The sequence below is a fragment of the Schistocerca americana genome, chromosome 3, assembly GCF_021461395.2.
Source record: "Schistocerca americana isolate TAMUIC-IGC-003095 chromosome 3, iqSchAmer2.1, whole genome shotgun sequence".
NCBI classification, from domain to species: Eukaryota; Metazoa; Arthropoda; class Insecta; order Orthoptera; family Acrididae; genus Schistocerca; species Schistocerca americana.
In genome coordinates, this window is record NC_060121.1 from 760,934,357 (window position 1) to 761,006,445 (window position 72,089).

General features: G+C 39.8%; 1 protein-coding gene across 1 annotated transcript; it reads left to right on the forward strand.

Annotated features, from left to right (window-relative positions):
• The first annotated feature begins 15,418 nt into the window (after window positions 1-15,418).
• On the forward strand, window positions 15,419-38,785 carry LOC124606378. Its single transcript, XM_047138360.1, has 4 exons — window positions 15,419-15,709; window positions 25,301-25,618; window positions 27,647-27,819; window positions 38,767-38,785. Exons 1-4 carry the CDS (start codon window positions 15,419-15,421, stop codon window positions 38,783-38,785), a joined length of 801 nt encoding a protein of 266 aa, XP_046994316.1.
• The last annotated feature ends 33,304 nt before the right edge of the window (window positions 38,786-72,089 follow it).

Sequence of the window (72,089 nt, forward strand, 5' to 3'; positions counted from 1 at the left end):
ATTTTAGATTGAAGTTTGTATTCAAAAGGACAGAGTAAAGGTTTGCGTGATCTTCACACATTATGTTGATCAGAACAACGCTGTGCTTAACAAAGTGGACAATAATTTGGAAAGGGTACAATGTTAACATAGATTTTCTGCAAAAAACCAAACAGCTTAATCAGTTGATATCTTAATGCATGACACAGGGAAGTTCGGTGGTCTTAGTATCAGCTCTGAGCAAGTTATCTAGCTGACAAGAGTTGTTCTAATAAATTAGCTGCGCTCTGCTGCAGTCGTACCTCAAACTTCTTCAGGAAGATGATTGGCTTTTCGGCCAATCAAAGCAGAGGTCTTCAACGCAATTTCGTCGCAAGATATGATTTTGCGATTTGGTCTGAGGGAGCACTTGCCTGGCTCTAGTGACACGAGGTCGTCTATCCAGGAGCACTGATAATTTATTTGTTAACATCATATTATATTGGTAGTATGGGTTATGGTATTAATTCCTAAAAGAATGTGACTAAGTATCGATGCCGTTTACGGAAATTTCGAGTCTCTTTAGTGCGAATTGAAGCAGTCTTTTGATTGCTATAAAATCAGCATGGTATGTTCCGACAGTGGCAAATAGTATTCAATAGCATGTCCCAAAACCTTTTGCAGAACTCCATAGCGAAATTATTCGTTGTGGCTGCTTTGGGTTTGGAACTTGCAATCCAACGTCCGTTGGCGGCACACTCTGTAGCATACACTAGAACGTCTCATTCACCTTGCGGTGACTTTTTCTGCATTACATGAACTTTCCCTGAAGCTACGAGTAATTGTTTTTCTACTGCAAAACTGTAATCGAAACCAATCGGACTACGGGTGTCGGTACAAAGTCTTTTGGTGTCGGGTTTTGCTAACTACTAAACAAGCGAAGTAAGTTAAACCAGCTTCGTTTCAAAGCTGACCTCAATTTACACATGGAGTGTCTGTGGCTCGAATACACGCTCTTTGCTCTACGAACGTTCACTTTAAACTATCAGTTCTCGTTTACAGTTGCACAGTGCGCCACGCAGAACTAGTTATTCGAAATTAAGTCCATTTTATAGAGAAGAAGCAGAATGTGCACAGTCCTCATTTACGGAAGTCCGTTAATATTTTCCGACACTCCACAGTTACCTGAAATTCAATATTTCTTTAAATGCTGAATGCAAACACGCCAGATCATGACAAGATCCGAGCACTGACTCCTCATGAACTGCTTATAGCACTCGTGGAAGCCCTACTATAGAGCGTGAAAATACTGTCTTCTTATTGGGTGAACCCAAATGCAGCCAGTCTGCTTTCGAGATTCGTCTGCACCCTGCGTTTTCCATTTTAAACCTGTTACTTTATCAAGTGGCTTTAGACCAATTGTATCACAAAATTATTTGCAAATAAACAAATAAACTCAATCAATCACCTCGTTAAATGACTGAACTAATGGAATACGCTTCTTGTTTCTCCAGGACCGTAAACTGTCATCTCATTACACGAAGTTTCTCTACATACGTAACTGATCCACACTATTCAGATCCATTTGCCCACGCTGTCACACTCAGGTACTTACAATGTCAAGTATGCATATGTCACATACATACCACACTTCTTCGTTCATTCACTAAAGTAGTAAAACAGATGAAACTGACATTATTTAATATATAACATAATGTAAATGAAAATAGGAAAATCATTACAAAAAGTATTTTACAGAAAAGCGTTTTCCTCTGTGACTGTACGGTTAGATATCTCATTACACAGCTCCACTCATCTTTAGCCAGTACATGTGAACTTGTCAGGAAATTTCTAATTCGTGGACGTTCTAGAATGTGTTTTTTAAGAAATTTGCAAATGTCCAAAAGTGTTGTGCAGGCCAAGGTTAAATTAAAGTTGTTTTATTCCACTGCGTGTATCGTAAAAGTCCACTTAACTTATAATAATGTATTTACTATTTCATCGCCTGTAAGGTGGTGACTCAACCTATAGGCTGGAGATGCGCGTTGGCTCAAACGATACAACATCCGACATTGTTAACGGACGTCTCTCAGAACACATGCAGCTAAGTTCTGGTTCTATGTGAACGATGATGGTGCTACGTCATGGGACCCTTGTTGAAAGATTGCATGAAATCGGCATTTTTGTGTTGCATAACTTGTTGATGAGTTTCATCGTATCGCGACCACTCACTCTCTTTCGTGTGAATATTACCGCGGCATACATGTAATGACTGAAAATTGTGCGATGTCATCCGAAGAGCGAGGTGCCAACGCGAGGTAGGTATTTCGCGACGGAACCACAATAAACATGGTCACTGGCAGAAGCAACGGCGGAAAAGAGGCTATGGCGTACACACGCCCAGAGGCTGCACACGCCACACACTCAGCTCGCTTACTTACGTCTGACGAGGAGACAGTACGTACTTGTCCACACCGATTTGATTCCTATTCATAGGGTGTGCAGATCATGGCTAGGATTTGTAAAAAGGAAGGCGCAACTCTCAACTGTTTTCGAGAAAATTGAGTTTGAATATTTTAAGCATGCATATGTACTAGTGTCTGTTCGCTACAAGCGACGCAATCCGTAGCAGAGCGAATAAACAATGAGCGAAGAAACACTTTCATATCTTGGAGGACTCTGGATCGAATCTCGCTCCTGCCACTGTTTCTTCATCTTTTTTTTTCGTTTTTTATAACTGTGCAAATTATAAGTACCTAAGGAATCATCTATTGTTGGATTCATATATCATCATCATAATCTTCATCTTGAAAATTCGAGTTTTGTTCTAACGTTTTGGTAGAGCTTTATCAGTATAACCGTCTTCCTGCAGGCACATTTCGGCCCACCATGAGTCCATTGTCTCAGTAATCCTGCAGTTAGTTTTGTTCCACCAGTAACATTTTCATGTTCACAAACAGCATTCTGTTGATTAAGGTAGTAACGGAGCGCCGCTTACAGACACGAAGAATACTTAAATTCGTACGGTAGCTTCCGAAGTAATTACGTATCAACGCTCCAACGTGTCCGATTTTACGAGTCAATGTATTGATGTGCCTGGTATTTCGACAGCACGAGAACTTGAACCTCATTGTGATGCCGAATCGCCTCACGGTGAAGCTCTAAAACTACTATTAAAAATGACACTTATGTACAGTTCCGCAATTTTACAAGATTAGGTTCGTCAGCCAAGCTGGAGAGCATGCAGGACGGAGTTCGGTCACTCGTCGTAGAAGGGTAGTTTCACCTCTCAAAAGGGTAAAAGGTTTGAAAATATGAGAAGATCATATAAAACAAGGTGGAAGAAACCATGAGAAACTTAAAACAGTTGATTCGTGGACCTATGATTGTTTCATAGAAGCTCTTGCAGCTGCTATACAGTTTCCTGATTTAAATTTTCAAGCTTCTGGCTAGTGGGACGTCTTCTTCAAACGAAGATATCAGGCTCGTCAGAGAGATGTCACCAGATTTGAGATCCAAAACGCTTATCTTCAGCAGGTTCTTGATGCAGCAGCAAGTTTCCAAATGCAGATTCGAGCGCTCATAGCAAAATACGACAAGTATTTTGTTATTAACATTGATCAAACGGGTATTACACACAAAATTACCTCATTCACTTACATCAATAGCGGTAGTATTTTTATAGACCAAATGGTGCTAATTTGTGGATGTTTGTTCTACGATGCCAACGTCAATCAATTTATAACCGAACTCGCGTCGAACGCGGAAAAAAAGTGGTACTTGTGCAGTAAAACGATATGCGCAAGGTGACACATTCGTATACCGCATAATATGTTGTCACCTTCTCTGAGAAACGGCTACCAACGATATTCGTTTGCGTGCAAGAGACCACTGGGTCATTTGGACCAAAGATGAGAAAAGAAACTGACGAATACGCACACAAACACAGAAAAGTTGTAGTAACATCTTCAATGTCTGGCAAACGCACAATAGTATCATACAGGAAATTTGTAATTGACATCTTGAAGCCATACCTGAGAGAAGAGCAATTTCTTTTGCTCCTCTATTCATGGGGAGGGCAAACGAAACTGGCTTTGTACGAGGAAATTTTTCAAGATAGAGAGGGTTTGCCAACGGACGGTGTTAAAGTAATTCCTCCACAATGTACTCTGTAAATGCAGACCTGCGACTTTTTTTTATAGGTAGGTGAAAAACTTTATAAAACGACTACAGAATTGTTCTTACATTATCGAACACAATAGAGAGTTTCACGAGAATCCTGCACAAGAATTCAATAAATCATACACCATCTGTACTTGCACCAATATTCGGTGACATGATCAGATATGTGCAGTATGCCACGAAATCGTGTGATGTCCGAGAACCGTTTACGAACAGAAACCAAGTTTGTTTTGCAGTAGAGACATTGAAAAAACCGTGCTCATGCAAGAAATCTTCGTTCATTATATGTGCTGTACATCACAAGAATTAATGTTTTACTTGTTTTTACTATCAGTAACATCCTGATTCGTGCCGTGCTCAATTTGTGTCACTAACGTAGGTACGGTAATGTCAAGAAAAAGACTCCACTGATTTGATTCAAAATAGTCGTGTATCCTTCATTATTTCCAATGCCTTCATAAAGACATTTTGGTTTCGTACTTCTCAGGATAAATGTTATGCAAATAATAAGTGATTCATTAAATATTGATAATCTGGAAATCAATAACATATCTGTTGTTAGTGTTACGTTTGAATAAGAAAGAAGTACCTGCAGCGAGGTTCGATCCACAGACATTGCGTTTCTTAAACTAAGCACTTAATGAATTGTCTGCCGATTTCTTGCCCGACAGAAACACACAACAGTATAATCACGCATGCCTAGAACCTTCCAACTCTGTTTTCTTGAAAACGGTTGAGAGCTGCGCCTTCTTCTGTACGTAAGCTGAAGTATTAGACATGCTCTGAACACCCTGTCGACATGAATCAAGTCGGTGAGGGCAAGTACGTACGCTCCCCTTGTGAGCCCAGTGCCTCCGAGCCCAGTCAGCAACCACAGCCGAAGACGACAGCGTCGTCTCTGGCCCGACTCAACAGTGCGACACTTGTATTAGATAAAATTCTGCATAGACGTTTATCGCCATTTGTACTCAGTGAGAGGACACTAGTATCTTGTACTGTATCAAATGATGCATTAATGTACAGTGACAGTAACTAATACTCATGGTATCCTTGTGAACATGTTTTTTTGGTCATATGTTTAAATTTTAATAAAATGATCTTATATTTTGTATGTTGTAGTATCGTCTCGACCCACTCCAGGTGTGAAGCTAAAAACCCACCACTGGACCAGTGTCGTTTCATTCGATACGACAAACTGTACAAAAGTTTCTGGATTTCGGATTGCATTTATAAGGTTAAACCTTGCGTATCCACAATGGGGGGTATCAATCCGTCGTTAGGCCCTTTACATTTACGAAGATGGCAAGTCAAACAGATATTGCGTTTCCCTAGCTATTAATTCAAGGCCAGACGCCAACGTTCACAATTCATGGTCGGAAGATTCCATTTGGAAAATGAATCTGATGCTCATTTCCATGTCGGCGAATGAGAACACCTAACAACAGCAGCAACCTCTCCGCCACGCTCTGCGACACAAACTGGCCGCGGAGACGGCTCACGTGATATGCAGATGACGCAAGCCACATGTTACAGAAGCACAGACTCATCAGACTCATCACACCATGAGCAGGTACAGAACCCGAATAGCTCGAGCGGATAACGCTTTTACCACATAACTTCGCACATACAGTGACGACAGTTGCTCCGGGTGGCAAGACTTAGAGGCTAAAAATTTTATTGCCACCAGGAAGCCGATCGAACTTGATATCTGTGGCGGCCGGCCACTGGCATTGTTTTATATAAAAACGGTACTCGAGCTTAAGATCCTTCACGGCCTAGCAAACAGTATGTCTACCCTCTGGGGTGAAATCGCTTGAGACCGTTGAGTTACTGCATAGCGTCGAGCATGGCCCTGCTAATCCATCCACTACGTATTCACATGACGCCATGGGACTGAAAACAACGTGAGAAGCAGTTTCTTAAGGTTGTGATCCGATCACCGTCGAGTTCCGACTCACGAAGGCAGACATTTATCCGTACACAAACCATAACACGGACTCTTCACCAACAATTAACATTCAAATGTGCTACGGAATAAGAAACCCCGCTGCATAATATTTTCTTATATACAAATTTAAGATTGCGTTACTCCAGGCTACTTGTGTGGTTGCGCTGAAACGCTAATCATTTGCATATCCAAGCGTCTAATAACCATCTGCCGCATGACACTTTTGTGATGTTACAATTCAAATAGGCTAAAGGCGGCAACTTTCTGCTAGATAGGTTGACTGCAGTATTCTGATAAATCGAAGCTGGTCAGGGCGACAGCAATATTTTCCATTCTGCTGTCACAAGACGAGTCATTACTTCCTTATCTGTTACTTACGTTTGATTACGAACTAGTGTAACTTTTAGCTCTTTCACAACGAAGTGAGGAGTTTCCTTTTGTTGATATGATACCAGGTACTAGTAGCAGCTAACCAATGACATGCTGCCCTTTTCCGCCCCCCCCCCCCCCTCCTCATTATTTTCAACACCTCAGCTCTCAAGTTCTGGGTTTTGTAGTGTGACAAGTGTCGTATCTTTTTTTTATTTTTTTTTACTTCCACCGCCGCTGCAACCATTACAGCTCATTTTGTTTGAATCTTAAATTAAATAAAACGGAAAAACTACGGCATAGCATATATGTGATATTTAATAAGGAGTGCTGCAATAGTTGCGAGATGTAAAAATGTGACGAGGGTTTCCTAGAGGTGGTCCCGAACAGGAACTGGAAAATGTGCTAGCATTTCTTTCCAAAAGCTTCATGTCACATCTTTTACGGACTACGGCAGTACCTCTTGGAGAAATTTCAGGTACCTGTGACAAATTGGGCGGTGAAGAAGATAGGTTTACGTCCCCACAAAACCATCAGCGATTCGTACACATTCAAACAGTGACTTCATACCGCAGGTGTGCTAAAAATCAGAGGAGCGTGTGTCAAGATGGTTCTTTCGACTCTTGAAAGGAGCCTCCCAGAAGAAAGGCTGTGGATCAGAGGAAGTCGTCTTGGATACCGAAGGACGTCAACAGACAGGAAGCAGGAACAGTTCTGATGTTAGAATTGTAATGTATTACAAATAATACAGTAAAATATTGAAGCAAGTGATCCAGAAATCGAAGCAGCTTTATTATGAGAAAAAGATAATTACATCATTCAATAAAATAAAAACTGTATAGGATATAGTAAAGACAGAGACAGGTGGGGCCAAAAAGGAAGAGGTATAGATAGCTCTACAAATAAATGAGACTTTGGTAACAAGTGCATATAGTGTTCCAGACCTCTTAAACAAGTACTTTATTTCTATTACTGACTGACAGCTTGAGGTTATCAGGTTCAGTAAATGGTGCAATGGAGTATCTAAGACCAGTCTTTAAAAGTAACTTCAGTGAAATCTAAATGACTCTCATTTCTCCCCAAGAAATAGCGTCCATCTTGAAATCCTTAAAATCTGAGTACTCCAGTGGGTATGATAATATATCAACAAAGTTAACCAAAGAGTGCTCAAGCGAGTTGAGTCCTATCATAAGTTATTTGTATGATCAATTTATTATCAGGAGAACATTTGCAGACTGGCTAAAATATGCTGAAGTTAAGCCTCTTTAAAAGAAGGGGGATAAAGTGATACCATCAAACTATGGACCAATTTCACTTTTGTCGGCTTCCCCAAAAATATTTGAAAAGGTTGTGTTCAAGTGTCTCCCTAAGCATCTGACTGCAAATAATATATTGTCCAAGTCACAGCTTGGATTTCTTAAGGGTTCTGAAATAGAGAAAGCTTTTTACACTTACATTGAGAGTATACTTAATTCATTAGATAATAAATTATTGGCTACTGGAATTTTCTGTGACCTGTCAAAAGCCTTTGATTGTGTGAGCCACAGCATTCTCTGAAGTAAATTAGAATATTACGGTGTCACCAGCAATGCTGCAAAATGCTTAGAGCTTTAGCTATCTAACAGAAGACAAAGGGTGTCGTTGCGAAATACCTGTACAGTAAGCAGTCAGTCTTCTTCTGACTAAGTATTAATAATACGTGGTGTTCCTTACGGTTCCATCTTGGGTTCATTGCTTTTTCTTGCATACATTAATGATCTCTCATCTGTTACATTGCCATATGCTAAGTTTGTTTTGTTTGCAGATGACACAAACATTGCAATAAGTAGCAAGTCAAGTACAGAGTTAGAAATAACTGCTAATCAAATTTTCTCTGATATTAATAAATGGTTTAAAGCTAAGTCACTGTCATTTCACTTTGAGAAGACCCACTGTATGCAGTTCAGATTCTGTAAGAGATTGTCTTCCCGTACGTGTATAACGTATGAAGACATGCAAATCGAAGAGGTTCACAGTGTTAAATTTCTGGGAATACAACTCAATAATAAATTCAGTTGGGAAGGACATATCACAGAATTGCTTAAGCTCCTAGACAAGTCTCTATTTTCAGTGAGAATGATGTCAGGTGTAGGAGATGTAAATATAAAAAAAACTTGCATACTTTGCTTAATTTCATTCTATGTCATTTGGGACCATATTGTGGGGCAACTCATCAAACCGAGCAAAATTTTTTAAGCTCCAAAAGCGTGTGATAATAATCAATGGTGGCGTAAATTCAAGAACATCATGTGGAAACCTGTTCAAGGAACTTTGTATTCTAATCACTGCTTCTCAGTATATTTATTCCTTAATGAAATTTGTTGCAAGTGATACATCTCTATTTCCAACCCTAGCTCAGTACATAGCATCAACACTATAAATAAGAAAAATTTACATAAATACCTAAAATTACTTACCTTGGACCAAAAAGGGGTACAATATTCAATCAATTGCCAGCAACCATTACAAACTTGATTTCATGTGAAGCACAGTTTAAACAGGGTTTGATAAACTTCTTGATAGGCAACTCCTTCTACTCTACAGATGAACATCTTAACAGGGACTGTTAAGCCCGCTCAAGTAAAAACGTCTGTTAGATTTCAGTTTTGACAGCACTTGATCACAACAACTAAGATTAGGTATTTTGTGTATGATAAATTTGTTACTAGTGCATAACAATGTTTCATTCTAACAGCGTGTTAATTCTGTAAATATTAGCTATTCCAGTTTATCGGATTGTATTCACCTATTTCGACAGTCTCGTGACAAATGATCCGGGTAGTAAGTATGATGGTAATCCCAAAGGTAAGGTCTTCTACTTTTTTATAAGTACATAGACCTGTTTATTTCTACAATGGTTTATATCAGTTTACGGCTTGAACATTTAGCTATTTTTCTACTTAACCACCATATCTGTCGATGCATTTTTGTAGTCGCTGTAGCAGTTTTTGTATGCCCATGTCATACCAGTTCGCCGCCATGCTGTTCAGAAAGTTATGAACCTCTTCTTTCACCTCGTCGTCGGAGCTGAATCGTTTTCCGGCCAAATATTCTTTTAACCTAGGGAACAGGTGATAGTCACTGGGCGCCAAGTTAGGACTGTAGGGTCGGTGGGTGATTATGTTCCAATGAAACAGTTGCAGGAGAGCAACTGTTTGCCGAGAGATGTGTGGGCGAGCGTTGTCATGGAGAATGTGTACGCCCTTGCTCAACATTCCTCTTCTCCGGTTCTGAACTGTCCATTTGAGATTTTTCACAGTGTCACAGTAGCTGTCAGCGTTAATTGTGGTCCCAGCGATTCAGCTCCGACGACGAGGTGAAAGAAGAGGTTCATAACTTTCTGAACAGCATGGCGGCGAACTGGTATGACATAGGCATATAAAAACTGCCACAGCGTCTACAAAAATGCATCGACAGGAATGGTGATATGTCGAAAAATAGCTAAATGTTTAAGCTGTAAACTAACGTAAACCATTTTAGAAATAAACAAGTCTATGTAGTTATAAAAAGATAGGAGACCTTACTTTTGGGATTACCCTCGTATTGTATTCAAATGTTTCGTGTTTGTGTGTTATACTTTCTGACATGTTACACACCAGCGAGAATCATCTCATTTTTTGGGTGTATGGAACGAAAACGGAATCAAATCTAATCTAATCTAAGGGATACGTATCTATTTGAGACGAGTCGGTGGTAAAAACTAGGAATTAGTGATGACAATGAACGCTTTTGCGTAAAATTGTGGCACTTCATGTTGCGCTCGATGTGGTTAATGGTATATCATTTGACACAGCATCAATACTAGTCGTCGACGTTGATACTAATGTGACTGACTTGTTCCGGTATGAAAGGTCGTAGTGAAACAATTAATTGTTCGTATAAGGCTTCAGACTGACACATTTTCTTCTTTTCTGCACACAGGTGCTTATAGTACCCGATATTGACTACCTGCTTCCCTCAGAGTAAGATGAACTGACTTTTTTTTATTCCCAAGGCATGAATTGACAGTTTCCTAAGCACGTAGCGTATTTAAGTAATACATTAGAATGAGAGAGATGGCGATCAAGAGACATATGAAGGCAGAAAGGAATATATACACGTTTTTTCAAAGTCTTTGCAACAAACGTTTGCAGGTTATTTATCAAGTCATTGAGAGCACTTCCTGTTAGAGACAATATTTGTTTGGTATATGCGAGTCCTCTGTACCTCCTGAAAGCGGGTAGACTGACCTTATGGACAATCCTTCTTAAAGTTTTATTATATAGAATCACGCTATCTATCCATTCACCGTAGTAGACAGCATGCGGAGGAGACACACCTGCTTAGTAGGCACTGATAGATCGATGAAATCGCGTCGTTCCAGGACCGACGAATTCTAAAATAGGACGTCTAGAGGTGCTGGGTAGCGTGACGAAACAGTTTGTCCTAAACAAAAGTTGTTCCTCATGCAACATTTATTCCAGTCTTCTATTATGCCATTTGCTTCTCCCTCCTGTCTTCGTCTATTTACCCCTGCCCCCTGTCTCTGCATCTCTCTATCTACCCCCTCCCCCTTCTCTATCCATCACCCCCACCTAAATATACCCACAGAATCCCTTTGCAGGTAGTGAGTACTACATGTACGAAGTTTGGCTGAATTCGATTCGATATTCATAATTTCTACATCTCCTCCTGACATATATATATATATATATATATATATATATATATATATATATATATATATATATAATGTCCGAGTCTCTTCGTTTTACACCACACGACTCTCGAGAGGATGTTAAACTTACTTGTGGTGTTTAGTCGTGTGGCTTGATCTTACATCACGAGACACGATGAAAAAATTATTGTCTCGTTCAGTATTCATTCCTGCGATCTGGTTGACACACAAAACGACGAAAGGAAGACACAAATTGCAATGCATACGTTTAAAAGTCCTCTAAGGCAACCGCATAATGGTGAGTAAATGCTAAGATGTCTCTTCGGACATTTTTACGTCGCACCTATGGCAGGGGGAGTCTTACTCCCACAGTATTCCTGTACAAATAAAAACTCATGTACCTAACAAGTTTGACTGAAATCGCTCCATGTGATCCTGGATTATGCTTCAGTGTGCTCTTCATTGCAAGCTTTGTGGTATGTAGGTGAATGTTTACTGCTCAGTGCCTTTTTCCATATAGTGAGTACTAGTAAACCATTGATTCCTTAAGGAATCGATTTCCCCTCTATAAAAGAGCATCGAACTTCTCAGCATTTTGAAAATGAGTTAATGTGTTAAATACTTGACGTTAAGCATAAAGTTTCGAAATAGGTCTGAAATTATGTTTGAAGTTTCTTATCAGGCTCTATGTGTTCTCATTCTCAAACACTGAATGGGGATAGTCCTGGTAGCACGCACTCCGTTTTAAGGAAACGTAGTTGTGCGAGCATCTGGTTGTTTATGACGTCATATCCGTGAACTATGTTTGGTATAATTATAATGCATAAACAGAGAAAATTTAGTAAGTGACAATTTCTTTCCCTTTCATCATTTTGTGGGGGTTGGTTCTGATGAGCACAGTGCTTCGTTCTTGATAGCAAGTGACACGGGCAAAAAATTAGGACTAAACCGATCCAGCGATTTAGGAGATGGCGAACATACAAACATACACTTGTTTTTATTCGACACTAAAAAGACGGCCTTGTATATATATATATATATATATATATATATATATATATATATATATATATATATATCGTCTTTGTTATATGTGGAACCAGTTGCAGTTGCTGAATTATGGCCGACTTTTATAATGCAACAACATATTTGATTCGTGAATACGCAAAGAGACGTCAAACCGAATTTCGGCGACAAACATCTGTAGAATTTGATGAAATAGAGATGGCACATGCGCAAAACACTGTCAAATAGGTAAAGATGTCGTGAAAGCTTTTACTGAGTGAAATGTAAGTAGAAACGTAAGTCATACGTGGTTTCTATATTTTTTTGTGAGCATAAGTCCTATCAGTCAGTGCTATGCTCTTATTGTGATCAGACAATTTGCACGTCGAGCTATTCAGACTTCCACAACGTTACAATAGTTGAAAAAGTGGATATACACTCCTGGAAATGGAAAAAAGAACACATTGACACCGGTGTGTCAGACCCACCATACTTGCTCCGGACACTGCGGAGGGCTGTACAAGCAATGATCACACGCACGGCACAGCGGACACACCAGGAACCGCGGTGTTGGCCGTCGAATGGCGCTAGCTGCGCAGCATTTGTGCACCGCCGCCGTCAGTGTCAGCCAGTTTGCCGTGGCATACGGAGCTCCATCGCAGTCTTTAACACTGGTAGCATGCCGCGACAGCGTGGACGTGAACCGTATGTGCAGTTGACGGACTTTGAGCGAGGACGTATAGTGGGCATGCGGGAGGCCGGGTGGACGTACCGCCGAATTGCTCAACACGTGGGGCGTGAGGTCTCCACAGTACATCGATGTTGTCGCCAGTGGTCGGCGGAAGGTGCACGTGCCCGTCGACCTGGGACCGGACCGCAGCGACGCACGGATGCACGCCAAGACCGTAGGATCCTACGCAGTGCCGTAGGGGACCGCACCGCCACTTCCCAGCAAATTAGGGACACTGTTGCTCCTGGGGTATCGGCGAGGACCATTCGCAACCGTCTCCATGAAGCTGGGCTACGGTCCCGCACACCGTTAGGCCGTCTTCCGCTCACGCCCCAACATCGTGGAGCCCGCCTCCAGTGGTGTCGCGACAGGCGTGAATGGAGGGACGAATGGAGACGTGTCGTCTTCAGCGATGAGAGTCGCTTCTGCCTTGGTGCCAATGATGATCGTATGCGTGTTTGGCGCCGTGCAGGTGAGCGCCACAATGAGGACTGCATACGACCGAGGCACACAGGGCCAACACCCAGCATCATGGTGAGGGGAGCGATCTCCTACACTGGCCGTACACCACTGGTGATCGTCGAGGGGACACTGAATAGTGCACGGTACATCCAAACCGTCATCGAACCCATCGTTCTACCATTCCTAGACCGGCAAGGGAACTTGCTGTTCCAACAGGACAATGCACGTCCGCATGTATCCCGTGCCACCCAACGTGCTCTAGAAGGTGTAAGTCAACTACCCTGGCCAGCAAGAACTCCGGATCTGTCCCCCATTGAGCATGTTTGGGACTGGATGAAGCGTCGTCTCACACGGTCTGCACGTCCAGCACGAACGCTGGTCCAACTGAGGCGCCAGGTGGAAATGGCATGGCAAGCCGTTCCACAGGACTACATCCAGCATCTCTACGATCGTCTCCATGGGAGATTAGCAGCCTGCATTGCTGCGAAAGGTGGATATACACTGTACTAGTGCCGACATTGTGCATGCTCTGTTGCCTGTGTCTATGTGCCTGTGGTTCTGTCAGTGTGATCATGTGATGTATCTGACCCCAGAAATGTGTCAATAAAGTTTCCCCTTCCTGGGACAATGAATTCACGGTGTTCTTATTTCAATTTCCAGGAGTGTATTTCCCGTTTACAGCGAATGTCGCCAAGGTGTTAGAGCAGCAGTGAGGTCATATGTAGAAATGTATCCTGATCCAGCTAAGCACTCACGATCTGGCCTTGAATACAATGTAAAAAAGTTCAAGTAGGCGATTGTGTCTAGAATAAATTACGCTTACTACGAAGAAGAACTGAGGAAATAAATGTCACTACACTTTTAGTTAATCCACATGATACTAAGGGCCAGCTTGAGTGTGCGAGCGAATTCAAAGAAGTATTCTACGAACACAACAGTACAACGCAATGAATTTCATGCTTTCGTCATTTTTGGTCCATGGCAGATTGGTGACTGCGAAAACAACAAATTGTCCCTCTGCAATTTTTTTTCCGAAGGTTGACAAATATATCTCAAATACACTATACTGTTCTGTTCATAACACAAGCAGGCAGAGAGAAGAGGGTAAACGACCTTGGTCTGTAAAGGTGTGGTGGGGGCCTCCGGAAATGACATAATTGGTCGCTGTTTTACTGACGAATCTGCAGTTCCCAACATATATTCTGTTATTGAAAGATGATCCATTTGGTACCTATACCACGAATGTCCCCCCCCCCCCCCCCGCCCCGATCAACAGAAATAATTAAAGTCCTTCTTAGGAAGAATGACGTGTAGAAGGCTACATTTGGCATCAGCGCCCTTTTGCCGAAGAGGGAAATGGAAACAATAGAGCAATGAAACATCGACAGCTCTCTAAGATATTTCTTTGATGAGACAGGCACTATTGTTTCGCCGGAATTTCTGTGTTTTATCTATTAATGCTAAAGATCAATATTTTGAACACTTGAATTGGGTATCATACTAATAAGCATATGAATAATATTCGAATTACGAGATTACTTGTTTTCTTTCATTTAGTACAGTTGTGGTACGTTTTCTCCTGACGGCGGGACAGTAGATTGACGAGCCAGTATCTTATTACTGTTCGATCAAGTTCCACCTATGTTATGACGTAAAAGCCTTCTTTGCGGGCTATTTGTAATTACTTCGAATAGATTATAGTTCCATAAAAAACTACGTCGGTCAAATGGTGTGACAGCCATTGACGTGAAAAATAACTTGTATGCGACAGAAAATATGCCACATTGAAGCTATAACGCAAGATGATGTGTTTATTCCGAATACTATTGCTGGAACTTGTTAAAGGAACATTTGTCGAGACTGCATCGTCTAATCTATAATGAACACTGGAATGAACGAATAGCCTAGAGCTTAACGCAGTCACAAAAATCGACACTAAATATTCTATGCACGCTCTGAGGACTAAGCCAATGTCACATCTACAGTGATCTTTACTGCGCGTTTCCCGCTAGTTAATTTTGATGGGGTACTGAATCTCATATGCAAAATATTCACAGACCGTTACGAGATGGGACCTCGCATGTCGATGTTTGCGTTACTGGTGCTGCTGCTGGTGGCGGCTGGTGACGCTCACCACAAGCCAAGCCACGCCACGAGGCACGGCGGTCGAGTCAGAGCGGCCCACAGGGCCGGCAAGGCATCCCCAGTGGCGAGGAGCAAGGGCGCTTCCGAGGAGCCGCTGCTGGTCACCATCAAGGCCGCCAAAGAGCTCGAATTCGACTTCGGAGACGATGGGACGTTGGAAAAGGAACTGAGGGCCACCGGGCGCTACGACCCTAAACAGGTTTTGGGATACGACGTAACATGTAAGAATCCTTGTTAGAAATACATTTATCATATTTGTTATTCCTACATATTTGTTATTGCTTCATGCTAATCATGTCCAAGCAGGTCACCGAAAGACAATAAAATCAATAACTCAGCTGTGCTAATGTCTACAAAAAGTAGGATAGTCAGGGAGCAAGTGGAAGGAGATGGATTTGTGACGACCGTGGGATTTGTCAAATAAGTTTAGGAATTTGATTACGGTTCATATGGAAACTACAAGAAGATAACCCATGTGTAGTGGACGTAATTGTTGCATTTAATGGTGAAACAGGAATCTAAGATTGCTTCTCGTATTGTGGGAGATGCGTTATTTAGCATATTATGTTATGTTGGAGACTCAAATATGTATATGTTGCAGAAAATATCAGTGATGACCACAGGTAACTGTCACCTTATCTCTGTAACTGTAACAACTTGTGGGGATATGAAGTACTCTGCAGACGTGCAATCTCTGTGCTGAACTGTTCCTGGCATTTTGATCTATATCTCGTACTCTCTTTCCTTTTCTTCGATCCCCCACGTTTTTCCCTCATTATGCATTCTGTCTGACTTTTATCAATTTTCTTTTCGGAAATAATAACTTGTACTCAATAAATGTTTCCAGTGCTTCTGCCCTATCTTGTTGTTAGCATTTAGTTCAGCGAGCAAAACTTTTTTATCACAATATTAATTGAAAATATAGCAATGATTATGACAAATATTGTAACTACTTTTGTTCTTAATAGTAAGATTGCGTTTATAACTGGTTATATTCATATTGATATATCAAATCCAAAGAAATGTGATTGCATATGAAAGGCGGTGTCTTAATTTTACTAGGTAAAATGAATGTGTAAGTAAATATATAAATCAGTAATCAAAAATTTCCCTCGATGAGGAAATAATCTTCAGAATATACCGGTCTACTCGTTATTCCTTCGCAACTTCGGCTGCGTGTACATTCTTCAATATATTTTAGGACACTTTATCTTCTACTAGCACAGAAGTCAACTTCTTCTTACATTCGTAATTGCCTTCGTTTGTATTTTACCTTAAAATCGAATTTTTTCAAAAAATTGTCCTCATTGTAACTAGAGGATCGCATTCCTTTCAGAACTGTCTCTCATTCTCGCTATATTAATTTCAGTCGATAACTCACGAAAACTCTTCTCATCATGGTTTCTTCTCTCATTTTTGTGAGGGTTACTTATATAGTAAACAGCAAACAACATACCATGTAAGGACCAGAGTGAGTAATCATTTCCTCCACGCAGTAATCAACGACTCTCGTCCAAACATCTGTGGTCGTCAGTCTCAGCTGTGAGTTCTTTCACTGACCGTCTGTTTCAGAAAATATGGTCGGATGATACTGTGCTATTCGTCCTCGACAACAGTGTGTTGGACGTTACAACGAGTCCCAAACAAGTGTGTCAATCCAAAATAACCGTCTTCGACCTGTTGACTGATGAGCCCATGATCTCCATATTTACTGAGAACGCACCCTGCAACTCGTATTACAACTATTTCTGGGTGAGTATTTATTGGGAAAGAAATTATTTTTTTAGAATAACCTTCTTTTTTTGCTTGAGAAATTATAAAATTAAGATACCCGCTTGCTGACTAATAGTCTTCTTGTGCACTTCAAGAGTTATACATCTGCATCTTGCCGAAACACATATTTTCCAAGTATTTCCTCTACCTCTTCTCTCTTTATATTTTTGTATCTAATGATTATGAGAGGTAGCCTTTAACTACACACCCTGCTGAAGTATTCATTCCGCTATGTAATCAATAGATGTTATTTCATTCCTAATATCACTGTTCTTAATTTCGTCCCTTCTATTATACGTCCTTTTACTGTCCCATGACTCGTTTCTATTCAGTAAAGTAGGGGCAGCCAAAGTTTTACAAAATTTTAATCGTATCTGTTCCCGTGGTTTTTTTGTTTCTTTTTCAGGCACTTGTTTACAGTTCCACAAGGAGTGTAGTCCCCTTTTCAAGCAATAACACGGTGCAGACATTAAGGAAGAGCTACATTTTATAAATTCATCAGGGATATACGCTCTGAGACTTTCCATTACATAGCTGATTCGCTATCGTATTTTTCTCCGCGGCCCGCTAATAAAGTACCTAACTAGACGAATACAAATCAGATTAAACGCAGGAGATGACCAGAAGCTTGCAAGGATGTATAAGGACCGGCTATCATATGCTTATTAGAATTCTATAAAGCCACTGACACCTTCAACTTCGACATTTTACTTGCCAAACTAAACAGCCAAAATTTCTTGAAAAATGCAGTGCTATGGTTTAGCTCATTCCTTGCGTCTCGCTAGCGAAGCGCCATGTCTTGCACCATAAAGTAACTGCAGTATCCTGAACACTCGTCTAATATAGGGTGCCTAGGAAGCTGTTTTCTCGGATCGCTAGACAACAATTCAAGCAAATCATATTACAGTAAATTAAATTGACAATACTTAACTTCGCATATTCACAAAGGTGTGTCACAAGTAAATGGCGACATGCAAATAATCAACGTCCTTTGGTATTTACAATTTCAATGCAAGCAAAACAAAACACCTCATAAATCACTGCTGAAGCGTTTGTAAGACATCTTGTCCTCTACTCCGGCAGCGGCTACGCGGTGCCGCGCTTTTATTCGTACAGATGCCGCTCCTGTCTTGGTGTCGTCCTAATCAGCGTACTGTTGGCTGGCGTCGTCTCACAGCCTTCTCTGCTCTTCCATTCTTCACCGTCGTATCGGCGTTTGTCGTTACGCCGGTACAGTAACAGTGGAGGAAAGCAATATCGGGCGTCCCTCAGGATTCGGTATTAGGACCAGTACTTTTTCATTATACAGTTATGTCAACAAAGCGTAATCAGCTTTGCCCTACTGCAGATACCACACGTACGCTGATGGCCTGCAGTTGAATCTAAGTCAAAGGCCAATAAACCTGAATAAAGCTATTGAGGACCTCAGTATCGACCAATATGCATTATCAAAATGGGCACAGATTACAGAGTCAAATCGCAAGCCATACAAAATGTAAACGGCACTAGTTGCTCATTCTAAGTTCATTAACACAATATATAGAGAATCCCTACCATGGGTCAAATATAAGTTTATCTCTCTCAGCGAAGTGTCTAGGACTAATGAAAGATAGACATCTAAATTGGAATGATCGCGTAACTGCAGTGTGCAAGAAGGCATAAGCACTTTTCCATGCCATACAAAAATATAAAAAGCTCTTTCCTCATGACCTGGAAAACAAACTGGGGCAAACACAATATCTTTCTCATGGAAGCTTCGAGCGGTTCGAATTGATTATGAATGCCTGTGTTCGTTATTGTTGTTATGTTCGAATTTTTTAATCACGTTTCACCATCATATGCACAGCTATCCCGGCTGCGTGCACACAAGCGCAGCGGTTTCCATACCCTATGTCTTCTCTACTGTGTCATCGATTTACACTGTCACTCGTTCATCTCCTCGACCTTAACGCTCTTGTATGACCACATGGCGGAAACCCCCGTTCCCATCAGCACAAAATTCTCTCTGTCCTACACCATTGGCCAAACAGCTTGTCGAAGTCCTTCTCAGTAGCAGGCACCTATCTTTGTAATGAACTTCTACATTACATTAGAGATCTGCATGACAATTACAGCTTCAGAACATTGCTAATGACATATCCAATAAAGCAACAATGATGACCACAATTGGCCTTGTAGTCACTCTTTACCCTTCATTGTACACTCTTGTTTCAGCCAACCAGATTTTTTCCAGTATTCTTTGCTGGTGTAGTCACCTTACATTTCCTTTCCCCAGAACTCGCTACATCAGAAAACATCTGTTTTGTATAGTTATAAATTATTTTTTTACCTGGTACTTCCATTTTTATTATTGTCATTATTATCTCAACCACCATTATTAATGGAACCAGTAAAAGTAGTAGCAAGAGAACTGTCACCAATACTCTCATTAGTTAACAGTAAGTATTATTTACTCCCATCGTCGCTATAGGCACTCAAACTACTTTAATACTGCTTGTCATATGAAAATTGTTATTCCTCAGGTAAATATGACGTAAAAAAGCTACTGTATGTGTGAAACTTTGGTCCAGTGTAAGTCATGGCCAGACGACCCAAATCAGGTCTGGTTAAATAAACAAATAAGTAAATAAACAGATATATCAGATACCCACCCTAGTTCTTCCATAACTGACGTAACTGTTTTAGCAACCATGGGAATTTTTGTCGGATTGTTCTCAATTACAGGCCGCTGAAAACAGTGATAGACGCGACGAGTGAGATATTAGCCTTCCTCAGTGATAACGTCTAACGTTGTAGAGGCTGCGGAATTATGATGGGTGTCCCTGATCCCCTCCCCCTCCCCCTTAGCTATGATGTTTCCATAGGCTATAGCATCTGGTAATGTTATATTGAGACTGAGGAAATGTTGGCATAGAAAAAACCAGTAATATGAGCATTATTCCTTGAAAGTAGAGGATGCATCCTGATTGTTGGTTCCTGGGTTACTAACGTAAACAAGCAGTGTAACCTTTTTTTCTTATTTGCTGGTACCATCTCATCTCGGTTGTTTCTGATTTCCTTCATTCGAAGAATTTGATGGCCGAGTTGTATATGTCCTAAATTCATGAACACCTGTTGCTTATGAACTCGTCAGGATGTTCGCAATTTGTAAATGTACTATCCTGGTGCGACGGTAAACACTGAGAACAATGATAGCCACATAAAAGGATTAAATGTGCAGGGCTAGAATCCACTCCAATCCTCAAGAACTGAGTATGTAGTGCAAACGTGGAGGGTGAGGAGCAGAGTAAAGAACGTTTATTTTCGCTCCTGTACGTAACCTGTATGGGGCAGCTGAAGGTTGTGTTCCCTAAACCCATGCAAGGCCAACAACAATAACCCAAAGTCACCAAAATGCATGCGTGTCACTGTTCTAGGAGCCAGAAATTGTGGCTGCTGACAGACACATTACTATCAAGGATTAACCTTATTACTCCCGGAGTACACGTCTACTCTTAATAGCACGCTAACAAAGTACACCTCTCCCGATGCAGATACAGGGTGTACACGCTCCGGGACAAACGGGAAATCCGAAAAACCGGGGAATTATTTTATCCCGGAGAAAACCGGGAAAAACTCAGAAATTTTCTAGATCCCCGGGAATTTTATTCATTGTTTTAGCTTTCAGTTAAATTTTTATAATTTTGACTGGTAAGAACTCAGAAACACAAAAATGTGTCAAAGGCCTTAGGACGAAGACTATGGAATACTTCACAACAGCAAACTGCTTCCGATGAGCATGACGTCACAACTGTTTACATTAAGTTCGTTTAGAGCAGTTGTCAGCCAGCTCATACGCATGCGCAGTTGACTGGCTTACGAGCAAGGCCCTCTACCCTTTCTGACTACTTGATGTCTGCTGTAGCAATAGCAAGAAGCACAGAAAAATTTTTCTGGCCAGCGCGCATGTGCAGAGCAGTCAGGGTTTTAGTGTGTGGGGAGGGGGGGGGGGGGGGAATAGTGACCCGCGTTCACGTTTAGTGATTTTTATGTTTCCTGATTTCCTCTTCGTTTACAGTTCACTCGTCAAATGAAAACAGAACATATTTCTGTGGCCGGTAGCTATCAAGTGAATTAAAATACATGCATATAATTACGGAAGGCTGTTATTAGTTTTAGTTTTCTGATTATATTTTATTTCCACGTTTTTCGCAGTCATGCATTAATCGCCTTGCACAAAAATTAAGTTTTCTTTGCCTGTGTGCTAAATAAATGTGGCTTTTATTGATGTTTTGCGCAGATGCAGTCAATCTATAAGAAACGAAGCGTTTGATTCCACAGTATTAAATAGTTTCAACTGTTCACTGAATTTCAAGTGTACATTTTCATATTCTGGCCTGTATCGCATTATGTCGAAATACAGAATCAAACATGAGACAATACAGTACTGGTACTTCAAGAAAATTAGCTTCCAGAAAAGCGCACTGAGAAGCTTCATATGAGGTTAGTACCTACTTCATTGTGAATCTGGACATGTGAATGTGTCCTATAAGCCGAATTATGCATTTCAGTATGGTTTACGAAATTCCTATGCCCTTCGAGTAACCTCTGATGTCCTATTTCTTTTATGACGTAATGTAAGACTTGCTCTCTGGCGACTGCTGAAACGAACCCATGTCTAAGAGTTCGCGGTAAAGTACTGGGAATGGTTTTTCAGAAAGAGTTATTTTGAAAGAAAATTTGCTTTTACGCGAGGTGAACTATGTTACGTGTGAGAACGTGCAATGAATTTCGTAAATCACAAAGTGTTTGACTCTCATTTTAAACTTAAAAAAATTCTGGAGCAGCCGCTTGGAATAATTTCGGCCACAGAAGACCAGACATTAACGCCACTTTTTAAAATTTTACTCGTACATTTGTGTGATGAATCTTAAAGTGTAACACATGCTAAAAGGACCAATGTTATAAGTGTTAGCTTACGTTTTTTGTAGCTTGTTATTCTTCAAGACGAGTACTATATGTGAAAGCTTAACTTTTCTTTTAGCTACACAATGTATAATTTAAACCATTACCTTTTCCTGTTTGTGCGTTCACGCTAATTAACAGTGATGATGTTATTGGCTGACTACATCACGTGTCCTATGCTCTGAATATCTTCTGTAATTGGCTGGCGAGAACACGTAATATGACCTATGATTGGCTTACAATAGCGCATTGCAATCTCTGTTTCAATACTTTGGAAACTAACGTGCTGTGTTTGGTGGAACTCGAATATATACTTTCCTAATCAGAAAATATGCAGCGTACATGTTGCTGCACATCAAAGATCATTCCAAAACGCGTTCCTTTTTTCCCCCCTTGCCGAGTTTCGTTTTCTTAAGTGCCGCGAAGTTCTCGCTGGTGTATAAAACCATTCAAAGGATTGATGTTTTTATAGCTCGGAGGGAAAGCACACAGTCACTTATCAAGGAAAAAGGGTATTTTCACCTTGGAAGAAGTGTATTTCCACGTGGGGAAAAGTGCGTTTTTAACCGGGAGATCCGGAACAAATCCGGGATTTTTTTTTTCTTGTCCGTGTGTACTCCCTGCCCGTTTCGGCCTTTACTGGTGACTCACGCTGACATACCTACTAAATTCTGCTCACGGATCAGTGTGCTGTGAAATTTGAATCAGCAGGGGCACAACTCACTGCGAGAGCTGCCTCAAAATATGGTTCCTACTTGCAACGTAAAATATTTATGTCTTACTGCCGTCATTAAATCTGTCCTCAGAACTAGCTGTTATTTAAACAAAATTTTGAAACTGGACTAAACCTAAATACAACGGAGTATGCTTTCTTGTCATTCCTTTAAGTGTTTATTTTACGTAGACGATAATCCTTTATTATCCAGCCGGTCGTGGTGGTCTAGTGGTTCTAGGCGCGCAGTCCGGAGCCGCGGGACTGCTACGGTCGCAGGTTCGAATCCTACCTCGGGCATGGATGTGTGTGATGTCCTTAGGTTAGTTAGGTTTAAGTAGTTCTAAGTTCTAGGGGACTGATGACCACAGAAGTTGAGTCCCATAGTGCTCAGAGCCATTTGAACCATTTTTTATTATCCGACTGGCTAAGAGAGTGGATGTGTAGTTGAGAGAACTGGGATTCACCTCCACCTATTGTCAATTTTGATTGGACATCAACTTGAAATGACAGTGCGTCGGGGCGGTAAAATAAAGAAGAAGCGCATATACAAATTGTTGGTTAAGAAATGTTATTGCAAATGTTGGCTCTCACGTAAGTCTCAGGGGATGATTTCCACACTTGGCGCATTAGCACACTTCCACATCCGCACATTTCTTATAGTTTTTGAATTAATTATTCACTCAGACATATGTACAGAATTAGGCGATTATTATACTAAAATCAGTTTTTCACGACGCAGTTCAATCACTATTTATTGGCATAGTCCCTTTTCTTTCACACAATGACATTAGCACTGGTGAGACAATTTAAAGTTTTACTTTAATAATAATTTTGACTCCGAGCCCCCAATAGCAGTAATGTAGGCGGCTACAAACGAAAATTATTCAAATAATTCGAACAGAACCACCATTCCCACTGTCCTCTTTGTTCTAACAGTTTTGGCGCGGAATCACAGTTCGCCAACCAAATAAACGTAGCATTTCCAGTTCACCAAATATTTGCTTGCACACTTGCACTATGAAACAATACTCTTTGTCTAAATAAATCGGTGCGAAAAAGAATTCTCTAACGACCACATGGGCGATCATCAGTGGGGCTTGCTCGCCACCCACCCTCCAAAACGACTGACCAACGTCTGACCACTGGCCAAGATGGCCGTTCGCTCATATAGGCTCGGACGTCAACCCTCCTGGTTATTTAAGTACCAATCTCACCAGTTAAGGTCACAAATTTTGATACATACATCCATCGACAGAAAAAAGTACATCTTCGGAACCGCGCTAAATAGTGCATCTTACTTACTGTTTTAAATTAATTTCTAGGATTATTCTATAGACGGTAAATAAAGTTTTAGCTTTTGCAAATTTTCGCCACTTAGCGCAAATTAGTTTGTTTACATCTATGCTGCAAAGTTTTAACACAGAACTGCATGTAGCACCGGTTTTAGACGTAACCTATAGCGATCTACACATTGCGCAGCTCAAAATCTTAATATCTATAATAATTAATTAATTATGGGCGATAAATGTTAATAATAATTTGCAAACAATGAAAACTATTGCAAGTGTATCGTATAACTTAACTAGTTTAAAATACGTGTGATGCCAACCAAAGTATTATATAGTGCCGTTCTTTACGTCATGAATTTTCTATTGCATTTTATAAACGTTTTTCTCTCAAACTTTGTTTATTGCTCTTTACGGGTTTGATTATTTATGAATCTTAACATATGACTATGGCACTCGATCCGCTATGACGAGACGATTTTAATGAGTGCTTCCTCATCCCTGTAAGTTGTTATTTACTATTTTTATTAACCTTTCAGTATTCGTGATATTAACCGATTTTGAGGTTACTATAGCTTTTGCTTCTCGTGACATGAAATAAAGATCGAGCTTTCAGAAGGTGCATATTGCTGACCACAATCCACTGCCGCATCGCTCTTCACCGTAAGTTACATAGTTTTCGCGTAATGCGAGAAAAACCAAATGCCCCAAGTTGTGGGCCACGTGGCCGCCCGGTGGCAGAGACATCACACAGACCGTTGCAAATTTCGCGCAGGCGCGCCACGCGCATCCGCGAATCACGCATCATGTAGTGCGCTCGCTCTCCACAAAGCAATCCTTGCATGCTAGAAATATTTATCTAGTAACGGGGGTTTGTACCGTCGCAACAGGCAAACATAGTTTTTGGAAACGTTTAATTATCCAGTCTAATTGTTTTATTGAAAGAGGTTTGCTGTTATTTTTCAGTTAGTTATACAAGCTGTTATGCCAATCAGTTGAAAGTTATTTAACGAAAGCACTGCAGTACTTTAGAACACGGGTGACCACTGTGGTAAAGGACGTATCTGAGACACGAGTTTGTTTTCAGGTGGACGAGTGCCCAGAGTATACCTTGACGGCGTACAGCTCTGACACCAGAGGCAACGTACTGTCGGTGACGGACCTCACCACCAGAGCCTCCAAACACCTGCAGAGCCAGTACTTCCACCCCAAGCCCAGCTACCTCTTCACTAAGGCGGGAGGTCCATCCTACAACCTGCCAGACGGCCTCAAAGGAGTGACGGCCGAGGAGAGATGCAACGGGAGACTCTACTTCCAGGCGTTCGCCAGCAACATCCAGGGTTTTGCTAATAAGCAGGTCGTCCTGGATGCAAAAGATGGGGATGTTTTGGATATCAAGATGCAGGTAACGTCACATCGGTTCCGCTGTCGCACAGTATGTGAAACACATCCACACGGAGAGAATTTTTGTACTCATGTGATGCCCAGTTTCTGGCATATATACCCTTCTGTTTCCGGGAACCTTAGTGAAATATACGATAAAGGCCAGGTACAAAATAAGTCAAGTGGACTGTACTAAGTTCTACACAACGAGTGTCGGGCAATTGCGTTCCCATAATCTCAGCAGTCTCTATTGACAGAGTATGGAGCCTTTAATGTGGATTATAGAAGGTAAGGTTGTTACTGCTGTCACTGGGTCTACAAAAACCTAATTAACCAGGATAAATTCACGTTTATGCAACGTTATTCCACTCGTGTTCACCAATGGACATTTCGTGAAAGTTTACAGTTCTCCTGCGATCCATGGCATGAAAGCAAAACTAATTTTGCCCTTGGTTATCACTAAGAGAATGACAAATTACAGTCTGATTCATAGCACAAAACGAAGGAATCGTTGGTTGTTTTGAGCACTCAATAAAGACTGAATTTTTTCATTCAACTTATCATACGATCCCTCGTGCAACCAGCTATAGCTAGATGCGTTTTGTCAGGTTTTTGCCTACCAAATTTAACACTATAATCTATGAGAAAGCTATTTAGCAAACGTAAATATTCCATCGACTAGTTACAAGACACTGTTGTCGTTATTTGCTTACGGTTGAAGATAACATGTTATGACATTCCATTGTAATCAGAAGTGCCCAGGCCTCTAGTTACAAAAAACTATCCTCATAGTATTCTTTCTGCAGAAGTGGAGTTCCCATTACCAACGCAGTATTCCTGTGCACCAACACTTAAATGATTTTATTTTTCATTCTCCATACCTAGCAGTGGATCAGGATGTTAGAGGTCTGGATTTCGTTTTATTTTCAATGTCCACCTCTAGGATTGCAGCGGTTAGATTCAGACAATTACCAGACGAGCTGACACTGGAGTAAATGGAGGATCCCAGTTGGGAATAGGAGCAAATTTGTCACATTCAGCTTGAAGCATCTTACAGCTGCGAGATTGTGGTAAGTTTCATCGTCCAAGGGAAATCCATGATATTATTCGTGACAATTAAAGAAAGACATATATATGAATAAGGACATAATTTCTACTCTACATATACACCATCGAATGGCGGTTCTCTACATTTAACCAACAGTCGTTCTCATGGACGACATAATCTTTCTTCCAGGATTTCCATTTGAGTTCCACAAATATTTCTATTGCACTTGCATGTGGTTTACGGCGGGCTGTTACGATCCCAACATTAGGTGTCTGAATTCTTCCCTATTCTCTGTTCCCGAGCTTGCTGCGTAAGGGCTCTAAAAGCTGGACCATTACTCTAGATTTAGTCGAAGTAGCGTCATATATGTGTGTTCCTGCATCTTCGTAGAAACTTTTCTACAGATTTGCCCTCCATTCGCCTCACTTATCACTGAAACTGCGTAACCGTCCGAATTATTACCGCTTCTTAGTACTACCACTAAAGACATTTAGGATGCGATTTGCTCTAGTAACTAACCTCTAGTCTTATAACCAGATACGATCGCGTTATTTCTCTGTGCCATAGGCATTGAAAGACTGCCATTCATTGCATCAAATGAAAATGTTGTCAAAGTGTTTCTGTTATTTATTACAATGGTCCAACGATGGTCCTTTGATGAGTGCAACAGCATCGTCAGTTTACGAACTTACAAAGCTGCTGATGCTCTATGATAAATGTTTTTAGCTTGCTTGAAGTACATCCGAAGTTACTTGCGTTTATGTGGGGCATTCACCATCCTGTTCAATGTACTGGATTCTGCTGATGAAATATTCATTCCAACAGTCACACATTTGAGAAAATATCCTTTACGGTGGTGGAAACTGTGGTGGACCAAAACTGTCACACTAATAGAAGTGTTGCTTACCATTACTAAACGTATTCGGAAATGAGTGGAACAGGTATAGCTTTTTCTGTTATCTGTTCGTAACTTTCTGATTAAGACTGGTATATGTGTTTCAGGGTGATCTACCTGGAGAATTGCCTGGGCAGAGTGGAGTAATGGCAGTGGATCCGAAGGGGCAGTTGCTTATCTTCCCCGTGTTAGATGAAATGGCCATCTACTGCTGGAATACAAGCAAGCCTCAAGACCCAAAGAACTTCCGCGTGATATTTCAAAACGATGAACGTCTACAGTTTGTCAGCAGTATCACCATAGGTCCCAAAACACAAGGATTATATATAATGAGCGATCGATTGACATCCTATCTATCAAATACCACTAACTTTTCTGAAGACAACTATCATATTTTGTATAGTGACATAAATAATAAAGAATGTTAGTTCTGCGTACCACAGATTTTGTTTTGCGAACTCCAAGAACTATGGTGCCTCAGCAAGACCCAACGAAAGTAATTACGAATGTGTGATATACTGAAAATAATTAAATCTAGAATCTCAAAAAATTTAATTCGAACTTACTTCGTTCCCTCTTAAACCTCAAAATAATGCATATTACTTTCTGACATTTAAAAAAAGGAACTAATATTACTCGCCATCATCGGGTATCATATTAACTCTTATATTCCCACTCAGACATACGTGATTTGGAAATGGTGCACGTGCATATTTATGTAATTTCAATCTCATCCGACTTAAACAACGGTAGGAATCCGAGGATTTCTTGTTTCGTCAACGGTAAAGCCGCTAAGCATGGCGTACTACCTCAGGCAGGGGAAGAACATCTGTCGTGTCCTTTCATAACGTCCATCCGATCATTTGCCTAAAGCAACTTAGGGAAATCACAAGAAATATAAATCTCGATGGTAAGGTGGGGATTTAAACCATTATCGTCGCGAATGTAAGCAATCTACTGTATCATCTGTTTTTCCAACAACAAAAGAAATGAGTGGGACATTGTGAATGGCCGGTATCTCAACAACGATATGAAGTGCATGTGTCGTAGATCAAGGACACCATTTATCTCGATACGTTGAGGCCTTCTCTTTACAGGACACGTAAGTGTTATAGAAAAGTGCAGTGGTTCTGTTTTCTTAAAAATGGACGTTTTGACCTTAGCCATTACAAGTATTTCTTGTGAAACAAGTGCAACAAAACAGGTATTCCACTTTTCTTTCCTTACAGCTGAGGCTGCTGTGACGTATTACTTCTACTTTTTAGAAGAAGTTTACGTTTATATTCTAATTATCAAATATTTGTGTGGCTGTATATCTAACACAATGTTATCATCAACTGACTGCCTTAGTGACAAGTATCATAATATAATTTCTTCTCGTGTTTAATCTATAGGTATATCTTCACTTTTTCAAACTGTGGAGGATTTCTTTTGACTAGTTTCCCAAGGGTACATGTACATGGTGTTCTACAATTTGCGAAAATGTATTACAGTTTACAGTTTGTGAAAACACTCTGAAAAATATGTGCTGTATCAACCGTGCAGGAAGGGGAACATGGTTCAGCATGTCTTTCAGCTCGAACACCATGCATAGATCCTGGTGCATCTAATGTGCTAGCTACGACTACCAAAGTTGCCAAGTTACAATCTTGTTATTTGCAATTCTTGTTTTAATATATTGCTATCTAATTTTATTCTGTTCGACACATGAATGGGACCATAAGACTCAACCCCCCCCCCCCACCCCACCCCCCGTCATTCATGACAGATGACAGAGTATTTGCAGCAGTCTTCAACTGCTTCTCAAGAAGGTACCAATACTGCGCTACACATGCTTTTGTAGATTGATATGAGAGTCTGAACCATCAGCCCTACCTCCTTGAGGGTGAGCTGTTACTTCAAATATGTGACCACCTCCTTCCTATAGCACTCTTAAAATTATGGGAATGTTAAACTTCAAAACCCTTTGACAAAGAACGACGTGAATTATATTACCTAATTTTCTTCATGATAATTTGGCCTCATTGTGTGTGGCTCTTTACGGTGGTGCTTTGCCACACTATTTGTTTCATCAAGGTAAACGTTAGCTCATAAAACAATTCCTTCAGAATGATACCTCAGAAAAGTTTGCTATAAGATATTAATAAGTTAAAATGCGAGAATAAAACAAGATACTTATTTGCATCTTTTCAAAAGAAGCATTTCTGTGAACCGAGTTTAGCTATATTAAAGGCTCAAAAATATTTCTCTCAGTTTCAAATATTCATGAGTATGCACACGCAAGAAATTGGAATTTATATCAGATTTACTTTTTTATTATGAAGATCTGCTAGGAAATTCGTTGTTGGATTATGACGAGTTCACCTCTAATATATCATTTTAAGTTTTCCTTAGACTGAAATTTATTGTTAATGGCTAACTTTTATATCTGCCGAGAAGATTTTGAAAATGTTGGTTCCTGAATAATAGACATCATTCTGGACTAAAGCAAGGGACTTTAACCTCCATGAAGTTAACTTATTTACAGTACTCGTTTCATGAACTTAACGCTTGGTTTGAAAATGAGATATATTACTTATGCGCAATTTTTAAAGTATGAATGTACTGGGTAACAATAATTAGCATCCTAATTTCCTTGAATGTGCCACGCTGGACGTTCTTGAGTTCATGCAACAAATAATTTATAATACAGACTCTTGAATATGGCAATTGTTTAGCTTCGCTAAATGAATTACCTCAAGAAACTGTCCTCTATGGCTTAATGAAATGAAAAGAAGCGAGATATGACACATTTTTTTTATTTTTATGTCACCCATGTGTACCAGCGTCGACAATGCTAAAAATAATATGTTTAGGTGCTTTAGTACTGGTGTCACATGCTCCTCCCATTTCAATTTATTATGAAGTTGTAGTCTCAAAAGTTTCATGCGGTCAGCCTCTTCTCCATGCCAATCATATTGTAGGAATACACTGGGTGTGGGGGGTAGTTCTTACATGTTCTGAGCTGAATATAGAACTTTGTTTGAACATGTAGTGACAAAAAATCGACTAGGAACCAATCATTAATGATAACAACAGTAGTAACCAATAACGTTTCTATATTTTATACGTAACTGCCTCTTTACTTGCAAACATAATATACTAGGCATTCGAAGATGTTAGAGATGACACATCATTTGCTTACCCCAAAAAAGTAAGATGGAACCCCATGGGACACCTCATGTAATTAGTTCTCAGCTGATGATGCCTGAGAGCTTAATACAGGTCTCTTTGCTGTTGACACCTCACGTTTCCTGTCAGGGAGACGCAATTTGAAGCATTTTGTGGATTTCTTGTGGCACATGAATATCCTTGTTTTTTTTTTAATGGGCACTGCTGTAATTTACACAGTTAGCTGCTTTTTACAGGTCACAGAATACATCAACACCCTGTAATTTATTGCGTAAAGATTGAAGTACATTTTTGCTGTATGTCTAAGTGGCCTTCACAGTACCGGAACCCTGTATAAAACCAGGCTATCACGTCGATAATATAGCTTGATGTTCAAAATTAAAGCAAAAAATGGCTATTTCTCATCCTAGGTCTAATTCACGATATAATCAGACAAACTGTCAACAGATGTCCATAAGATCGTGTTCTGCATTGATGATGGCATTTTAGTCAATAGACAACCACGCCTACTATGACGTCAGGGCAACTGTCAAACTGGTAGTGTTTGCCGGTTAGTCCCACATCCCACAATCCCTGCGTACGCAGTCAAAGACAGTATGGTATGGCACAGAAGAAACGGGTACTATATTGTCTGCAGCAGAGGGCTATAGGAAGAGTGGAAGCAAAAGAGTCGAAAACAAATGTGGCTCGATGGCTTAATGTGAATCGTTCTGTTGTTTTGTTAGATGTGACGTCAGTTTACAGAGATCGAAACTGTATATCGAACACCAGTCCAGAGTCGTCCACCCGTGACATCATAAAGTACACAATGGTGGGACCTCAATATTGCACGACATCTGGCAGCTGACTTTGCAGCATCCACTGATGCTGTATTGCGGCAAACAGTGCACACAAGTCTTCGAGAGATTGTCCTTTACTGCCGGATATGAGCTGTATGCATACCTCTGAAGTATCTTCACTGAAGAGAACGTCTAGCGTCTAGAGAGGAGTCGTGAGCATGTCACCTGGATCGACGAACAGTGGGCAAATACTCTTTTCACACATGGATTCAAATTTGATTTGGAGAGTGATTCTCGACGGATTCGTTTCTCGAGGGAACGTGAAACGATTTCGGGGCCCAAACATTGTGGAAAGAGAGCGAAATACAGGAGGATCCCTAATGGTTATGGCCGGGACTATGTCAAGTATTCGAACTCACTTCATGAGACTGCACAGATGACACATCAAGGTTTAACCTCTATCATGTATTGTGGCGAGAACTTGGGAGCTCGTGTGTGGTTGTTGCAAGGTGTTGTGGACCGAGGATTCGTACTGATGGAGTAGAATGCCTTACCTAACAGTGAAAGTGTGGTTGTTGTTTTTTTGAAAGCGGAAAGTATTGCACGAATGTCGTGGCCTGCTCGCTCTCCCGATTTGAATCCCGTAGGGCATGTCTGGGATGCACTAGCGAGATGGCTTGCACCACATCAGCATCTACCAAGACTTGTGAGCAGCGCTGCAGGAAAAGTAGGTGTTATTGCCCTAACAGGAGATTGATGACATCATTCACAGCATGTCCGGTCTTTGCCAGGCCTTTATTGCTGCCAAAGGTGATCACACCCCAAACTGCGTATTAACCAATAGCTGGAATGTGTGTACAAATCCGTTAACTTGGGAAAAAGCGAAGAAAAATTTTGTCTACCGTTATGAATGTCGCAGTTTTTTATGATCTTTATTCATTAAATTTTTTTCCCTTTTATTATCACCTGTTTATATTTTATTTTAGCAAAATGAATTGTAACACCTCCGTTTATTTATCCCGACCTGATCTGATCGAATAGCAGCCCAATAATTATTTTTAATGTGACCGTGTACCTAATGGGGCTGGCAATCGGAATTGACTGCTACGGAAGTTGTTACTTTCCAGTTCGTCCTTCTCAATACTGTAATAATGAAATGTCTGGTAATAAGAAAAACACCAACACAGTGTCACTAATTACGAATCTATATTCGTCTCAAAAAACACAAAAAGGAGGAGACAGCCACTGCCTTCGTCATACATATCTAAATAATGCTAATCTCAGCACAGGCTTCTTCATTTTCCATTATCATCACACGCTAATGCATCACTGCATCCAACACTGCAATCCAACACTGCAATCCAAAGTGATGCCGGCGCGGTAGACGCGAAACCAAAATATCGGCACTAGAATATCACTTATCACTTTCGTAACAATACTTCTTCACTTTCCCGGTATTATTCTAGTACAAAGGGGTTTAACCACGGCGATGGCAACTTCCTTTGTCGTCAAAGCCTTGCATTACAACAACTGACCTCCACACACCTCCACCCGCAACATGGCAACTGGCTCAACTCCACACTCGCTCTCGCAATACGACACAATCGATTGTTCCCCCTATCGACCTGTGCTGAGTGCAAATTTTATAGTAAGGGCCTACGGACCCCTGCCGCCGTTGGATAAGCAGCTGAGCAGCAAGTCGTATACTCCTAGCTCACTCATTTGTTACATAGTTTAATTCTTAATTTCTTTGCGTGTTTTTGGTACTTGCATTGTTTAATTCATAAATTTCGGGCGTATTATAGTATTTGAGAGTTGTAGCATCGCGTTTTAGTACCTGAATAGTGTAAATTCGCGTAGTCGTTTGTCTACTGTTTTTGTTTTGAACGGCCAGTGTCGGTTGGTCACAGTCATTGTGCTCCCTGCCGCCGTTGGATAAGCAGCTGAGCAGCAAGTCGTATACTCCTAGCTCACTCATTTGTTACATAGGTTAATTCGTAATTTCTTTGCGTGTTTTTGGTACTTGCATTGTTTAATTCATAAATTTCGGGCGTATTATAGTATTTGAGAGTGTAGCATCGCGTTTTAGTACCTGAATAGTGTAATTTCGCTTAGTCTCCTTCCGCCGACGAGCAGTGTCAGCAGTGCGCAAGTAGCAGCAATACTGCATTTACTAGGCAATCTTGTATTTTAATAACCGTTTAAATTTTGTCGATTTGTTTGCGCTCTCTGTAGATTAGTTCAGACCTTCTTTGCAAAACAGTTTTTAGCATGGATAGGGACTGCAACTGCTGTGTTCGGATGCAGGCTGAGTTGGCATCCCTTCGCTCCCAGCTTCAGGCAGTGTTGGCTTCGGTCACACAGCTTGAGGCTGTTGCCAATGGGCATCACTGTGGGGGTCCGGATGGGGGTTTGTCGGGGACGGCCAGCTCGTCCCACGCATCCCCTGATCGGACTACGACTGTGGTTGCCCGGGATACTGCCCGCATTGAGGCTGATCCCTCACTTGTGGTAGAGTGGGAGGTCGTTTCAAGGTGTGGCAGGGGGCGAAAGACATTCCGGAGGGCTGAACGGAAAGCCTCTCCAGTTTGTCTGACGAACCGGTTTCACGCTCTGTCTCAGGCTGATACTGATCTTCGGCCTGACATGGCTGCTTGTCCTGTTCCAGAGGTTGCCCCTCAGTCTGCAAGATCCGGGCAGTTCCAGAGGGTGGGCTTACTGGTAGTTGGGAGCTCCAACGTCAGGCGCGTAATGGGGCCCCTTAGGGAAATGGCAGCAAGAGAGGGGAAGAAAACCAATGTGCACTCCGTGTGCATACCGGGGGGAGTCATTCCAGATGTGGAAAGGGTCCTTCCGGATGCCATGAAGGGTACAGGGTGCCCCCATCTGCAGGTGGTCGCTCATGTCGGCACCAATGATGTGTGTCGCTATGGATCGGAGGAAATCCTCTCTGGCTTCCGGCGGCTATCTGATTTGGTGAAGACTGCCAGTCTCGCTAGCGGGATGAAAGCAGAGCTCACCATCTGCAGCATCGTCGACAGGACTGACTGCGGACCTTTGGTACAGAGCCGAGTGGAGGGTCTGAATCAAAGGCTGAGACGGTTCTGCGACCGTGTGGGCTGCAGATTCCTCGACTTGCGCCATAGGGTGGTGGGGTTTCGGGTTCCGCTGGATAGGTCAGGAGTCCACTACACGCAACATGCGGCTACACGGGTTGTGTGGCGTGGGCTGGGCGGTTTTTTAGGTTAGATGGCCTTGGGCAAGTACAGAAAGAGCAACAGCCTCAACGGGTGGGGGGCAAAGTCAGGACATGCGGGGACCAAGCAGCAATCGGTATTGTAATTGTCAACTGTCGAAGCTGCGTTGGAAAAGTACCGGAACTTCAAGCGCTGATAGAAAGCACCGAAGCTGAAATCGTTATAGGTACAGAAAGCTGGCTTAAGACAGAGATAAATTCTGCCGAAATTTTTACAAAGGTACAGACGGTGTTTAGAAAGGATAGATTGCATGCAACCGGTGGTGGAGTGTTCGTCGCTGTTAGTAGTAGTTTATCCTGTAGTGAAGTAGAAGTGGATAGTTCCTGTGAATTATTATGGGTGGAGGTTACACTAAACAACCGAACTAGGTTAATAATTGGCTCCTTTTACCGACCTCCCGACTCAGCAGCATTAGTGGCAGAACAACTGAGAGAAAATTTGGAATACATTTCACATAAATTTTCTCCGCATGTTATAGTCTTAGGTGGAGATTTCAATTTGCCAGATATAGACTGGGACACTCAGATGTTTAGGACGGGTGGTAGGGACAGAGCATCGAGTGACATTATACTGAGTGCACTATCCGAAAATTACCTCGAGCAATTAAACAGAGAACCGACTCGTGGAGATAACATCTTGGACCTACTGATAACAAACAGACCCGAACTTTTCGACTTTGTATGTACAGAACAGGGAATCAGTGATCATAAGGCCGTTGCAGCATCCCTGAATATGGAAGTTAATGGGAATATAAAAAAAGGGAGGAAGGTTTATCTGTTTAGCAAGAGTAATAGAAGGCAGATTTCAGACTACCTAACAGATCAAAACGAAAATTTCTGTTCCGACACTGACAATGTTGAGTGTTTATGGAAAAAGTTCAAGGAAATCGTAAAATGCGTTTTAGACAGGTACGTGCCGAGTAAAACTGTGAGGGACGGAAAAAACCCACCGTGGTACAACAACAAAGTTAGGAAACTACTGCGAAAGCAAAGAGAGCTCCACTCCAAGTTTAAACGCAGCCAAAACCTCTCAGACAAACAGAAGCTAAACGATGTCAAAGTTAGCGTAAGGAGGGCTATGCGTGAAGCGTTCATTGAATTCGAAAGTGAAATTCTATGTACCGACTTGACAGAAAATCCTAGGAAGTTCTGGTCTTGCGTTAAATCAGTAAGTGGCTCGAAAAAGCATATCCAGACACTACGGGATGATGATGGCATTGAAACAGAGGATGACACGCGTAAAGCTGAAATACTAAACACCTTTTTCCTAAGCTGTTTCACAGAGGAAGACCGCACTGCAGTTCCTTCTCTAAATCCTCGCACAAACGAAAAAATGGCTGACATCGAAATAAGTGTCCAAGGAATAGAAAAGCAACCGGAATCACTCAATAGAGGAAAGTCCACTGGACCTGACGGGATAACAATTCGATTCTACACAGAGTACGCGAAAGAACTTGCCCCCCTCCTAACAGCCGTGTACCGCAAGTCTCTAGAGGAACGGAGGGTTCCAAATGATTGGAAAAGAGCACAGATAGTCCCAGTCTTCAAGAAGGGTCGTCGAGCAGATGCGCAAAACTATAGACCTATATCTCTTACGTCGATCTGTTGTAGAATTTTAGAACATGTTTTTTGCTCGTGTATCATGTCATTTCTGGAAACCCAGAATCTACTATGTAGGAATCAACATGGATTCCGGAAACAGCGATCGTGTGAGACCCAACTCGCCTTATTTGTTCATGAGACCCAGAAAATATTAGATACAGGCTCCCAGGTAGATGCTATTTTTCTTGACTTCCGGAAGGCGTTCGATACAGTTCCGCACTGTCGCCTGATAAACAAAGTAAGAGCCTACGGAATATCAGACCAGCTGTGTGGCTGGATTTAAGAGTTTTTAGCAAACAGAACACAGCATGTTGTTATCAATGGAGAGACGTCTACAGACGTTAAAGTAACCTCTGGCGTGCCACAGGGGAGTGTTATGGGACCATTGCTTTTCACAATATATATAAATGACTTAGTAGATAGTGTCGGAAGTTCCATGCGGCTTTTCGCGGATGATGCTGTAGTATACAGAGAAGTTGCAGCATTAGAAAATTGTAGCGAAATGCAGGAAGATCTGCAGCGGATAGGCACTTGGTGCAGGGAGTGGCAACTGACCCTTAACATAGACAAATGTAATGTATTGCGAATACATAGAAAGAAGGATCCTTTATTGTATGATTATATGATAGCGGAACAAACACTGGTAGCAGTTACTTCTGTAAAATATCTGGAAGTATGCGTGCGGAACGATTTGAAGTGGAATGATCATATAAAATTAATTGTTGGTAAGGCGGGTACCAGGTTGAGATTCATTGGGAGAGTGCTTAGAAAATGTAGTCCATCAACAAAGGAGGTGGCTTACAAAACAGTCGTTCGACCTATACTTGAGTATTGCTCATCAGTGTGGGGTCCGTACCAGATCGGTCTGACGGAGGAGATAGAGAAGATCCAAAGAAGAGCGGCGCGTTTCGTCACAGGGTTATTTGGTAACCGTGATAGCGTTACGGAGATGTTTAATAAACTCAAGTGGCAGACTCTGCAAGAGAGGCGCTCTGCATCGCGGTGTAGCTTGCTCGCCAGGTTTCGAGAGGGTGCGTTTCTGGATGAGGTATCGAATATATTGCTTCCCCCTACTTATACCTCCCGAGGAGATCACGAATGTTAAATTAGAGAGATTAGAGCGCGCACGGAGGCTTTCAGACAGTCGTTCTTCCCGCGAACCATACGCGACTGGAACAGGAAAGGGAGGTAATGACAGTGGCACGTAAAGTGCCCTCCGCCACACACCGTTGGGTGGCTTGCGGAGTATCAGTGTAGATGTAGATGTACATGTACATCCCCGCCCTCAAAAATTTCTTTGGAGCCTCTGGCGTAAAAGAATCGGCAAGAAAATTAGATATTATTACATCTGAACAAAACACACAGTGTAAATAATTAATGAAGTTACAATTCACCAAATAATCCCTCGACTCCGGTAGTGGGCTGCCTCCACAATAATATTCTACAAAAGGTTATCACATCTCACCAACATGGCATTGTCCAAATCACAGTTTTTTTATCTAGCAGCAATAATCCTCTATAGTCCATATTCAATGTAACACACAACATCAATCTATCTTAATTAACATAGCATGGTAAATATTTTTATAAACTTATATTACATTCAATTACCAAAAATCTTCACTTTCAAAGGTTTGTACAAGTCATTAACTACATATTTGTTATAAATTGCTACAGCAAAGACAAGAAAACAACTAATTGAATGCCAGCTACCACTTTGGTAAGCTGTCCTTTCAGCAGGGTTCCTGCCGTCCATACTACTATCACTCTAACTTATAACTCACTTGGCCAACACACATTAAAGCTAAGGAAGAAATTCACAACTTATTCATTTGAGTTTTTAGCACAAGCAAAATTGAATATCAAAACTAAATATAGCATTTACTCCTTGACTTATGCAATTATTTTACAATCCCCCATACTTCTACAGATTCCATAATATTAAATGCTCCATTATACCACTAAGTATGTCTTATGTAACTATTTGCAACACTATAACTAATGTGGTCACCCAATGAAAATTTTAAATTACTGATCATTTCATTTTGCCAAACATTACAGCCAAATGTGAATTGTTGTCAAGAAAGCTTAGATGAGAGGTACAATATTTCCTCTTATATTGACATTAATTCAGATCTGCTATATAGATATTTATTATTCATTACACAGTGCCAGAATTCTGCTTCTAAAGCTCGATGTAAGTACAAACATACTTGACTTTGACAGCTAATTGGATACAAGAATTACTCATTACTCATGAGTTACACTTTCTGTTTTATTCAGCATACTTCAGATAAACATGTATACCTACAAATAACTTGCAAACAGATGTTGCTCATGTGCTAAATGACATACTTCAATACTTCAAACATCTCATACTCCATACATTTCATTACACATAACTCCCTCAATTTAACAGCAACTTCAACTGCAAATAAATATATATCTTCAACCTACATCAGTCCTCCATACACTTCAATACTTCAAACATCTCATACTCAATACACTTCATTACATATAACTCCCTCAACTTAACAGCAACTTCAACTGCAAATATATATATATCTTCAACCAACATCAATCCTCCATATTCGCTGCAATAACTACACAAAAATACTACTCCAGGCTCCTTGGCCTCTCTGTTCATCATATTTCACATCATTTATTCGAACAACTATCTCCTCATGTATTTGTTTCTTTATATGTTCTTCTACTTATAAGCTGATACATTACTTCAATTTCCTTACAACTCCTTGATCTTTTCATGCCTCATAAAACAACTCTATAAGATTACACAAACTCTTGTTTGACCAATTAGCTTCCCACGACATTAGCTTTCTTATCTGGTTCTCATTTTATTACTTCTGGCACTAATAATTTTGCAATATACTGACACTAAACTGAGCTTTCAAATTATTAATTCTTTGACACCTCATACACTACATCAAAAGTAACTACTTATCCTTATTATAAGTCAACTATAAATATGCTACATGGTTCCTGACTGAAGTACTTGGATGACCACTGGCAATCCTAAGAACTACAGTAACTTTCTTAACCTACGGATAGAGAAAGATGGTAGAGGAGTGAAACTTGAAATAAGAAATAAAGCCTCACCCAGCTGGGAGTGTACCAGCCGCCCCTTGGTATATCAGCAAAAGAGTTGCTAGCTCCCTACACCTGTCTTTCTTCAATTTGTACCTCATGATACCTTTGTATATCTTCTCCAATCTCATGATCTCTTGGTTCTTCACTCCTTCTCCAATCATTTCTCCATTGTCGTTCCCCACCATGGTTCCTATACCTATGGCCACCACCTCTTCCTCTATAATTAGACGAATTATTAAAATGATTCCTTTGGTCACTGCTTCCCCCTCGGTTTTGATCATTAGCTTCATTGTGTTCCTGTGATCGAACAGATTCCAACTGTTCCAGTACCTCCATCAAGGCCTCCCTATCTTTAATTAGGCTCCCGGATACAGTTTCTTGCATTCTCCAGCTCAATCCTCTTTTTATCGCTGATATCATTATGTCATCACTTAGGGGTTGTTCCAAGGTCTCGTTCAATTCCCACAAATGTTCGCCAAACTCTCTCAACGTTCCTCTCCATGTATTAAGTGACTTGCGGTGTAGTAGGTCCTCAATTGCTGCACACTGATGACTTTTGGACCAGTATTTCTTCAAGAATTCCCCTTCAAACTGATCATAACTAGTAGTCTCTTCCTTCTTCCTGACTCCCCAAGTGAAGGCCTCACCTTCCATCCTATCTATTGCAAACTGACTCTTGTCTGCATCTTTAAAATGTGCTGGGAAAACTCCCTTTAACCATTTCATAAATATCAGTGGGTGCAACCCTCCTTTCGGTTTAAACTTCTGCCCTGTATTATTCTGGACGTACCGATTATCACTGCTCATCAAGGTAACGACTCTACCTTCCCCAACAGTTAAAGTGGCATTGCTAATTCGTTTATCAATTTCTTCTGTCTTGCTCTCCAATTGTTGCACTCCCTGTTGTAATTGCCTGACCTCCATTGCAACCCTCTTGTTATCCTCTTCTCGTTGCACGGCTATAGCATTTCTCAGATTGACAGCCAGTTGGTTTTGCATATCTCCTATCCCCTTAACCGCATCATTGCATTGTTTCTGCATCTGTGTCACCTCGGCGATTCGACGATTGCAATTTGTTTCCACTTCGGTGATCCTTTCTCCCAATTCGGCTTTAGTTTCTTCAACATCGTCTTCTATCTTTTTTGTTAACTTTCCTTCCATCTTCTCCATGTCTCCTTGCACTTGTTCTATGCTCTTCTGTAGCTTACTCTCTCTCTCATTGATGTCCATCTTCAGTCGTTCTTCTAACTCCTGTATTTTCTTCTTCAGATTATATTCTATCTTCATTTGCGATGTTTTGATCTCTTGTGCTATAGTTTCCTTAAATGATTTTTCTAAACTTTCATTGGTTTCTTGTAGATCTTCCTTTAATGATTTGTGGAACATTTCTTCCCTTTCTCTAGTTTCTTGTCAATCTTCCTTTAATGATTCTCTAGCTTCTTGTAAATCTTCCTTTAATGATTCTCTAGTTTCTTGTAAACCTTTCTCTAATGATTTGCGGAATATTTCTTCCCTCTCTCTTGCTTCTTGTAAACCTTCCTCTACTGATTTATGGAATATTTCTTCCCTTTCTCTAGTTTCTTGTAAATCTTCCTTTAATGATTCTCTAGTTTCTTGTAAACCTTTCTCTAATTTCTCTTTTGTTGACTTGGTTTCCTTTAACAGGTCTACTAACATTGACCGTATATCTACACTCTCTGAAACTGACTTATTTCTCGTCGTTTGTCCCGGTGTCTCGGGGTAACTAGTTGAATGTGCTAATGGGCTATCTAATGACAATCCGTAATCACTGATTCCTGAATCATCTCTGTCTTCCAGTCCTATCCATCTCCTTTGAACCACTGCCTCACAAACTTGGTTATCTTCAGTAGACATGTTTGGTTTATTTTTAATGCACAGGCAAGTAATATAAAATAACCTCTGGTAACCCAAAACACTCCTAATTACCACGAAACTAAACAAACAGTAACTGCAGTATCTTCAGTTAATCCCAAAATTGATACAATACGTATGAGTACTAAACATAACGACTCTCAAAACCTAATAATTTCAAATATCAGTTTTCACATACACAGTTTATGTAAAATGTTTGAAATAAGACAAATCACACCATTCATTAAATCTATAAATGTAAAATCCCCAAAAACAATGAGCATATCTGTATAATCACCATTTAGACAGCGCAGTATGCATAAATAATTACGCTATATTTCAGAGAATGTTTCGCAAACTTTTCGGAAATTACTATAATTGGGCACTTGCCCTAAGGTAAAACACAGTTTAGAACTGTGAGCGTAGTTTGTAGTTCAGCCGCTAGATGCCGGGTTGGCGCTCGGTGTCTCAAAGTCGTGCTGAAGATCTGTCAGTGTAGTGCATCTGCGCCTGACCTCCTTGCACAGGTAGTTGGGATGACGTGTGAAATCACCTTGCGGATTGAAGCTCTTTGGCGCAGCTGCTACACGGGTCTGCGTGACGTCATTCAACAATTGCGTCGCCACATATATTGTCGCCTGCATAACAGTTTATGGGTCCACATGAAGCTGCTCGATTTTCATTATTCAAAAAGCACTTTCGGTCATAATATTACTACTAAACACTTCTTTAAAAGCTTCTGTGACGAATTGCTAGTTCATTTCACTGTTGTAATGTTGACACGTGTCTTTCTTTGGTGTTCACTTTTCACAGTTTATCGTGCGGATTTACGCGTTTGCACATTATAACACAGTTTATCGACCCTATTACTCTTATCTAATATGGCAAGATAAAACAGTTTATTCACAATCGTAAGATGCTATTACTTCGTGTTGTTCAAAACCCACTGTTTCTTGTCGCAATTTTAAAGTTTGTGCTCTGTCTTCACCCGAAATTAGAAAAATATTTTCTCGTGCTAAGCAAGATAAAATTACCTATTGTTCTTTCTATTCGTCCGAAGATTGCACTCGTCCTTTCACGGTAAGCCAAGGTGTAACACCTCCGTTTATTTATCCCGACCTGATGTGATCGAATAGCAGCCCAATATTTATTATTAATGTGACCGTGTACCTAATGGGGCTGGCAATTGGAATTGGCTGCTACGGAAGTTGTTACTTTCCAGTTCATCCTTCTCAATACTGTAATAATGAAATGTCTGGTAACAAGAAAAACACCAACACAGTTTCACTAACTACGAATCTATATTCGTCTCAAAAAACACAAAAAGGAGGAGACAGCCACTGCCTTCGTCATACATATCTAAATACGGCTAATCTCAGCACAGGCTTCTTCATTTTCCATTATCATCACACGCTAATCCATCACTGCATCCAACACTGCAATCCAACACTGCAATCCAAAGAGATGCCAGCGTGGTAGACGCGAAACCAAAATATCGGCACTAGAATATCATTAATCACTTTCGTAACAATACTTCTTCACTTTCCTGGTATTATTCTAGTACAAAGGGGTTTACCCGCGGCGATGGCAACTCCCTTTGTCGTCAAAGCCTTGCATTACAACAACTGACCTCCACACACCTCTACCCGCAACATGGCAACTGGCTCAACTCCACACTCGTTCTCGCAACATGACACAATCGATTGTTCGCCCTGTCGACCTGTGCCGAGTGCAAATTTTATAGTAAAGGCCTATGGACCCCTTACAGAATGCAACCTGGCAAAATTTCCGTTTGTTGCTCTAATTTTTGACGTCAGTGTATTATTTGAAGTCAGGCAGGTAAGAAGTCAACTGCATATTCCCTTTCTGGGATTTTCTAATACGTAGGCAAAAGTAAGTTGGATGGAAGCTTGATAGTACTTTTTTCATTTACTTACTCCCATTAAGGTTTGAGTTGAAAAAAATTCACTCATTCAGATGTGCCACTGACAAAATGACTGGTAACTCAAACAAATTAATATATTACTAAATTCAGAACTAAACTCTTGAATTAACTCTGCTGATGCTTTATGATAATCACTAATTTATTTTGATTCTAAATATTCGCAGTGGACATTATTTCTATTTTTATAGCGAGCACTATATTTTAGTAGTTGAAGATATTATTAATGACTGGTCTCAGATATTCCTGACGTTACCATCTTTCCAGGGCACGCTTTTTAAGGACATTATTAATAAAATTTATGTGTCTTCAAATCATGTCACCAATACTGTTTACATCACCCCAGTGCATGTCTTGAATGGGTTTCCTGACATAAGCAATTTTATACTTACTAACTATATTCCTAAGCTACTTAGCAGATTTTGTAACTTGATGAGCATTGTTGTTGTTGTTGTGGTCTTCAGTCCTGAGACTGGTTTGATGCAGCTCTCCATGCTGCTCTATCCTGTGCAAGCTTTTTCATCTCCCAGTACCTACTGCAACCTACATCCTTCTGAATCTGCTTAGTGTATTCATGTCTTGGTCTCCCTCTACGATTTTTACCCACCACGCTGCCCTCCAATACTAAATTGGTGATCCCTTGATGCCTCAGAACATGTCCTACCAACCGATCCCTTCTTCTGGTCAAGTTGTGCCACAAACTTCTCTTCTCCCCAACCCTATTCAATACCTCCTCATTTGTTACGTGATCTACCCACCTTATCTTCAGCATTCTTCTGTAGCACCACATTTCGAAAGCTTCTATTCTCTTCTTGTCCAAACTGGTTATCGTCCATGTTTCACTTCCATACATGGCTACACTCCATACAAATACTTTCAGAAATGACTTCCTGACACTTAAATCTATACTCGATGATAACAAATTTCTCTTCTTCAGAAACGATTTCCTTGCCATTGCCAGTCTACATTTTATATCCTCTCTACTTCGACCATCATCAGTTATTTTACTCCCTAAATAGCAAAACTCCTTTACTACTTTAAGTGTCTCATTTCCTAATCTAATCCCCTCAGCATCACCTGACTTAATTTGACTACATTCCATTATCCTCGTTTTGCTTTTGTTGATGTTCATCTTATATCCTCCTTTCAAGACACTGTCCATTCCATTCAACTGCTCTTCCAAGTCCTTTGCTGTCTCTGACAGAATTACAATGTCATCGGCGAACCTCAAAGTTTTTACTTCTTCTCCATGAATTTTAATACCTACTCCGAATTTTTCTTTTGATTCCTTTACTGCTTGCTCAATATACAGATTGAACAACATCAGGGAGAGGCTACAACCCTGTCTTACTCCCTTCCCAACCACTGCTTCCCTTTCATGTCCCTCGACTCTTATAACTGCCATCTGGTTTCTGTACAAATTGTAAATAGCCTTTCGCTCCCTGTATTTTACCCCTGCCACCTTTAGAATTTGAAAGAGAGTATTCCAGTCAACATTGTCAATGTTGATGAGCATTAACACACAACAAAATGAATTGTAGGCCATGATCTGAGAAGCCATTGATATTTGGTATTTTAATATTGTTTTCCTCAACAGAATGTTGTATAATGATATTGTCATAGGCTGAGCAATTAGCTAGCCTACATTGTGAAATTATCAGTAGGAATGCACATTGTTATTGACTGAAATATATGCTTACTGTAGGATTTTTTAGAAAAATCTTTAGTATCCTCACCAACAACCATCATTTATCTGTGTTTACTGTTACATAGGCCAACAGAGCTTCAAGTTGATTTATGAACAAGTAAAATTAGCTGCAGGGGCTTGGCATATCTTTGCTATTAGAAATGATTTATTATGAAAATCTACTTGTTCCTCAAGTTTTCTTGTCCTGCACTGACAATATTCACTAACTACTGGTGCATTAACTGTTTGTGTTATTCTATTTATAGTATAGAACTGAATGTACTGTATTATGAGTTCATTTGGAAAATTACTGTAGTTAATAATTCTTAGAGAAAAATCACAAAAAATTTCTTCTGTTCCTGTCTGTGACGAGATTAAGAACAGCAAAATTTTATGCTGCATCTTTGTCTACATAGATACTCCGCAAACTACCATACAGTGCGTTGCAGAGGGTACCCTGTACTCATACTTATCATTTCCTTTCCTGTTCCAGTCGCAGGCAGAGCGTTGGAAACATGACTATCTATATGACTCCATATGAGCCCAAATTTCTCATACCTTATATTCGTGGTCCTTACGAGCATTGTATGGTTGGTTGGTTGGTTTGGGGTATAAAGGGACGAAACTACAGGGCATCAGTCCCTTCATAATGTATGTGTGTGGCAGTAGAATCGTTCGGCAGCCAGCTTCAGTTGCTGGCTCTCTAAATTTTCTCAATAGGATTTCTCGAAAAGAACGTCAATTTCCCTCCAGGGAAATTCATGACTTGTCCTTCATTTCAAAATATCTCCTTCTACCAATCTTTAAAATAATTACTCCATTTAGCCCATTTTACGTATGTTGAAAATTATTTGCTTGAAATATTACTGAATCCATAAAATTGAAGCTTTCCTTAAAGAATGTCATGACGTACACAATGAAAAAGCTTTGACAAGATTATGATATAACTATTGTACAGATTAAAAGATACATGCAGGTTATCTTTTAGTACATTTCATTTTAGTGTAGTGTATATTAAAATTAGATGTAGTATGTAAATTTTGTACATTTAAATTTGAAACTACTGCTGAGTACTGTTCCATCGCAGATAGCTTGGAAAATGATACCCCTCAGGAGAATCAATGGACTTATATAGATGTTTCACGTGTTTTTTATACGATAAGCACATATAACAAAGGCATATATCCTTCCATCCGGAAAAAATGCTTGCCAATTTGATTCAAGATTAATTCTTCATGTGCACAAGCATTCACTTTTGTGAACTGCATTTGTCACATCATTTTAACAACTGATGCCAGTGCTATCTGACAATGGAAATTGTGTAGGACAAATTGTTCAGTACATCTCCTTCCTCCTTCAATGAACTACCTGACTCTTCCTTTAATTTACGTTAAATATGAGAATTAAAAATCTTTGCATTTTGTGATTTATCATTCACCACATAGTTAGTCAATAAAATTGTGAATCTGTCTTGTGCACTAATTGGTTGTCCAGCCACTCATTTTCCATACAGACAGAATTCTTTTATTGTTACCATTAACATCTGCCATAATGTGCACATTTATGACGATTTCTTTTTTTAATATATTGTGGGAACTTGTATAGAATGCAAGCACTGTAGGATCTTCAGATGTTTTGATAGCTCTATATGTTTCTCTAGCGATTTACATCTTGTAAATCCATACAGCTATGTATAATTACTCACTTGTTTTTAATGGTGTTTCTGGATGGCATTTAAGGAACCTTCATTTCAAAAATGGGCTCATATATAATAAAATTCAACACTCTGTTTGAATGCATCATTCCAATATACCTCTGACTTGTAAAATTTAACACCTTGGTATAAGTAACAAATACATGTTAATGTTTGAGAATTATATGGTGCTACATTGTTCATTTCCTAGGGTTGTAACTTGTAGCCAGTTAGTGCATTTTTCTCAGTCAGGTCACGCCTGAAAAACTGTTGCCAATGAGAGACACGAAGTCACACTCTATTCGTATAATAAGTTAACAATTTGGCATTAGAAACATATTTTAATAGCTGAACGATACTTCTTGGACATTTTTATACGTCAGTGCATTTGAAGAAATCTACTTTAAAAACTACTTTGCTGTCACATTTCTAACACATAGAATAATACGCATCTTGACCTCATAAATAACAGATAGTTCCACAGTAGTTACCAGAATAGTGGTTCATAACTGTAATATACATATTATTCAGTTACAAAACACAACTAAATGCTACTAGATGAGCAGACAACATGGAAAATATATTTAACTCTAGTCCCTAACTTTTTCGATTGGAATCAGGAACTGTTGTTGTTGTGGTTGTGGTCTTCAGTCCTGAGACTGGTTTGATACAGCTCTCCATGCTAGTCTAACCTGTGCAAGCTTCTTCATCTCCAAGTACCTACTGCAGCCTACATCCTTCTGAATCTGCTTAGTGTATCCATCTCTTGGTCTCCCTCTACAATTTTTACCCTCCACACTGCCCTCCAATACTAAATTTGTGATCCCTCGATGCCTCAGAACATGTCCTACCAACCGATCCTTTCACCCAGCCAAGTTGTGTCACAAAGTCCTCTTCTCCACAATTCTATTCAATACCTCCTCATTAGTTATGTGATCTACCCAGCTAACCTTCAGAATTCTTCTGTAGCACCACACTTCGAAAGCTTTCATTCTCTTCTTGTCTAAACTGTTTATCTTCAATGTTTCACTTCCATACATGGCCACACTCCAAACAAATACTTTCGGAAACGACTTCCTGACACTTAAATCAATACTCGATGTTAACAAATTTCTCCTCTTCAGAAACGCTTTCCGTGCCATTGCCAGTCTACATTTTATATCCTCTCAACTTCAACCATCATCAGTTATATTGATCCCCAAATAGCAAAACTCCTTTACTACTTTAAGTGTCTCATTTCCTAATCTTATTCTCTCAGTATCAACCGACTTAATTCGACTACATTCCACTATCCTTGTTTAGCTTTTGTTCATGTTCATCTTATACCCTCCTTTCAAGACACTGTCCATTACGTTCAACCGCTCTTCCAAGTTCTTTGCTGTCTCTGTCAGAATTACAATGTCATCGACGAAGTTCAAAGTTTTTATTTCTTGTCCTTGGATATTAATGCCTACTCCGAACTTTTCTTTTCTTTCCCTTACTGCTTGCTCAACATTCAGATTGAATAGCATCATGGAGAGGCTACAACCCTGTCTCACTCCCTTCCCAACCACAGCTTATCTTTCATGTCCCTCGTTTCTTATAACTGGGGTTTGTTTTCTCTACAAATTGTAAATAGCCTTTCGCTACCCGTGTTTTACCCCTGCCACCTTCAGAATTTGAGAGAGAGTATTCCAGTCAACATTGTCAAAAGCTTTCTCTAATTCTAAAAATGCTAGATACGTAGGTTTGCCTTTCCTTAATCTTTCTTCTAAGATAAGTCGTAGAGTCAGTATTGCCTCATGTGCCCCAACATTTCTACGGAATCCAAACTGATTTTCCCCGAGGTTGGCTTCTACAAGTTTTTCCATCAGTCTGTAAAGAATTCGTGTTAGTATTTTGCTACAGTGGCTTATTAAACCGAGAGTTCGGTAATTTTCACATATGTCTACACCTGCTTTCTTTGAGATTGGAATTGTTATATTCTTTTTGAAACCTGAAGGAATTTCGCCCCTCTCGTACGTCTTCCTACCCAGATGGTGGAGTTTTGTCAGGACTGGCTCTCCCAAGGCTGTCAGTAGCTCTAATGGAATGTTGCCTATTCCCGGGTCCTTGTTTCGACTTGGGTCTTTCAGTGCTCTGTCAAACTCTTCACGCAGTGTCATATCTTTCATTTCATCTTGATCTATATCTCCTTCCATTTCCATAATATAGTCCTCAAGAACATAGCCCTTGTATAGACCCTCTATATATTCCTTCCACCTTACTGTTTTCCCTTCTTTGCTTAGAACTTGGTTTCCATCTGAGCCCTTGATATTCATGCAAGTATATCTCTTTTCTCCAAAGGTCTCTTTTATTTTCCGGTAGGCATTATCTATCTTACCCCTCGAGAGATAAGCCTCTACATCCTTCCATTTGTCCTCTAGCCATCCCTGCTTAGCCATTTTTCACTTCCTGTCGATCTCATTTTTGAGACGTTTGTATTGCTTTTTGCCTGTTACTACATTTTTGTATTTTCTCCTTTCATCAATTAAATGCAGTATCTCTCCTGTTACCCAAGGATTTCTACTAGCCCTCGTCTTTTCACCTACTTGATCCTCTGCTGCCTTCACTATTTCATCCCTCAAATCTACCCATTCTTCTTCTACTGTATTTCTTTCCCCCATTCCTGTCTACTGTTCCCTTATGCTCTCACTGAAACTCTGTACAACCTGTGGTTCTTTCAGTTTATGCAGGTCCCATCTCCTTAAATTCCCGCCTTTTTCAGTCTCTTCAGTTTTAATCTACAGTTCATAACCACTAGATTGGGGTCAGAGTCCACATCTGCTCCTGGAAATGTCTTACAATTTAAAACCTGGTTCCCAAATCTGTGTCTTACGATTACATAATCTATCTGAAACCTTCTAGTTTCTCCAGGGTTCTTCCATGTATACAGCCTACGTTCATGATTCTTGAACCAAGTGTTAGCTATGATAAAGTTATGCTCTGTGCAAAATTCTACCAGGCGCCTTCCTCTTTCCTTTCTTAGTCCTAATCCATATTCACCTACTACGTTTCCTTCCCTTCCTTTTCCTACTGTTGAATTCCAGTCATCCACGACTATTCAGTTTTCGTCTCCCTTCACTACTTGAATAATTTCTTTTATCTCACAATACATTTCATCAATTTCTTCATCATCTGCAGAGCTAGTTGTGATATAAGCCTGTATTACTGTAGTAGGCGTAGTTGGCCACAATAACGCGTTCCCTATGCTGTTTGTAGTAGCTTACCGGCATTCCTATTTTTTATTCATTATTAACCCTACTCCTGCATTACCCCTATTTGATTTTGTGTTTATAATCCTGCATTCACCTGACCTAAAGTCTTGTTCCTCCTGCCACCGAATTTCACTAATTCCCACTATATCTAACTTTAACCTATCCATTTCCGTTTTTAAATTTTCTTACTTACCTGCCCGATTAAGTGATCTGACTTTCCACACTCCGATACGTAGAACGCCAGTTTTCTTTCTCCTGATAACGACGTCCTCCTGAGTAGTTCCTGCCTGGAGATCTGAATGGGGGACTATTTTACTTCCCAATATTTTACCCAAGAGGATGCCTTCATCATTTAATCATACAGTAAAGCTGCATTCCCTCGGAAAAAATTATGGCTGTAGTTTCCCCTTGCTTACAGCCATTCACAGTACCACAACAGCAAAGCCGTTTTGGTTAGTGTTACAAGGCCAGATCAATCAATCATCCAGACTGTTGCCCTTGCAACTATTGAAAAGGCTGCTGCCCCTCTTCAGGAACCACACGTTTGTCTGGCCGCTCTGCAGATACCCCTCCGTTGTGGTTGCACCTACGGTGTGGCTATCTGTATCGTTGAGGCACGCAAGCCTCCCCACCAACGCGGCAAGGTACATGGTTCATGTACAGGAACTACAAAATACTAAAATTTTTAAAATATTTGTCTCTTCATTAATTATGATAGAGTGAGAAACTGAAGCTGATGCATTTGTGTACTCACTGCAGCAGATAACCGTGCATTATTGAGAAACGTCGTTTTCAGATACTACTATGACCACTTATTAAAATGTGACCATTTGCATGGAAGTATGATGGTCACGGAATTAATATCACCGAGTGGTGCTGAGGTCTGACTTTTTGAGACGATACTGGAATACTTAATCATAGCTAACACTTGGTTCAAGAATCATAAAAGAAGGTTGTATACCTGGAAGAATCCTGGAGATATTAAAAGGTATCAGATAGATTATATAATGGTAACACAGAGATTTAGGAACCACGTTTTAAACTGTAAGACATTTCCAGGGACAGATGTGGATTCTGACCACAATCTATTGGTTATGAACTGCAGATTGAAACTGAAGAAACTGCAAAAAGGTGGGAATTGAAGGAGATGGGACCCAGATAAACTGAAAGAACCAGAAGTTGTAGAGAGTTTCAGGGAGAGCATAAGGGAACAATTGACAGGAATGGGGGAAAGAAACACAGTAGAAGAAGAATGGGTAGCTCTGAGGGATGAAGTAGTGAAGGCAGCAGATGATCAAGTAGGTAAAAAGACGAGGGCTAATAGAAATCCTTGGGTAACAGAAGAAATATTGAATTTAATTCATGAAAGGAGAAAATATAAAAATGCAGTAAATGAAGCAGGCAAAAAGGAATACAAACATTTCAAAAATGAGATCGACAGGAAGTGAAAAATGGCTAAGCAGGGATGGCTAGAGGACAAATGTAAGGATGTAGAGGCTTGTCTCACTAGGGGTAAGATAGATACTGCCTACAGGAAAATTAAAGAGACCTTTGGAGAGAAGAGAACCACTTGTATGAATATCAAGAGCTCAGATGGCAACCCAGTTCTAAGCAAAGAAGGGAAGGCAGAAAGGTGGAAGGAGTATATAGAGGGTTTATACAAGGGCGATGAACTTGAGGACAATTTTAAGGAAATGGAAGAGGATGTAGATGAAGATGAAATGGGAGGTAAGATACTGCGTGAAGAGTTTGACAGAGCACTGAAAGACCTGAGTCGAAACAAGGCCCCGGGAGTAGACAACATTCCATTAGAACTACTGATGGCCTGGGGAGAGCCAGCCATGACAAAACTCTACCATCTGATGAGCAAGATGTATGAGACAGGCGAAATACCCACAGACTTCAAGAAGAATATAATAATTCCAATCCTAAAGAAAGCAGGTGTTGACAGATGTGAAAATTACCGAACTATCAGTTTAATAAGTCACAACTGCAAAATACTAATGCGAATTCTTTACAGACGAATGGAAAAACTGGTAGAAGCAGACCTCGAGGAATATCAGTTTGGATTCCGTAGAAATGTTGGAACATGTGAGGCAATACTAACCTTACGACTTATCTTGGAAGAAAGATTAAGAAAAGGCAAACCTACGTTTCTAGCATTTGTAGACTTAGAGAAAGCTTTTGACAAGGTTAACTGGAATACTCTCTTTCAAATTGTGAAGGTGGCAGGGGTAAAATACAAGGAGCGAAAGGCTATTTACAATTTGTACAGAAACCAGATGGCAGTTATAAGAGTCGAGGGGCATGAAAGGGAAGCAGTGGTTGGGAAAGGAGTGAGACAGGGTTGTAGCCTCTCCCCGATGTTATTCAATCTGTATATTGAGCAAGCAGTAAAGAAAACAAAAGAAAAATTCGGAGTAGGTATTATAATTCATGGAGAAAAAGTAAAAACTTTGAGGTTCGCCGATGAGATTGTAATTCTGTCAGAGACAGCAAAGGACTTCGAAGAGCAGTTGAACGGAATGGACAGTGTCTTGAAAGGAGGATATAAGATGAACATTAACAAAAGCAAAACGAGGATAATGGAATGTAGTCAAATTAAGTCAGGTGATGCTGAGGGGATTAGATTAGGAAATGAGACACTTAAAGTAGTAAAGGAGTTTTGCTATTTAGGGAGTAAAATAATTGATGATGGTCGAAGTAGAGAGGATATAAAATGTAGACTGGCAATGGCAAGGAAATCGTTTCTGAAGAAGAGAAATTTGTTAACATCGAGTATAGATTTAAGTGTCAGGAAGTCGTTTCTGAGAGTATTTGTATGGGGTGTAGCCATGTATGGAAGTGAAACATGGACGATAACCAGTTTGGACAAGAAGAGAATAGAAGCTTTCGAAATGTGGTGCTACAGAAGAATGCTGAAGATAAGGTGGGTAGATCACGTAACAAATGAGGAGGTATTGAATACGATTGGGGAGAAGAAAAGTTTGTGGCACAACTTGACTAGATGAAGTGATCGGTTGGTAGGACATGTTTTGAGGCATCAAGAGATCACAAATTAAGCATTGGAGGGCAGCGTGGAGGGTAAAAATCGTAGAGGGAGACCAAGAGATCAATACACTAAGCTCGTTCAGAAGGATGTAGGTTGCAGTAGGTACTGGGAGATGAAGAAGCTTGCACAGGATAGAGTAGCATGGAGAGCTGCATCAAACCAGTCTCAGGACTGAAGAACACAACAACAACAACAACAACTGGAAGGCAGAATAGAGTACCAACATGTCGTTAGAAGCCTCAAATTTATGCATGCTCACATATGTCGGTGCTGAATTGAATGAAACTTCGGTCACTGGCCTCCATAGGTAGCCTACCTCGATGATATAAAATTGTGTTTTTATTTTCCACAATGAATGAATGATTTCCACAGCACCAAGCAGATGTATCACACCAGATTACAATGTCAGAAAGAGAAAGGAGCCATCAAACGCTGTAAGATGCCATCTGATGTATAGATATAGAAATTTTAGCTGACGAGGGATGGCTCTATATTTAGTTCTAGTAGTAGTAGTAGTAGTAGTAGTAGTAGTAGCAGCAGCAGCTTTATTCTTCTGTAGATCTCTTTTTACAAGGAATATGACATGTCAAAGTATTTACAAGTTTAGACCAATTTAAAATAAGATAATTTGTATACACACATATTTACAGGCTTCTAGTTAGAGACAATCATTAGATTTACTCCTGGTATACAATACCTTTTTTACAAATAAATTTTTTAAAAATGTAATGCCACACTGTTCATTCATATCTCACTATCAGTCACTGCACACACTATGCACACATTGTTTCATAACACTTCACTCACTACACACACACACACACACACACACACACACACACACACACACACACACACACACACACACACACATCAGTGATCTATGGGCCATTTTCTGTACTACAACTTCCTATTTGCATCCCTTCACAATGAGTGAGATGTTGAGCTCAGAAAGAGGAAGAGGTCTTAGTATTATGCTATGCATAGCTTGGGTGTAAGTAATTCTAGAAAGGAAAAAAGAAAAGGAAAACATAAAGTGAAGGCGTTATATGGGCTGCCAAAGGTTTTTATCATTATTATTATTATCTATTTGTATAACATTTTTACCAAACCCCTCCTCTGTTTCATCTAAGTAATCCTTCAATGTATAAAATGTATTCCAATTTTTGGTAATTTATTCTACAGTTTTATTCCTTGCTCTTTTGAGTTTTATGTTTATTTTTTTTTTTTTGGTAAATGTAAGTTGAATCTGCCACTTGTTGTACGGTCATGGACAGAGCTGTTTGTGCAGTAATTACCAAAAGTTATTTTTGATGTTTACAACTGATTGGTAAATGTATTCACATGGAGCAGTTAAGATCCCCAGTGTTTTGAATAGACCTTCACAATGAGCTCAACTAGTATTTTTAGTTATTACTCTTATGGCTCTCTTCTGGAGTTTGAAAATTGTGTTCATATTTTGTGCATTTGTTCCCCAAAAATGGATGCCATAGCTAAGAATTGAGTGTACATATGAATAATATGTAACTAAAAAACATTGCATTTTACAAACTGATGAGAGGATTCTAAGTGCATAACATGCTGATGACATTCTGTTTGCGAGTACGACTGTGTTCACACCACTTAAACTGAGAATCTATTTTCATTCCAAGAAATTTTGCATTTGTTATGCAGTCTATACAGGTGCCATCTACATTTAATTTAACACTGTAATTTTAATTCTTCAAACTGAAATTCATGGCATTAGATTTCTTTACGTTCAATGTCACTTGATTACTTATCGACCAATCATAAACTTCCTTGATAGTTTCATTTGCTTTCTCAGCAAGGAGTTCTGTTGTTTTCTCAGTGACTATAATATTGCTGTCATCAGAGAAGAGAATTTTTTCTGTATGAGTAACTACTGTGAAGGTCATTGATGTATGTCGGGAATGGTATTGGTCCTAACATGCTACCCTGAAGGACCCTTATATTAATGTATTTTAGTTCTGATAAGTGTTTTACTAAATGTTAAGCTCTATTTGATTTATGTGTTATCTCTACTCTTTGTACCCTATCGAAACCAGTCATTAGCTACCTGTCTTGTTCCTAATGCTTCTATTTTATTTAATATAATCATGTGGTCGACTGTATCAAATGCCTTAGAAAGATCCAAAAATATGCCTGTGACACACTCATCTTTATCAAGAGCATTGAGTACAACTTTTGTGAATTCTACTGTGGCTGACTCAGTATTTTAGCCACTTTGGGAACCAAACAGTGATTCGCTTAAAAGATTGTATTTATTCAGGTAATTCATTAATCTGTCTTTCATAAATACTTCTAATATTTTTGAGAATGCTGACAGCAGGGGAATTGGCTGGTAATTTTCTATGTCTTCTGCATTACCTTTCTTAAGCAAAGTTACTACTCTTGCCCTTTGTAACAACTCTGGAAATGTCCCTGATGTGAAGGATTCATTTATTATATTTATTAAGGGGCCTTGTATAATCTCTATGCATTGTTTCAGTAGACAGATTGGTACTTCATCTAAGTCTACTGACTTCAAATGTTTTAGTTTTTGAACAGTTTTATTGACTTTATTCTCTGTGGTTGGAAGTAACATCATTGTATTTAGTGCAACATTACTTACAGGTGTTATATTTATTTTGAGAAATTTTAGCTGTAACTTCTCTGCAATACTTGAAAAATGCAGATTTTTGCTAAGTATTGTGGATCATTTATTACCATATCCCACTCCCCTAGCAGTATGTTATTCTGCGTTTGTTTGCCTTTCCCCGTTTCCCTTTTTATAACACCCCAGACTGCTTTGCTTTTATTCTCTGTATTATATATTATTTTGTCATTAAATGACTTTTTGCAACACTCAGCACCTTCCTATAGATCTGTTTGTATCTATGATAGAAGTTTAAGAATTCTGTATCATTGCTAATCTATTTCATGGAACTGAGGTGTTTAAGTGTGTGGGAGGACTTCTTAATACCTGCTGTTATCCATATGTTGTTGTGAGATGTTGATATGGGCATGCATACTTTTGGAAATACCTTTTCGAAGTTCAGTTTAAACAATGTGGAGAATTTAGAGAATTTCATATTCACATTGGTTTCCTTATTAACTTCATCCCAGCTTTGTTTTCCTAGTTCTTTTGAAAAATCTTTTTGTTTTTATATCCGATAGTCGCCGTTTGTAGGCTTGTAACTTAGGGATTGATTCGATTCTTGATTTTACTGTTGTATATATTACAGAGATGATCTGATTGTCCGAGATCTTTTTACAGCTACAACACATTTTTCCATGTCCATATTTGCTGCCACATGGTCAATTACTGATGCAATCATTGCAGTAACCCTTGTTGCATTATTGACCAATAGGGACATGCCAAATCTTTGAATGATGTTTATGAAGGTGCTGCTGGATTAATTTATGATATTAGTGTTGATGATAATGGCTCCATACAGAATTATTTTGACATTTGTACTTGAGACTTTATCTTGAACGTCTGTTAATTTATTGAAAAAAGTGTCCAGACTACCACTGGGAGATCTACACACACAAAATGATTATATCAAGCCCTGTTCAATCAAAAGCTGATATTTCGAAGTGTTTGTTTTCACTTACTGTACTGAGATCATGTCTTAATTCGAACTGTGTTCCTTTTCTGATATAAATGCATTATCCTCCATGCCTTGAAGTAGTTCTTCTGAAACAATTTTTCCTTTCATACAATGATAATACCACATGTTGGATTTCTGTGTCTCTACACCAGTGCTCAGTAACACAAACTACTTTGCAGTTCAAAGATTGGAGCTCAACTTGTAATAGTTGTATTTTATTTTTTATTGATTGCATGTTTTGATGGACAAGTCTGTGATATGCCCCATGTTATTCTTTCCAATGGTTCGTTTTTCTTTGTGACATCTGGTATGTGTGATATTTGAAGTATTAATATCTGTCTTGTGAGTGATTGTTTCAGTATTTTTTAAACTGCTGGAGATACTCTTTAGGCAGGGGAACCTGTTGTTTGGATTTCTCCTAAAGAAGACTTTCTTTTCCTACCTATGACAACAGGTATTTGACCATGTGTGGCCTTAGATCGACCACCTATACTTTCTCATGAATCAGCTGTACCAATCTTCCCTTCCCAGTCCTGTTTATTTGTAGGCCATGCCTAATGAAACTTCATCTGTTGATAGTCCTGACGGGCACCAGAGAAACATGAATAAAGTTGGCTGTCCCCAGAGCCATATCTAACTCCACATTGATTCGCTCACAGCTCCATCAAGGTGTGTTCGATCATGACGCCGGAACAGCGTATCAAAGTGTACTTTGGTGTCAGTAGTCAGGGAAGCTATCTTGTCCAGGTCACGACCTATGTCATATGCCACACCTCTGTCCAAACTGTTTCCTGCCCCGCCTACTATCACTATATGGTCCTCTTTTTGTAAAGTCGTTACATAAAGACCCTAGGGCCTTTATCACATGACTTAGCCCTGCATTTGGCTTGAACTACTGGTGGTCTGGTACGCTGCCCCTAAACTGTAACTGAGGACCTGCACCTCGCCCATGGCTACTACCTAGCAGCAGCACTTTCTTCTTCCTAACACTTTGAATATACCAAGGATTCTTGGCCTGCGTTTAAGTGTGCTGCACATTTCATGCTCCTCGTTCTAACTGAGGCTCTTCTCCACTTAACTCTGGCAGTGGTAGATACCTGTTTTTGGTGTTGATGATAAAACAGTCAGACGGCGTTCTCTTTCTTCCAAGCCTCCTACCAGCTGCCAGTTCCCAACCACCCTCCTCCCCTTATCTCCTTTTATCCTTATGAGTTCCTTCCATGCTTCCTCCAACTGTGCCTGAAGGGCACAGATTTTCCTTTCCTGTTCCCCAATCAAAGTGTTCCTACTGAATACTTTGCAGTTCCCGGAAAGAGCCTCTTCTGTTCTCCAAACATTCTCCCTACTGCGTCCCTCCCCTTCCCCCCCCCCCCCCCCCCCAGTGAAAAGATTCCTACGAGATAGGCAACAAATCCCTCTACTCACTACCCTATAACAGCTCCCACATTTCTCACTCATGGTCAGTTTCTGAAGGATAATTAAGTTTAAAGAATGTTGTAAATTTGACAAGGACGCGAGATTGTCTATGTGAAAACAAAAAACGACACAAAGATCTCATGTGCGGTGGCTGTTGTTCTTGTACTGATTTAGAGATACAATGACAGAAGAATGAATATGTAATTACTTTGCTTTTCGAGAATTTGCGTTATCAGGAGTGTTTGGTCACGCTTTTAAACGTTTATAAATCGGAAAATTTAGGCCTAGATTGCGTCTATCTAACTAGTAAACAATACGAAATGTGTTAGTTAAATACGATTTAGAAACATTTAATTACACTTTTATTGCGACAATAGACACTGATGAAAATCTGTTTTTTTAAACAAATTTGGCACTATCAAGAAACCTTTAATAGAATTTTTTTGTGTTCATGTCACGCCAAACTTCGGGTTATGTCGCGATTATCGGGACTTCAGCTAAAGAAAAAGTTTTTTCAAGAACAAGCTTTGCTTGGACGCTAATATTCAGTTGAGTGACAAGAACGGACCCTACAGCAAGTATACAAAACAAAGAAAATTTAAATATGACACTATTTCCTCTTCTTCTAGCGGACGAAAAAATATATGTGAACTCACTGGGCAGCTATCTTGGATTTGGAAGGGTCTACAGGCTCTACATCATCAAGTACTATCAGATACGTTGGCTAGTGTTAATTCCTTGTAAAAGTGGCATTACTAATTTAAAGAGGCTCTTATTATCTTAATTTTTTCTGCAGGTTATGCAATATTATAAAGGAGAGTATGTGGCTGAAGAGCCAATGACGTCCGATTGTGCAATGTATCCGCGTTATTTCGTGTTCTGGTAATGTTCCGGTTGCATATTAACTCTCCTACGCACCTTTTTACGAGAGACAAGAAGAAGCTGCAATAAATTCTACAAGCTACTGAACTGATGGATCTGAGTAGGAAGAAGTGCAGGGTTAATGGTCCGCACTTATTAAGCACCCAGTTGAGTAAAAAGAACAGATGAAATGAATCACGTAAATAAATTTAATTTCAAAGTTCTGAGCACTTCGGAAGAGAAGACAATCACTGGTCGGGACAGTACATAAGTCAGGGAGCTAATCTTGTGGTGTCGCTGCCAGACACCACACTTGCTAGGTGGTAGCCTTCAAATCAGTCGCGGTCCGTTAGTATACATCGGACCCGCGTGTCGCCACTATCAGTGATTGCAGACCGAGCGCCGCCACACGGCAGGTCTAGTCTAGAGAGACTCACTAGCACTCGCCCCAGTTGTACAGCCAACTTTGCTAGCGATGGTTCGCTGTCTACATACGTTCTCATTTGCAGAGGCGACAGTTTAGCATAGCCTTCAGCTACGTCATTTGCTACGACCTAGCAAGGAGCCACATTCAGTTACTATGATATTGATATTGTGAATCATGTACCGTCAAGAGCGACGTTCATCATAAATGGAATAAGGTTAAGTATCAAACTAGCTACGTCCGCTTTCTGAATTCTAATTCCTTGTCATGTTCCAGACCTCACGCCAGTATAGTTCTTCCCTCCTCAAGCCTGCCTGCGTGAGCTAAAACGCGTGCATATCGGCCTCCTCTAGTAACACGGTGTTGGCTCTTCTGCCACCACAACAAATCTTCTGCTAAGGCTAACCAAAGTCTATTTCTTCAGACGTTACCCAATGCTGGAGCGGCTAATTAAGAAATAAACGCAGTCAAATCTGTGTGCATCACTTCCTAATGATCTCTTTGCTGATTAGATCCCATTGAGAAAAAGTACCGATAATACCTTTTGGGCTAGTTGCATTTTGATAATTCAGTCCACATACAATCGGCGACATGCAATTACTTTCGTTCGTCAAAAACGAGTTATTACTGTCTTACGTACACTCGTCATAAGCTACGATAAAATGCGAGAAAATTATTACTGTATAGGCATGAATGCAATTTTTAGTACATCCATAACTGGTTTAGTATTGTGAAGTATTCCTTTTCGACTTCTCCAGCTTCTGTTGTCTGTGACGCTGCCAGCTCAAGTGGAGCATGGTAATCAATGACAATATTATTACAATTACGTATTAGATGATGAAAATAATGTGCCACAAAATTCGAATTTTTTCATTTGTGTTAACTACAGTGAGCAAAAACGTACAACTTCTTGGAGGAGAACAAATTATGTCTTCAACTTACCTTTTAATCCGTACTAAATTCTACACCTTAGGTTTCATTGAATTAGCGTGGTGACTTTACGTGGACAGCTTCTGAACTCACAACTCAAGTCCACTAAATCCACATATTTTCTCCCTTTTCCCTCACTCATTTCTTTCCTTTCTCTCCCTGCCCCTCTTTCTTAGTTACATTCACCACAAAAACAGTAAACCTGGATAGGTACTCAATGAAGAAATGTGGTTAGGTATTTAGAAATATGCTTGGCTGATAATAACATTTGGTCATCATGGTTAACACTTCTTCCAGATTTGTTTTGAGGAGTATTTGTAAATTCGATAACAATGCGCGATCGTTTTATTTCAGTCACAGCAGAAAAAAAAAACCGAGCATGAATATCAAGAAGGAAAGTTAACTCCATTATTAATTTAGGCTAGGTGAGAATTAAGTGAGTGAAATAGGATCCTGACCTTGTTTTGTTTCCATATCAATACAAACAGTATTGTGCACTGCTGAGAAACTTAGGAGAAAAGAGAAGTCTGAAATAAGCTCAGATCTGAAATAAAGCAAAGGCTAAACACGCGACCTCGGTTGCGCTAAACCGAGACGAAATGTTCACAGCTTGTAAAACTTTGAACACAGCTGCTAAGGTACAGTGACAGTGTCAGAATTATATTAGAACAAATAAGCCCTGGGACACCAATATTAAGTCAAAATTGACCAGGTTTCGACGCTACTATGAGTGTCGTCTTCAGAATTAGACTAACTGTTCTAAAACATATTAGGTATATAATACATAAATAAAGTTTGAACTGACTGTAAAAGATGCAGTACTTACAAGTCACATTTTAAAAAATATCTAAGCCGGAAAGGCGACGTCATGAATAGTTGTGAGATGGCCAGCCGCTAAGAGCTGCTCGTACTGTGAACAAGGGCTGCAACAAGACTGAGGTGCCCATGTTAAAACGTGTGGGCAAGTAAACATGGTGTTGCTACGAGCGCCATCTAGTAGCCGCGGAAACCACTAGGCTACTGTACATTCAGAATTAGACACATGAAATTGTGATGCAGCTAATTCGGGCATAACGTAAGCACTAATAATAATAGGATGAAGTTACATATTTATCTGCTTTATATGGAGATACATTTTGTAACGTAAAAAACGTTAGTTATGACATACAAGAAAACAGCAAAGATGTGATAGGAAAACAACATTTCGGTACACTGCATCAGGAAATCTGAAGCAAAGATCAAACAATGGCTTTATAGAGTCGACAAAGTTTTTATTTCTCAGCCCCAGCTGTTAGTTGAGAATGAGGCCATCATGACGAGAGAGATGTTTGAAAATCTCCAATTCCTGTAAGAAATCTAACCTACACACCTTCTTTTCGGTATGCAGAATATTGTTGTCGCCTATGACTTTAGGCAAGTGTCCAGTAATTAAGAGATGATCGGCAAAGGATGAATTTAGGGGACTGGCACCGTTCTTTACAAAAGATGTTCTTCATATCTGATGGTGAAAGGACGTCCAGTTTGCCCTAGTTAATAGGAGGAGCAGGTATCGCAGATGATCTTATAAATGCCAGAACTTTCTGTAGGGGAGCGAATGGATTTCAAATTATGAATGAAGTTTCTCTTTAGATTATAATTAGTAGAGAAGGCGACATTGCAGTTGTATTTGTTGCGAAGCATGCGCTGAATCTGATAGGAAATGGGTCCTATGAAAGGAATAGAAAAACGTTTTTTTGGGTTAACTTCAGTGCATGAGGTGTTGAGCGTTGTAGTTCTTACAGTTTTCTTTTTTTGGATATCGACCACTATGTTAGGCGTATGTTCAATATTGGCTGCTATGATTTTAAGTAAATTAATCTCTTCATTGAAGTTTTCTGTTGAAAGTGGTATGGAGGTGGCTCGGTGGACAGCAGAGCGAAAGAAGTCAATTTTTTGAGACTGTGGATGGAAAGAGGAAGCAGGCACGATTTGGTCAGTATACGTTTCTTTTCGAAAAATATTGAAACTGATGTTATTGTCTTGTATGGTAAGCGTCAAGTCTAAATAATGTAATTGGCAGTTTTCGTTTTCGAGTTCAATAGTGAAAGAAATTTTTCATGGAGGTCGTTAAAAAGTTTAAATATATGATAAATTCCATCGGCGGGTCCGTTATAGATGACTAGAATATCATCAACGTATCTTGTGTAAGAAAGGATACCTCGGGAAGCGGCTGAGACACGGTTAAACAGCTTTTTTCCAAGGAATTGATAAAGATGTCGGCAAGGATGCCGGCTAAAGGCTTGCCCATAGTGAACCCATCAGACTGCTGGTACAGTTGTCCGTTGAATTCAAAGCAGTTGTACTTGACAACGACATTAATGAGATTCATAAAACCGGTAATCTGTTCGTCGGATAGATCTCTTCTAAATTGACGTAAATTTTCTATCACAGTGATGAGCGTCTCATCTACCAGGACATTGGTGTACAGATTTTTAATATCTAAGGAAAAGAGCTTGGTGTCTGAAGTGCATACAAAGTTTTTAATATTTTGGACTAAAACGTGACTGTTAGGAACGGAATAATTATTTTCGAAAACGAAAGATTTTTTCAAAGTTTCGTGTAGAAATCGGGCCAAATCGTGATATGCGCTAACCATGCTATTGGAGATTGGACGTATTGGATCATTAGGTTTATGAATTTTGAACTGGGACCGAAGTTTAGTGGGTTGATGGTTCATATTGATGAGTAATTTCTTTTGGAAAGCTTTTATAAGAAATTTTGCATTGTTAATAGTTGACCTTACTTATTTCTGTGATTTAGGAGGCGGATCATCATGCAGATCCGACATGTTGATTTCACTGAAGAAATTTTCAGTTTTAGAAATATACTCAGAAATATAAGCAATGCCTAGACAACAACCTCTATAGGATTTAGTTATTAAAGCATTTGCTGTTTTAAGTTTATTATTAATGGAAGTTACTAAAATTCTGTCGTTATGCGTAGCATTAGACAAAGTAGCTACATTTTTCTCTAGCATGCGGGTTTCATCATACGCAATCCTGGCTTGAGATGCATTGTCTGTCTTATTATAATCGAGACCGATTTTTAAATCAACAAGCATATTTTCTCTCACATTTCTGTCTGACAGGTTAGGCCTGACATTGTATTTTAGTCCTTATCCCAACAAGACGTTTTCATTCTCAGTAAAGACGATATTGGTTTTATTTAAAATTCTTTTATGAATGACGTGACTGCTTTTTTGAAATGTATTCCGAGGGCAGTTTTCATTAGAAAGCAGACAAGAAAGATTGCGGAGCCTCTTCTCGTGTTTCTGCATTATACCTATTTTACAAATCTCTAGATGTTCGTTAATTTGCGTCCACACGTCGTCAATATTAAAATTATAGTTAACACGATAAGTGTTTGTGATATTTAAGTACAAATGATATGCTTCTTCGTTAAGACGGTCTTTTTTAGTGTACAGCTCTTTTATCCGATTACACACAATATTCTTAATGATAGGTCTAAAGGATTTTGGATTTTTCTTAGATACAGAAAAATTTATGTAGGCATTTGTATAAGTCGGGACAAGTCCCATTTTTTCACACTGCTTGTTAAAATAGATGGCCATACTTGTATTTAAAATTTTCTTTTCTAATTCTTTATATTTAGAAGCAGCCTTAGATACCTGGGCAGGTAAGAAACGTAAATCTTTGAACATAGCTGCTAAGGTTCAGTGACCGTGTCAGAATTATATTAGAACAAAGAAGCCCTCGGTCATAAATATTAAGTCAAAATTGACCAGGTTTCGACGCTACTATGAGCGTCGTCTTCAGAATTCGACTATTCTAAAACGTATTAGGTATATAATACATTAATAAAATTAAAGTTTGTACTGACTGTAAAAAGATGCAGTACTTACAAGTCGCATATTAAAAAAGATCTAAGCCGGAAAGGCTACCACTTTAAACAGAAAAGTTCAATGAAGAGATTAATTTACTTAAAACCATAGCAGCCAATATTGAACATACGCCTAACATAGTGGTCGATATCCAAAAAAAGAAAACTGTAAGAACTACAACGCTCAACACCTCATGCACTGAAGTTAACCCAAAAAAACGTTTTTCTATTCCTTTCATAGGACCCATTTCCTATCAGATTCAGCGCATGCTTCGCAACAAATACAACTGCAATGTCGCCTTCTCTACTAATTATAATCTAAAGAGAAACTTCATTCATAATTTGAAATCCATTCGCTCCCCTACAGAAAGTTCTGGCATTTATAAGATCATCTGCGATACCTGCTCCTCCTATTAACTAGGGCAAACTGGACGTCCTTTCACCATCAGATATGAAGAACATCTTTTGTAAAGAACGGCGCCAGTCCCCTAAAATCATCCTTTGCCGATCATCTCTTAATTACTGGACACTTGCCTAAAGTCATAGGCGATAACAATATTCTGCATACCGAAAAGAAGGTGTGTAGGTTAGATTTCTTAGAGGAATTGGAGATTTTCAAACCTCTCTCTCGTCATGAAGGCCTCAGTCTCAACGAACAGCTGCAGCTGAGAAATAAAAGCTTTGTCGGCTCTATAAAGCCATTGCTTGGTCTTTGATTCAGATTTCCTGATGCAGTTTACCGAAATGTTGTTTTCCTATCACATCTTTGCTGTTTTCTTGTATGTCATAACTAACGTTTTTTACGTTACAAAATGTATCTCCATTTAAAGCAGATAAATATGTAACTTCATCCTACTATTATTAGTGCTTATGTTATGCCCGAATTAGCTGCATCACAATTTCATGTGTCTAATTCTGAATGTACAGTGGCCTATTTGTTTCTGCGGCTACTAGATGGCGCTCGTAGCAACACCATGTTTACTTGCCCACACTTTCTAACGTGGGCAAATTGGTCAAATGGCTCTGAGCACTATGGGACTTAACATCTCAGGTCATCAGTCCCCTAGAACGTAGAACTACTTAAACCTAACTAACCTAAGGACATCACACCCATCCATGCCCAAAACAGGATTCGAACCTGCGACCGTAGCAGTCGCGCGATTCCAGACTCTAACGTGGGCACCTCAGTCTTGTTGCAACCCTTGTTCACAGTACGAGCAGCCCTTAGCGGCTCGCCATCTCACAACTATTCATGACGTTGCCTTTCCGGCTTAGATCATTTTTAATATGTGACTTGTAAGTACTGCATCTTTTTACAGTCAGTACAAACTTTAATTTCATTAATGTGTTATATACCTAATATGTTTTAGAACAGTTAGTCTAATGCTGAAGACGACGCTCATAGTAGCGTCGAAACCTGGTCAATTCTGACTTAATATTTGTGACCGAGGGATAATTTGTTCTAATATCGTTCACAGCTTGTTTAAATTTTTCGTGGTGTTAGTGACAATAAAAGATTAATATCTTAACTACGGTTTGCATCAGATAGTGTCAGTTGTTTTTGTTGTTCATATGGATTGATTTCAAAACGCAATAAAAGCCATTTTATGAATCAGATTTTTTAATTTGTTAATTTTAATAATATAGGTACATTTGGCCAAGTCGTGTACTGGAAATCACTTACTACACTGGTCAATAAGTACATGCAAACCGCGACTGCGCCAGACGAAGGACTAGATTCCCTTGGCCCATCAGATGACGTGAGAACATCCAGATAGTGGACCTTCAATCCTGCAGTCCCCACGGCGATCTGCATGCAGAGATGCGTCTGCTCTTGGACCTTCCGACCGTTCAGTGTGGCAAATTCATCACGATGACCTTCATTATCATCCGTAAAAATTGGCGACTGTGCAGGAACTCTACGAACGCTCCCCCAGTTCTAGGAGCAACGCATGTGTTGCACCTTTCAAAAACGTTCCTGAGTACGTGATTCTTTTCATCAGTGACGGAGCCCATTTTCACTTGACTGGATGTGTCAGCAAAGAAAACATGCGCCATTGGGCCGAAACCGATCCCCGAGCATTGCATCAAAGGTCTCTAGGAATTTTTAAATTCTGCATTCATGTCAACCGTTGAAACACCCACAAGACCGGAACGCCAACATTCGGGCAAATATCGGCAATAGACGCCTAGCTATGCTGGCAGGGATAAGCTCCAGAAATTGGTTTATTCAGTGCATCGGCAATGGGAGGCGTCACCTACAGAACATGAAATCTAAAACTGTGTAAAATAAAACTTTATATATATATATATGTACCTACGTTACTAAAAAATAAAACAAAATTCGGATTCATGAATGGGCTGCTTTTCGATATCAGGAAGTTACATTGTCGCACCCTGTATAAGGGAGGCCAACAGTGGAATCTTCACAAGTCGCATGGAAGAGGCATATGATTTAGTGTTCTGGCGTACTTAGATGAGTTTGAATGAAACAACTTCTAAATATTTATCTGTTAGAACAATCAGATAAGAAATATCGTGAACATAAGACAGAAAAGTAATTTTCGGCGGAAAATGCTAATAAGTTTTCTTAGCAAATGGACCAAGCTGATTTGATGAAACTGTTGAAGAACTTAGTAATGTATGCTGGTAATTAATTTTTCCACAAACGTTTTTTCTCAATCGAAAGTGCGTGTAGATTGTGGTTATAGAGGACTAATTTTGGATACCTGTTGTGTACGAAAGTAAATTTTTTCAATGCATTGTATTCTAAATGTAATTGTATGTAATTTTACGTGATTTAGGTTCTTCGGTTGTAGAATTGCCAACGTAATGATGTTTTGAAGCGCAACTCATCATTACTCACTGGACACTCAAACGGTGTTTCTTCATAGAGCAGAACAGAATCTGTTCTTGAAAGGAAGAAATTTGCTATAGTTAGAAATCCAAATCGAGAGGCTGTGGCGTGAGATACATTTCATTGTACGTCTGACAACCACTCTGCGCTTAGGTGGTAGGAATAAGACTGGTTTTCGACGTCTGCGTAGCTTGTTATCGCTCTTTACTGGTAAGTAAAAGAAGTGATGACGAAGTGTGCTGGTAAGGCAATATTTGTAATGTGAGCTGCGGTTCAAGACTGTTTCACGGTTACAGAAAAAAGCGTGAACGTAGGATGTTTGTGGTTAAAACTGAAAATTAGCACTGTTTGCAGAAAATGATAATTTAAGGTGGTAGTAATCTTGTAGGGACAAGTTTATTTCTCTCTTAAGCCATCACGGTGCTTTAGGACTGGTTATATTTTCTGCCTCTTCCGGATACGAGCAGGAGCACCCAGACGACAGACGATAATTTGTAGGGAGAGGTGGGGCACAGTACTTGAGGATATGGAGCATTTTCAATGTTATGGGAGATGAATGGCGACCCTGTTAAGAACATGCGTAATACCGACATAAAATCGTTTTCTTGAAAGAAAAACAGCTGACTACACTATATTTTTTACTTCCGCTGAGAGCTAGGGTGAGGGGGTGGTGGGCGCTGACCAACGTTACCCCAAGTATGAGAATCCTGGTATACACGTTTTTTTTGTTTTTTTTTCGTGAAGGGAATAACGTTGCATTACCCCATATTAAGGTGTACTTGCCAGCCTTTGCTCCGATCTCATTGCGTGTTTTACCGAACAGATCACCATCATAGGCAACATCTCTGAAAACCTGAGTTGTAATTAATTCTATCAGCTATGAAATTGATGTATGTCGTGAAGATCAAAGGTCCTATTACATAACACTGGGGTACTCCACATGTTACTTCATTTTGTAGGTGGGTGACATTAACCAGATCATGAATGACCGCTCTCAAAATACAGGTCAAAGACACAAAAGCACGGCGTGTTGGTGCTAACCAACCATAAGATTGAAGATCTCAGAAGAAGAAGAAGAAGAAGAAGATTCGTAGATGGCTCTCCTTCCGCGATAGATGCACGACTGCTCCGACCACTTGTACTGCAGCGCCGAACCATCTGAGTAAGCAAATGGAAAGTGACGACCAAATCAATGTATAAACTTTTTAACGGAGGACGTCACGTAACATCAGACGATCGAATCATCTAAACATTTGATGTGAATGGAAACTACAGTCAGTCATTGTTAATGAGAGATAAGTGTGACACATCACTATGTGTCAATGAAAAATATGAGACTGCGTAATTTATGAGAGATATAAAACCGTGAATCAATTTTGTTTTTCTTGTGACACGCACTTGTACCAGCAAGTTTGCATCATCAAAATATCTTCTGCAGTAGATTATTTTGTTTGAGATGTGATGGTTGGTTGAGAAGAATTTTTGTTCTATTTGGTTGATCAAAAAATCAGTCAATATTCCAGCTAAGCCACTTCCCATTGCCAAACCATCATATTGTTGGTAGGACTTGTTGTTGAAGCTAACATAATTATGCTCTAGAATAAGTGTAAGTATTTCTATGAGTTCATAGATTTCTGCAATAGTATTTTTCTTGTATTTAAGCAGATTGTTTCTCATAATGTTAGTAGTGTCTTTGACAGGGATATTCGTGTATAGGCTGATATGTCTAATGATGCTAATTTAGCTGTTGGTGGGATGTGGATGTCTTTAAATAAGCTTATGAGTTCATGTGTGTTATGGACAGTGTATTTGTTTTCAAATTTACAGAATTTGGTAATGAGGTCTTTCAGTTTATGGCATATGAAGTATGCAGGGCTGTTTCTTGAGTTAACAATCAGGTGAATGGGACAATCTTCTTCATGAACTTTTTTCTGTGCAAGCTGGTGCTGAGGCATTCATTGTTATACAGTTACATACTTCATATTTGTTCAGTAAAACGTTGCAGTTTTGTAGTAGCTTACGGCGTTTGCTTTGGTATTTTGATTGCAGGGTCTGACTTTATTTCAGTAATATTGTTGCTATGGAAAATTTTTTAGGTTTTCTCTATGTATTCTCTTTCATGCATTACGATTAAAGAACTTCGTTCGTCGGCCTTTACTATGAGTGCTTTACTTTCAGTTAGTTTACTGGTAATATTTTTCACATCTTTAAGTTCATTGCAAGAATTAAGGTACCCATATTTCAAACCAGCAGTATGTTAGAAATATTTGGGATGGAGCAGTTTCTGTGTAATTAACAAAAATGTAATCAGCGATGTTTATTCAAAGTATTTCGACGATATTTCTTTAGAAACAGAAATATTGAGGTTTAACAGATATCATATTCAATGCATTCCATTTTTGAGTACCAGATGATTTTAATTTTTGTAAATGTCGATAAATTATATAACTGTAATTAACGTATTTACTGTATGTAACAATGCACTAAATGCTATAAAAATTACGTCAGAAGAATAAGAGAGGGACTAGGACGGCCAGGTAAACATAAATTTTCGAAGGGGACACTGTAACATAATACATAGTACACGTGAAACAACAACTGTTTTTATACGGTTATTGAGAACCATGCAGATGCCCAGCCTGTTTTCCCTTAACGAACTTCCAGGAAACAGGATATGCAATGATGCATCAAGAGCATCAAAATGAGGGTAATTTAGTTATCCTTCTGAAGATACTGAGTTACAACTAGGAATTTGCTATAACTTTCATTTCACCTGACGTTAATATTGGTAGAAGTTGATAAACTTTCACTTAACTTTCTTTTTAGGGCAACATTTCTATCATTTTTCTAACTCAGAATTGCAGGTGTACTAGTACATGGTGGTGCGAGCTGGGACAGTGATTTAATTCGGCTAAAAGTACTAAAGTTCATTTCTGAGTTTCAGTTTGACATGTTTTGACATCAAGATAGAAAGAAAACTTCATATGGAAAGTACAATTCTTGACTGGACGCTGGAATCATTTGATACTAAAAAATTTCGTGGATGTGAAAACTGAACAGTGGCATTAAGGGAACCAGTGACTACAATCTACTGGAACATCGAAACTACGGAGGTATTCCAGTTACACTTATTTTATCTTTTCTTCGACGTCGTAATCAGTAGGCCGTGTGAAAAACTTTGTGTATTGAGTTGGGGTTGGTTTGTTTGGGGGAGAAGACGAGACAGCGAGGTCATCGGTCTCATCGGATTAGGGAAGGACCGGGAAGGAATTCGGTCGTGCCCTTTCAAAGGAACCATTTGCTTGGAGCGATTTAGGGAACTCATAGAAAATCTATATCGGGTGGCCGGACGCGAGATTGAACCGTCGTCTTCGCGAAAGCGAGTCCAGTGTGCTAGCCACTGCGCCACCTCGTTCAGTGTTTATGGAGTGTTTTCTTGCTTTTTAGTTGGTTTCTTTATGTTTTTTGCGAGAAACAGCACTGTTGACTGGAGAGATAAGGAGATTGAAAATTTGACATACGATAATGAAGTTCAGGACGATATTATTAATGTACAATCAGAAGAAAAACGAGCAGGGGGAGACTGAGACAGCATTTGTTCAACGTTTCTGGGTTCAGTCAGGAGAAGATGGTTAGATGTAGTAATAGCACTTTTAATAGTCTTGCAAGACTCCCCGAAGCTAGACAGCTGGAGTGGGATAAAATTTGGGCCTTAAAGTGAAAAACGTAAAAAAAAGAGAATAAAAAATTAGACAATAGTTGGATCAACAAGGGAATGAAACTGATCTGTTAGTTAAAATTTGGAGATGCACGATCAGGCAGTAACATGCATTAGGAAGACCTAGACAATGCCAAGATTCAAGCAGAGAAAACATCACAGACCAATGAGGAATTGGAAGTAGAACTAAATGATTTTAAAACACCTATACGCAGAGAGCACAGTAAATTTGAAACTCATATTACTTCTGGAGAAAACAAAACTGAAAAACTTGAAGACAAACTGATGCAGGGGAGGATTACTATCTTTGGCCCGAAAAAAGCTTGTTCTTTGAGACTTTTTTTCTCGGGATGTGTTACAGATATCAATGTCAAAGTTGGTCAAAATATTTATTAATATTTCCTCTACAACTGGAATTTTTTCGACCGGAAATGTCTAAGAGAAAAGGCGGAGGTGCCGTCGGAACGAAACAAAACTTCGATGTAGACCTCCAAGCGCGGTATGTCACAGGTCAGCCGGCTCGTCTGAAATCAAAATTGAGTTGACGTTAGCGAAGTACATAAGATTGTTTAGGAATTTTACCTCGCTTAAGTTATTTAGAACATAGGAAACAAAATTGCGGCCATTTAAAAAAATTGGGTTTTTTTCATAGATTATTCGACTTTGTCGGCCAATTAAAAATATTTATAGTCGATGGATCGGAATAAAAGTGGTACAACTTCTAGACAATTTAGTTAGCTTCGTCGGAAACAAAGAATCATGCCAATCGGTACAGTAGATTTGAAGTTACCATACCGCGCGATAAAAAGAAAGTCATTTCGAGAAAAACGCGTTTTAGTTTTAACTACATATAAATGCAATATTATGCAACTTACGTTCAATCCACTATTCAGGGTCCACAAACTAGTCCTTCCTCTTCCTCACAGAAGGCGTTCTGCTCGATCTGGGCCATCCTGCGCTGCTCCATTGCAGCTCGTACGGCCGGTGACGAGCGGTTTTCTGCCGCTTGAATCCGGTGGTCATCCGAATCCTTGGCGAACTGCGTCGAATAGAGTTCCAGGGTGACGTCCATCGTTGTCACAGTCTTCAGGATTGCTGAATACCCTTCGTTGAAGCTGCTCAGTAAAGTCGCAATCTCCACAGTCTTCGCACCAGAATGCAAATGATTGAGGGCTAACTTCCAAACACATGCATTCAAACTTTCAATTGAATTTTGTGTGTTTCCTCCCAAGCACCAGTACAACAACTCGTCCTCCGAAAGAGAAAAACGTGTGAAAAAGGCTGATTTCAGACGGGTGTAGTTTTTTGTTCAAACGTGAATGACAAACATTTCCGGAGTGGATTCGAAACTTTTTTATGGAGCCAAAAATGCAATTAAAAATCGATTTTTTGAACCAAAAGATAGTAAACCTCCCCTTAAAGGAATTGCACACAGACTGGAGCTCAAAAATCT

Coding starts and splice junctions, on each gene's coding strand:
- LOC124606378 (XM_047138360.1), top strand. CDS start 15,419: ATGGGACCTCGCATGTCGATGTTTGCGTTACTGGTGCTGCTGCTGGTG. Junction 15,710..25,300: donor AACAGGTTTTGGGATACGAC/GTAACATGTAAG, acceptor GTTTGTTTTCAG/GTGGACGAGTGCCCAGAGTA. Junction 25,619..27,646: donor TTTTGGATATCAAGATGCAG/GTAACGTCACAT, acceptor TATGTGTTTCAG/GGTGATCTACCTGGAGAATT.